At 38.7% G+C, this 72,089-nt stretch overlaps 1 protein-coding gene across 1 annotated transcript; it reads left to right on the forward strand.

Moving 5' to 3' along the window:
- The first annotated feature begins 22,490 nt into the window (after positions 1–22,490).
- On the forward strand, positions 22,491–51,239 carry AKAP17A (A-kinase anchoring protein 17A). The gene is made up of 5 exons (XM_036747189.1): positions 22,491–22,692; positions 24,505–25,281; positions 26,228–26,376; positions 46,599–46,839; positions 49,305–51,239. The coding sequence occupies exons 2-5, from the start codon at positions 24,520–24,522 to the stop codon at positions 50,217–50,219; spliced, it is 2,067 nt and encodes a 688-aa protein (XP_036603084.1). The 5' UTR covers positions 22,491–22,692; positions 24,505–24,519; the 3' UTR covers positions 50,220–51,239.
- Positions 51,240–72,089: the final 20,850 nt, after the last annotated feature.

The raw sequence follows: 72,089 nt of genomic DNA on the forward strand, positions 1-72,089 counted from the left end.
GTTTTTGATTACCTCTACCCCCATCTGCCCTCCCTTCTATCATCCCCCCCTTTTTTTTATCTTCTTCCCTCTTCTTTCCTGTGTGGTAAGATGCCCAATTGAGTATGTATGGTATTCCCTCCTCAGGCCAAATTTGACGAGAGCAAGATTCACTCATTCCCCCCTCACCTGCCCTCACCCCTCCTCCCACAGAACTGCTTCCTCTTGCCACCTTTATTCGAGATAATCCACTCCATTCTATCTCTCCCTATCTCCCTCTCTCAATATATTCCTCTCTCATCCCTTAATTTGATTTTATTTCTTTTAGATATCTTCCCTTCATCTTCAACTCACTCTGTGCCCTCTCTCTCTCTCTCTCTCTCTCTCTCTCTCTCTCTATATATATATATATATATATACACACACATACATATATACATACATACACACTCACATATACATATATATACATAAACATATGTATATATATATATATATATATGCATATTCTCTTCATCTACCCTAATACTGAGGTCTCATGAATCATACACATCATCTTTCCATGTAGGAATGTAAACAAAACAGTTCACCTTTAGTAAGTCCCTTGCAATTTCTTTTTTCTTGTTCTTTTTCTTGATTACCTTTTCATGCTTCTCTTGATTCTTGTGTTTGAAAGTCAAATTTTCTATTCAGTTCTGGTCTTTTCACTGAGAAAGCTTGAAAGTCCTCTATTTTATTGAAAATCCATAGTTTGCCTTGGAGCATGATACTCAGTTTTGCTGGGTAGGCGATTCTAGGTTTTAATCCTAGCTCCATTGACCTCCGGAATATCGTATTCCAAGCCCTTTGATCTCTTAATGTAGAAGCTGTAGAAGTCTATGGACTTCTTCTCAAAATAATGTTTTTTTAAATAATTGAAGGAAAGGCTAAATTTCAGTGAGAGGTTAGTGAAAATAAAGATGTCCTTTTTTTCCTGACATCTATCCACAGACACTTCAGGAGTTCATGGACCCCCAGAAAATGGGGATTATTAGAGGAGCGTAGAGATTATGTTCCATTGTGGGAGCTCCAGTCAGGTCGTAGGCCTTGTGGGGTTTGTGGAGGAACTTCCTGTCTCTATTCCACTCCTACTCCCCTCAACTTACTTGTTATCGTTGATTTTTTTTCCAAGGGGAAGGCGGGGCAATTGGGGCAAGCTGACTTGCCCAAGGTCACACAGCTAGTATGTGTGTCAAGTGTCTGAGGCTGCATTTGAACTCAGGTCCTGCTGACTCCAGGGCCGGTGCTCTACTCACTGCGCCACCTAGCTTCCCCTGTTGTTGATGATTCTTGAGGAGGGCCAGTGACATCATGAGGGTGACCTCCTCAGCTTACTGGTTTATCAACAGTCGCATTGCTCTAAGCATTTTAATTTGTAACATAGGAGTTTTTACAAAGGAGTATTTACTTCAAAAAGTACACCAGCAAATACACAAACCTCTAACAGGTTGGAGGCATAATTCCCCCTCCTCCCAACCCACCTCTGTCTCTGGGAGGGGAAGAGAATTAGGTTAATAGTCTAGCTCAGTTCCCAGAGAAGACAATCTTAGTTCCAACCCCCAACCCACACCCCTGCCTCCAGCTCAGGTCCCAGGTTTTCTAGCTTCTCTAAGTTTCTATATCCGTGTAACTGGCTGTACCATCCTACCTGAAATCCTGGCTCCAAGGTTGCCACTTTTGGCTCCCATGGGGATCACTTCCAGGCCCTCAAACTGGGGACAAACAACACAGAATAGAAACGAACACCAGCAGATCCATTTCTTGGAGCTGGGGTAAAAGAGAGGAAAGCGGGGGACGGCAAGTCCTTCCCTTCTCACTGGAGTTCATGCTGGATCCTGAGAAAGAGTACAGCTGAAAGAAGGCAGAAAAGGAGGCATGGATGAAAAACACAAACAGGCTGGGACTTGGCAGTTTTGAAGATTTAAAGATACAGGCAGCCAATCAAAAGAGGTTATCTTAATTCATGTGTTAGGGGAGGCACCTGGGTTCTATGTTAAGCAAACTGGACATGCTCTAACAGCCCCTCAGAGGCCTTTTCCTGGGCTTGCCCATAGAGCCTAGATTATATATTTATACCGATATTTTTGTTCCCTGACCTTGTGATTGGGTCAATATCTACCAGAGTCTCTACTTCCCCCTATAACATGCTTGGGAAAAGGTGACAAAGGCAGTATTTGATTGCCCTGGAGGTGGGTCAAAGTTCAAATTGTGCTCCCTGGACATAGCTTCTTGATGGTTTTTGGCTGTGCTAAAGTCACCTATGGGCATTAAAAGGTCCCACTCTTGGAACCCCTTGGAAACCCTTTAACTTGGTGAATATCTGAAGACCACAAGAGTTGCCACACTCTGACTTGCTGAATAGAAGTATTTATGTGTGGAGACAAGGGGGCTATACATCTATAGAAGCTAAGTTACATATTCTTGTTGTGTTGGAGGGGGCCACCGCCAGTTGTCTTGACCTGTGTCTTGCCACTGGACTCTAATGACTCTGGAGGAGAGAGTGAGGCTGATGACTCTGCACAGCCCTGCCTCACTTAAATCCAATTCACTTGTAAGTCAAGACATCACCATCCTGATGTCATTGATCCTCTTGGAGAATGAAGGTTGAACAACCACAACATTTTACTTTTACTAACCTTCTTTCAATGTCCTGTAAGTGCCTGATTTTGTCTCAACACTGAACCTGAACTGACAGGGTGCTGCTGTCAGGTTCACTCCTAACATGCCTTATAAAAGTTGGTCAGTCAAGATGAGCATTTGCATATATGCCTCTAACTCTGGTCAAGAGTGCAGGCAGGGGAGGGCCATGTTAGTATATTTTCAACTGGGAAACTCAAAAGGAGAAGTAGATGAAAGTTCCCACTTCTGGCCTGAAAAGCTCTATGACCTCCTGGGCTTATTGAACTATAGTTTGGTTTTATGAATGATTCTATAACTCTCCCAACAAGCAGAGCCTTAAACCTAAAAGCAGGCATTTATTTTGATTATCCCTAAAAGAATGAGATTGCCGTAACCAAGAGTATGTCTGAGGGCTAGAACACATTTCTGAAGCCACAGCTAAGCCTTCCCTCCATCCCAGACCAAATACATGGTAGGGGAGGAGGGAAAAATGAAGGAAAGGGTAAGATTAGAGAAAGATTCCTACCTTGAAGCTGTTTCTGCAGCTGCTTATTGACTTAGAAAACTGCAAATAAATAATATCTATGTTGTATTTTATTTTCATTTATTTTGTTAAGCATTTCCTAATTATGCTTTAATCTGGTTCCAACCCCACTAAGGAGTTTTGTGGGCCAGTGGGACCACAGTTTGACATCTCTGTTCTAGGATACAGATCCCCAGGAAGAAGTGAACAAATCCTCCTACACTTGACAGAAGCCAAGTCTGCCATGCTATTACAGATAGCAAAACAAGTTCTCTCTGTGAAGAGATCGAGGATTAGCAAGGGGTAGGTAAGAGTAAGAGTACAATGCTGGCAGTGCTGCTAAAACCAGAATTTCATCTGCCATCCTTCCAGTGGAGACAATTAGCCTGGACTAAGGGTGGGGAACCTGCAGCCTGGAGGCCACATGTGGCCCTCTAGGTCCTCAGGTGTGGCCCTTTGACCGAATCCAAACTTCACAGAACAAATCCCCTTAATAAAAGGATTTGTCTATAAAACTTAGACTTAGTCAATGGGCTCCACTTGAGGACCTAGAGGGCCACATGTGGCCTCAAGGCTGCAGGTTTCCCACCCTTGGTCCCAGGACCAATATATACCAAAGTCAGGGATTCCACTATGATAGGCCTCTTTTTCTCACCCTTATTATTGGAGAGCAAAAACTCTGTGTGATACCACATCTGGAACACTTGTATACGACCTTGTAAACCTGAGAATTTCTCTCCTACAATGTCTGGGATCTCTCCAGGAACTGGTAGGTTACATGACTTTGTGCATCTCCCTCAGGGTCAGCTCATTTGGAATTGAAACAAGGGAGATACGAGAAATCCTTGTGTTCCTGAGAAATTAATGATCCTTGAATGGGACCCCAGTGGTCTGGATCTGCCTTGGAGTACAGGTAGAATAGAGGAGCTGGCCTGAGCTGATTATAGAAACAAGAGGTCACAGATTTTTAGACTTGAAAGGGACCCTAGAGATAATTTAGTCTAACATCTTCTTAATTATTAGAAGTGGAAAAATGAGTGCCAGAGGGCCAGAGAGATGAAGTGGCCTGCCTACAGTCATACAGCTAGTCAATGTGATTTGAAAAACATGATTTTGATCAAGAACAGATCTTTTAGGAGCAATAGCTCTAGACTAGGCTTTTGAAGCTCTATCTCAGGCTCTCTGTTTCTCACCATCTTCTCTCAGTGACCTCATCAGCTACCATCAGTTCAAGTGCCTCTATACAGATGACTTCCAGATTCACATTCCCAGTGGAACATAGACACTTAATAAATACTTAGTTTATTATTGTTATTATACTAGGAAGGAAAATTCAGGAATTTTAAGGAAATTTAGGAAAATTAAACTCTCAGGAAAATTAACTGAGCTAATATGATTTTCTTTTCTCAAAAAAAAATATACAACTGTAGAAAAGTCACTTTAAATGAACTGTTCTGTGCTAGCTGGAGCCTGGGTGGGGAAGGGGATGGAAATTTCAGTGTCTTTTTAGAGAAGGGACCAAGTATCAGCACCAGACAAGTGGGGAATGTTGGCTCTTTCACATTTCTTACTAGAAAGTAAACTATTAGAGAGAGTATACCAGCTTCATGCAATGCATAAAAACAAAATAAAACAAGAACCTGATATTCACTAAATTGTAGATTGAGCTTTAGCTACCAGCTAGTTTAATATGTGTAATCAAACAGATCATAAAGCCATAGATTTAAAGCTAGAAGGGATCTCAGAAATCATCAAATCCACCTGTATTTGACAAAAAGAAAACTGAAGTCCAGAAAATTTAAGAAGCTTGTCTTGGGTTACACAACTAGCAAGTGTTTGTGGCTGGATCTGAATTCGGGTCCAGGTCCTCTGGCTCGATTCAGTGCATTTTTCTACTGTACCACAAGATCAGAAAGAAATGCATCAGGAATCTCAGCCTATATAGCTGTACTTTGGCTGAAGGAGGGTTATGGCAAATATCCCATGATCCAAAAAATGCAACCTTATAAAATGCTAAATATTTAGCAAAGTATGACATCACTGTGACAAGCCCACTCTTGAACCCAGTTACCTCTGTTCCCTGATTCTGCTCTGTCTTTATAACAATTCTTCAAAATATATATATGTATATATACATATATATACATATATATATATTTGTTTTGTTTTTTGAAGTTAGCCCCCTACCTCTAACTTTGCTTTTCTGCTAAGCCCATGAATTTTTTTCCTTTTTTATTTATTTGCTAAGCCCCTTTTTGGATGTACTGACTTTGACCTTTCATTGCACTTGGTATTTGAACATGCTGATCTCTTGCCTCCTTCAGCTCTGGTCAGCTTTTGCATTTAGACTAGTTCCCTACATAATCCTATGGTCTTATTTACCTGCTGAGTGAATCCCCCAGCCCTGTTAACCTCTAGTTTACACCCAGCTTCCCAGCTTGCCACACAGTCTAGGTGACACAAATACTTAACACTTCCAAAAGCCAGAGCCAACAGGGATTTCTAAGAACAGGAGGAGGAAGTAATTGCCAGGTCGTGGAAGGAGGACCTGGAGCACAAAGGAATCTTGGGTTCTGATGGGCTAGGAAAATGCTTTATTCATTCATGGGGCAGGAGGCTAGAGCAGGACCTGTAAGGGCCGGCATGGCCATGGAGGAAACGTGCAGTAGAGCCAGAATCAAAGGAGGGGCTCCTGCCTTGAGAAAAGACAATAATCAGTGGTGGTTTGATGGAGTTTCTTTCTTTCTTATGCATGTTGAAAGATCATCATAATGATAATTGCAGCTTGTGTTCCAGCTTCTGTTGAGCTTAAGGGGAGTAAAGAGATGCTGTGACAAATAGGATAAGACTCTCCAGATAAGTCAACGTATTTTCATGCTTGGTGACTTCAAGACAAAGGCAGGCATGGAGGCTGAAATTTTTAAAACAGCTATATAAGAAAAACTGGCTCACGATCAAGAAAATAGAAGCTAAAGACCTGAGCACAATACAGAAGCCTCACTCCCATGTGTAATGAACGCTTTCTTGAGAAAAGAATTGGCAGGCTTGGTGAGGACTACATAATCTCCCCCAAATTGAAACTGTCTCTATCTTACTGGGAAGGAAGCAATATGGGTGTCATTTTCAAATTAGTCAGATCATCACCTTGCTAGCAAAGATCAGAATCAGCACCAAATTAGAAGACAAAATTAAAATGATAAGACATGTTATGCAATGAAAACAGCTGACACACATTTTAGAAAGATAATTTGGAGAGCCATGTGGAGAATGGATTGGGAAGAGACTGGAAGCCAGGAATCTAATTAGAAGGTTGTTGCAATATTTTAGGTGAGAGATGATGAGGGCCTGAGCTAGGTTAGTGGCTCTACAATATTAGACTTGACATCTTAAAGCACTGTGTACATTTCTGTTTCTCAGCTGCAGGGGATGAATTTATGGACAACTCTGTCTGAGAGCTAACGCTTATCTTAGAGCTAATGTCTTCAACAGATCTGGCTATAGCTTTGCCAGTTGCAACAGATGCTTGGGAGGAGCCTACAGTGCTTTTTCTGATAGTTGCCATTTAGAGTAGATCAAGGAAGAATTTACCAACTCAAGACATCCCAAAGCAATATAATTTTTATTTATAACATGATATGCACCTAGACTAGAGAAGCTAAATTCTTCAAGTCCTTGGGTAATGCAGAAAAAACTGCATTATCAAATGAATTTTAAAAACAATATTCATAATCATTTTCGGTGAGATTTCAACTGAATCAAAGGAAAAGGGTGACAGACTCAATAGCTTGCAAAGTCCCTTTAAATTTTGTGATCTTAGAGGCAAGAAACTTGCATTCAAATGCTCCCTCTGACACTATCTGGGTGACCCTCACCTCTTTTTTGCACCATTTTCCTCATTCATAAAAGAGGAATACTGGTAAACCCTCCCTTCCTTGTAAAGTTATTATAGAGATTCCAGTCAGCTACAATGTGTAAAGTGCATTGCAGATTTTAAAGTGCTAAATAAATTTCAGTCATTATTATCTTTTCTTTTCCAAAGGAGACTGTTCTTTAGATAGGAACAGATAATAATATTAACAATAATAATAATGATAATTAGCATTCATGTAACTTTCAGGTTTATAAAGTGATTTAAGAATATTATTTCATTTTTATCCTCAAAATAACCCTAGGAGGTAGGTGCTATTATGATCCCCATTTTACAGATGGAGACACTGAGATTATGTGATTTACCCAGTGAATAAGCTTCTCTGGCCAGATTCAAATTCAGGATTGTCCAGTTTCAGGTTCAGTGCTCTAGTTGCTATGGTTGCCTATATATATGTATATGTGTATATATATATATATATATATATATACACACACATATATTTAGGAGAAAAATCACTTTCACTGGAGTCAGAAGACCTGAGTATAGAACTTGCCTCTGAAACTAGGAGGAATGTACTGGAAAATGTTTAACAACCAGCTCTCTGGGGAAGAACATGTAGACACAACACGTTTTTAAGTTTAATTTACATTGCTACCATTTTCTTAGGTCTAGATAAATAACAAAACTATAAATCAATCTCTAATATTTAGTATTTGATGATTTCCAGAGGGTAAATGCTGAACATTTAACAATTGGTCCTTGGGAGGTGGTTTGAACCGCCTCCAGAAACATACTTTTCATACTACCCATGTGGGTGTGAGAGCTTGCCAGGCTAGTCATAGCTTGGTCCAATCCCTGATTTCACCCCATTAATCAAAGGTGCATAAGATCATAGTATCATAGATTTAGATCTAGAAGGTATTTGAAGCACATTAAGTCTAACTCCCTTATTTTCATATAAGGAAACTAAGGCAAAAAGTAATGAAGTGACTTGTAAAGATCTCCTACAGCTAGTAAATATTTAAGGTAGAATTTGAACTCAGGTCTTCCTGACTCCAGTCCAACACCTTATCTATTACACTACCTTGGAAGTTAGACCTCTTCCTTTCTTGTTCCAACAAAGAATTCTAATTCCCAAAGATTCTGGTTTAAGACATCTATTTAGAAGCAGAGGCAAGAGATTACAGTGTCTCCTCAATTAAAATGGCTAAAAGACCAAAGCAAAGACCAAGAATTGAGGGATATAAGAAAACACTCTCAAAGCGGGGTCTCTTAAAAGGTGCAAAAGTTGGGCGATTAGAACACGCCTCTCTAGGGAAAATAGAGATTAAACCGTAGTGGGGCAAGGGGTTTCCCTCTAAGACAAGAACGGCAGCTGTGGGTGTGCAGCTCTCCTGAATCCCTGAGTAAAAGTAGAATTAAGGGGCGGGGGGGGGGGGGGGGGGAGAGAGAGAGAGAGAGGAGGAGAGAGAGAGAGAGAGAGAGAGAGACTCTGTGTGTGTGTGTGTGTGTGTGTGTGTGTGTGTGTGTGTGTGCAGTGCGTGCTTTGTTTCCATACTGAAGGGATCAAAGCATTTTCCACTGAGGTATAGACTTCAGAGGTGGAGGCAAACAACCAATTATCTCATTCACTTTGCCAAACACAAAGCACTCTGACTGTTTACTACAATGCTATAATCTCTGGCCAATCCAGTGCAGGAGTTGAGGCTATTTTTTTTCCTCCTTGTTATGGAGATCTAGACACAAGCAGCAGTTTGATATCCTCATGGGATTCCCTGGGTTGCTGCCAAACAAACCAAATTCTGATGTTCCCAGAGGAAATCCCAGGTGCAGGCACCGACCATAGAGATTAACTTAGTGAGAATCATTCAAGATTAAACCTGTTCCGTGTTATTCTACACCTGTGGTTCTGGGCCACAGGTTCAATAAAAGTCAGAATACAGTACAATTACAAAATAAACCCAAGCTTCTTGATTTCCCCTTTTGTTGGGCCTAGACTGTGCTGATATAATTAGGTATGGCAAAAGCCAGGGCACATTGACATGAGGAGCCTGTGCATTCTTGCTCTTCTTCTGGCAGGAGCATTAGCTCTCTCTATTCCTAAAATATACATGGTGACCCTTATTTTCCCAAAGGGCACCTGGCCAAAAATACAGAGAAGAAAACTGAGGAATTTCTCACATCTTCAGCCCGTTTGATGCACATTTTACTTATGTAACACAGAATGGGACAACCTACCTCTAACAAACGCTTAGGGAGATTTCCCCAAATGTAGCATTTTAGCAGAGGGTGAGGCCCCCATGTGTAAGGTTTAATAGGGTCACCACATATAGTGCAGAACTGGGTAGATAGGTGCCCCTCATGTAGCATCAGTAGTATAGAAACCCCCTTTCTCAAGCTTGTCTCAATTTACATTATTAATGCCTCTCCACTTATAGAATCCTATTTATGGGAACGTGTGCTTTCTCAGGAGCACTATTTCAATGTGTTTCTACTGCGTCTGCAACTTCCAAATGGAGTCACTGTTTGCTTCTCCTCCCCTCTGTTGCAATTCAGTTGAGCTGAAGTGGGAATGTTTCTTCCTTTACAGAAATCAAAACCTTCTCCCAAATCTCTACATGCACTAAATTTCACATTAATTATACAAGCATGGATTAGTAAGCCACTAGATTTTCTTTTATATAAAGGAGGGGAGAGAAGGGAGTAAACAGTAACAATGAGACAATAGAAAGCAAGGAGGGGAACAGTTTGATAAGGAAGGGCCAGCAATTTGTGCTACTGGTTGCTGAATCAGAATTGATTTCTTCTTTTAATTTTTTTCTTCTGGAGGGAGGAAAAGAGAAAGAACCCTGGAGGACCTGGACAGTTAAGGGAGCTGTTTCATTCCCCCGATGGAGGCTGGGGGAAGGGAGATGTCACAGAGAGGTGCTTTCCTTATCTCACCAACCGTTGCTCTCTTTTCTCAGCAGTTGCTTTGACACTTCATCAGCCCAATCCTTCTATCCAGCAATACTACTTGGCAGCAGCAACAGTCTATCAAAGTTCTGGAAGGAAAGAATGGGGCAACAGGCACCCAGAGACAAGGAATGTGTTCAGCCTTGACCACCTGTATTATTACAAGATGGGGAATGATTTCCCTTATTTTGGTTCCTTTCTCCTATAACTCTCCAAAAGTACAGTTATAGAAATTCCAGTTCAAAACACGTCACATCAACTAGTAATATCTGAGAGACCATTTAAACCTCATCTCTATAACAATGCTAGCTACACATTCCTCCTAGGAGCCAGAAATTTTGCATTCCCTTGCAAAAGAAAAAAAATTGCCAGGATATATTTGAAATCATATAGCATGAGCATCAAAATGAACATTAGAAGGGTGATTATCCTGGCCTCTCAGGTAACCATCCTATGATACTGATGAAAACAAATGCACATCAAGAATACACTCGGTAGACATAGCACTATAAAAAAAAATCAGTTGACAGGGTGCTTTAGTGACTAAATTTCATACAGGGCATAGCACATACTTGTCCTAAAAGCACAATAGTATATAAGCAAATTATCATAAACAGCAAAAAAAAAACCCACCACAAAAAACCCAAAGCAAGCTAGCAAGTTATAATACTATCAACTGGCCTATAGAGAACAAATCTGGGTATAATCAATAGAGAATAAAGGAATAAAAAAGTGAGCCAAATGGTGCACAACAAAGAGACAGATGTTTCTACCAAGCCAGCATACCAAAAGTATGTATGTAAATAAACATAAAATATTATAACTCATCATAATGTGTCATTCAAACATGTAGCAACATGTACATCAATCACATGCAATTACATATAATGAACACTTTATATGGGTAAAATCTAGTATTGTCACCTGGCTATATCCACAACTATTTCTTCCAGCTCATCTGTAACATCATAAAATTAGACATCATAGCTTGAAAATGTCTAGCTCTTTTGTAACCTGTTGACTTCTTTGCCCCTATACATATATATATGTATACACACACAAACACACACATGTGTATATATATGTATATATATGTGTGTATATACATATATATATATCAACATAGGTTGATCATCATCTTCACCATAGCTATAGGCCCATTTGCCTAAATCTGAATTTGTAGAAGGGCCATGCTGGTTGTGTTTTCAGGCTCTGTAGGTTGTCTCTATACTCTAGGAATCTTTACTGCTGAAGTTCCAAGCAAGGAAGGAGTTGGCTTTGGGTTCAGTCCTCTTGCCTCATCTGAACTGGGTTTACCTTTTGTTTGAAGCAAGGTTGTCAGGTAAAAATTAATATGCCGTGTCTCCATTGGAAACTTCACTTTCTGAGCCAGCATCTGCTTCAAACAGTATTTGTAAATAGTGGGAGGTTTCTAAATGGTGGGAGAGTTCACTGAGGTAAGTGGACATCACTTTTCTCCCCCTATTCATTAGAATCCAACTAACTCTCTTTTGGGTAAGAAGTAGTTGCAGTGAAAAAATCCTGATAGTCATCTTACTGAGAAGTTGCCCAGTCTCCCAACAACTTTGTATGGGTTAACTTTCTATCAGGTTGCTAACTTGTTTTAACACCAAGATACCTTGCCAAATTGCAGTCTTTTTGTTGAATATCTTAACAATGCATTTGGACATCTTCCCAACATTTGCTTCTGTCACAGGTATCTGAGCCAGTCATGACTAATTTGTAGGCTTATTTTAGGCTTTCTTTCTCAGTTAAGACAGACTGTGATTATTAGCATCACCTCCATCCTCTGCAATCCCAAAGCACACGTCAATAGGTAGGCATTACTCTCACCCAAACACAAGCAAGTATGTTATGAAACATATAGCATCATTCCTGGTGTGATTGTACATTTGCATTTGAAATGTGGCATGTTGGCTCCAGAGATTTTTGTTTTAATTTCTAAATTTCTAACATGTCCACTGTGGTGCAGTTGAAATGTTTAGGATGTGGGTACCCCTATGGATGGTAAGATATGCTTCTAGACTTCTTGACAAATATTTCCTTGAGTAACCTGCTCTTAAAGACCCTGCCTCCGTCAGAATGGATCCTGGCAGAGAATCCATACACTGAGGAATACCTCTCAAACAATACTTCAGCAACTATGGAGGCTTTCTGGTTCCTCACTGGGTATGTTATATATACCTGGTGAAATGATCAGTCACTACTAAGAGGGACATGTTTTTACTATTTCATTCCAGAGATAAAAAGTTGGTGTAGTCAAGTTCCAAAGGTTTTCTGGTACTTATATTTTCCAAATATGCAGCAAGAGTTGGCAGTGTTTTTCTTTTTTTCCCTCCTTTTTTTTGAGGGGGGAAGGCAGGGTAATTGGGGTTAAGTGACTTGCCCAAGGTCACACAACTAGTAAATGTGTCAAATGTCTGAGGCTGGATTTGAACTCAGATTCTCCTGACTCCAGGGCTCTATCCACTGTGCCATCTAGCTGCCCCCACAGTGCTTTTCTTTGCATACTTTTGTGTGGTAGGAGACTACAGTCATTTACATCATCTCTATAACTGAAGTTAGGAAGGAATGGCTGTAGCCTCCTACCACCAGGTATGGAGATGATATAAACGACAGACCCAACGGAGTTATAAAATAACTGGTTTACTTAGCTTATAAGGATACAGTTGGCAAACCCAGGGTAAGGGTATGTAATATAAATCAGACCCAATAAGTATACTCAGCAGTTTGACTCTCTGTCAAACTCTTTTCCCAGGTCCTGATCACAGCAGCCAGTGTGAATTGAGGGTCTTTTGGAAGAGCAACAACCCCTTTTCCTGCAATTGCTTTTCCCCAAATGCTGGATGTTCTATCAGCCTGGGGGTTGTTTGGGCAATTGTTCAAACAAGGTCTATTTTACAACCTTGTTTTTTCCTGACTCTTTCTCCCCCTCCTCTATTTTACAACTGTTTACCTGTTCCTACCTAGTTAAATCCTTACTATACTCACTGACCTTAGGGTACTTATCTATGTATAGAAATCAGGTCTTGGTGGAGGGTGCAGCAGGGGCCAACCAAAAGCCCACCACAATATGACACAAGTTTCACACTTGGGCTGATGTGACATCTGCTGCCATTTTGGGCCAGTAAAACCTGCTTCTTGAACAAAGCCATCCTACACTGCTTTCATGGCCGTAGGTATGCTCTAGGCAGCCCTGACTGCTTCTTGGCACCATAAGCAGCATCAGACCCAGTCCAGTCCAGCACAACATTGCACAGCTCTGACTTCTGCCATTGTCTGGAGAACAAGACTCCCTCAAGTGACTGGAACTTGAGTCCTTTAGCATCACTTCCTTGCTTATTGGCTTGTATTATTTCCTCCAGTCCTTCATCAACCATCTATTCTCACTGTCAGTCCCCTATAAACAACTGAGGCAAAAGAGGTTGGTTCAATGAAATGAAGCTCATGCAGTGCTGGCAAGTTCTTTGATGGAAGTCCCAACTTCTCAGTTATACTTCCTCTTGATGATAGCCCAGCTCTCTGGAGATCATATATAGGTTTCCTGCCTCCTTTTAGTATCTATCACTATAGCTTCACTGTCATGTGACCTTTGGGGACAACACATCCATATCCACATTCATTTTCCATGGCCTACAGTATATGTTGAATGCATGGCCAGCTAATGTTGCTACCAATCTTTGACACGTGGAACCCAGACTGGCACTTTTAATCCATATTTGGAATTTTACCGTACATACAATAAGTTTGACCTTTTCAACGATATCCCACTTTAAGCCAAGATCTCCATTTTTCAAGTTGGAGATCTCCTCGTACTGAGTTTCACTATCAGTGAAACCTCTGTTGGAGTGTGCATTCTAGTCTCTGTTGACCATCGCTTTCTTGGTAGAGGATAGATTCCAAGCCCTCTAAGCTGGCAACTGCCTTCATGACGAAAAGGCTTGCTTGTAGCTATATGGGCCAACCTTGGTACATGTATAAGGCAATTGATCGAGTCTTTGAAATCTTGTTGACGCTGACTTATCCTTTAATCTTTTAATGGCTTTGAGATTTTTAGACAATTTTTCATTTTCCTGTCTTTCTGTTCCTGGGTTTCTTCAATCATACGTGAGTGAGTGAGGTCATTCAGTGGTTTACACAAATCATAACATAATTCTTAACATATTTTCAATACTAAAATTCTAGAAAAGTCCTTAAACATCAAAGTTTCTATGGATATGACAAATTCAGAAGAATTGCTTTCTTTTCTGGGTACCTATTCACACCTTGTTGAGACACTAAGTGACCCATGTATTTGATATAGTTTCTGAAAAACTGGCACTTGATTAATGTCTAGGCTTTCATTCTCCTCTAGCTTAGCTGATACTTTCACCAGTCTCTTACGATCTAGCTAACCTTTTCACCAGTCTCTAGTGTCTTTACAAAGGCAATGATTTCCTCTAGGTACAGCAACACTTCCCAGTATTTCTTAATTCCAACCACATTATAAGTCATTTGAATGTGGCAGGAACCTTAAAAATGTCTTGGAGCATATTCTTAAACTGTTGGGACACATGAAAACAGTCTTCTCTTTGTCTTCCTCAGAAACAGGTGTTTGATAGTATCTACTAGTAAATCTAAGACTGAGAACCACAAGCTACCTAGCAGACAGTGTAAGGGATCTTGAAACTTTGGCATAATGTGTGGGATCACTTTTGCTCTATTGTAAAAAAAAGATGGATCTGTCTTTCTGCCTATATCTGGATGGAGGTGCTTTTGTATCCGGCTTTTGTGTCTTCCATTCCCCTAGTTCATTGCCTTTCCATAGAGAATAGGTTTGTCTACTGCTTCAGCTCTCACTTAATCCTCTGCCTGCATCTGTCTTCCAATTTGTATTTGCATTGTGACTTACTTGTTTGCTTTCATGGCCCATTAATATGGACCATGTTCCCGGTCTAGTCAAGGTTGAGTGATTGTTTGGAGAGGTGCTGTGGTTCTCCATCTCTGTAAGTATTTGTCTCACCTTGGCTAAAGGTGGCAGATATACCTGGGCCTACAGACAAGCAATGGGCAGATACAGTTCAGGGTTGTGTTACAGAACTCTCTGTGTTTGTTGTAGTCTGATCTTATCTACTTATTCAGGTATTGCTGCCTTTCTTTGAACTGGTCTGTGTAACTGAGTACTGTATCCACTCTGGCTCCAAAATCAGAAGATTTTTCTCCTCTATGCTGAGTAGAATTACCATTGTCATGTTGCAGGTCTAGATTTTGCATACTTATTTGTCATGTGATTCCTGGCTGTGTGGCCTTTAGGCTCTGCACTAAGCCAAAAGGCCATTTGTTTAAGACTATCCTCTTTTGTTTCAGACTATTCTTTTCTGACATTGGTGCTTGCTAATTACCGTAGTGTATCTGACCCCTGATGAAGCAAAGACTCTCAGTGTTGTTCTCCAGAGGGTGGTGGACCAGATGGTTACTGTCTTGAGAAAACCTCTACTTGGATCTATAATATCTTTCAGACATTAGAGGTCTGGCCTATAGGGAAAGTATCTATTCAAAGTTAAGCATGGCTCTCAATTTCTTTGAGAGTAAGCCTTTTTTTTCTGGGAGCTTTTGCATTTTTAAGTGGCTCCACTTTCTCTTCAGAGGGTGGCTTGTATCTTAATTTCCAGGTACCATCTATCTTTAAATGTCAGTACATCAGGAATCTTTGAATGTTCCAACGGGTCCACTCAGGTTCGTAGACCACACCCGAGTGATCTCTGCAGGCTTGAATTCACTAAATTTCACTTGGGAATTTTCCTTTTCCTCTACACTTCTTTTCAATGCTTTTATAATAGCAGCAGATTTTTAATTGGCATCTGTTCCTAATGTCTGGCAATCTCTATGCATTTTGACATTAATCATACTCTGATACTTTTTAACTCATTTTTTTAAGAGACTACTTCATGTTAAATGAGACATTCAACAAAACCAGTAATATTAACTTAAGCAGTAAACTCATGAAGTGGAACCGCAATAAACAAGGCTATATGCTATGGATACTGGGTGAAAAAACAGTAAACAAATATGCAATTGATACCAACATAATAGAAATAAATTCAAGGTCATGAGGAACAGAATTAACATTGTTTTAGCAAAATATAACGGCATGGAATGAGTCAAAACACTTGGATAGTTAAACCTGATGTCTCATCAATATCAATTAATAGAGTTAATAAAATACTTTGTGTAACAGTATTTTTATATCAGTGGCAGATAGATTATGTTACAAAGGCTTTTGTATGAGGCTTGGAGACAACATTCAACCAAAGTGGAAAATAAATTTGACTATAAAACAGGATTTTCCTGTAATGAACAGCTATAAAAATTACAGTAGAAAACTAAAAGTACAATGAAATCTGTGTATCCAGTAACTGAAAACAAAAGAAACTGGAAAATGCATTCAAATAGAACTGGAGTAATACCGCTTCATAGTTGAGAAAAGTCAAAATAGAACAAAATTTCCAATGTGGTGAAGTAGAAATCCCACTGGAGGCAAAACAAACCAAAAAACAAAACCAGAGTTTAAAAGTCACATTGAGAAAAAAAATCAATAAATTAGATACAAAATTGTTTAACATTAACTGACCAAGATATAAAAACACAAGAAAAGTGAATGAGACAGATTTTCTTCCAGTCAGTATCAAGACATGAGCCGCAGACTAATTCAAACTCAAAACTACCACAAGCAAAACAAGAGGATTAAAATGATCTTTGTTGGGGGTGGGAGGGAGGACAAAAACATAAGTTTCCAGTAACAGGAGAAAAAAAAAGATAAAATTTCATGATATAAAGAATTTACAAGAAACAAGGAAATCCAACAAATGCAGAGTTTTCTAAGAAAAGAGGCTCCCATGTGTAAAGTTTAATTGGGTTATCTTACGTAGCAGCATTACGTGGTTGAATGGAGCTATCGTCCACGTGTAGAATTTAGTGGTTGACTCCCACAGCTATTGCAGATAACTCTTTCCTAGGCCAGGCTTCCTTTTGCCTCAAGGGTTTATCATCATTAAATATACAGATCAATTCAAGTTCAAAATAATTCACCAACTGGTGAACTCTGGAATAGCACACTGTACTTCAAATGTTTCTGGTACTTCCTCCTCTCCCGGACCCTCGGAAGTCACTAAAGACTTCCTTTGTTTCTCATTCACTGAATGTTTTCCAAGTATGTGACAAAGGGGATAATGGGTTATACTTCACTGGAGGTGTTCAAGGAAAGCCTAGATGACCACTGGTCAGATGTGTGGTACAGGGGATTTTCGTTCAGGTACGCATGTTGGATTAGACAGCTATCTGAGTAAGGTGCATCCTAACTGAGATTCAATGAGTCTATGCACTCATTCCTCAGTGAAGCTGGTTTCTGGCAAGCTATGAAGTTGGCAAATATCATCTTTTCCCTTCTGCGTCTTGGCTCCTCAAACATTATTCTAGAGTCTCTTCCAATAATTGCCTAGGTAGTGCCTCATGCTGTCGTCATCTGTTCAGGAGTCAAGCAGTTTTTGCTGCTCTGCATTTTTCTGTACTTCCTCTCCTTATCAAAAGTTACTAGGCCTGAGTCCTAAGCCTTCATTCTTGCTTTCTTAATAGTAATTTTGATCAGGCAAACGAATCTACATTCCTAGTTTAGCCAGCTAAAATGTTTACTCTTCTGTATTTTATATTTTAATAGTCAAAAATATTCAGCAGGATCATAATGAATCGCTGGGAATCTTCAAGAGCTATGACATAACAACAAGGGGAGATAACAACGGGAGATTACCTTTGGGAGAAAGAGGGTCTTTTGGCACTCCTCAGCCCTTTGGCACAGGCTTAACTTATCCATACAAACCTCTCTCCCTACTATTTTATAGAATAATAGAATTTAAAGTTGGAAGAGATCTTAGAAATCATTTTGTCTAGTCTGTATTACATAACACTGAGAAGTTCTTCTAAAGAATCCCTGATGGGGTTCTAGTCTGCTTTACCATGTCCAGTCATGGAGAGCTCATGACTTGCCAATGGAATCTGTTCCACTCCTCAGAGAATGTTTTATATTTTCTATTTCTCTAATATTTTTCCCTTTATGTAAAGTAGTATCTTATCAGGAACATTAAATCCATCCACTGAGTAGCAGGGGAAAGTCAAGGAATAAGAACATTAGACTGGAATATAAATTGCTACCTTAGTGTATTTTATGTCAAGTTTTCCAGAGCTGAGATTTTATATCCTATAATTGGGACAGGTCTGAGAAAATTAGGGGAAATGATATTTAGAAATTGGCATTGGTTTTAGAACCTAGATAATTAGAGGGTTTAAATTCATTGGAAATAAATTAATCCAGAACAGTGAACAACAACTCTGCATTTGCATGGATCACCTTCAATATTTGGGTTATAATCTCATTTTTAAACTTGTGCCTGTATCTTAGGGGTTAATTTGGAACATCAGATTTGGCTAGTGTCTGGGTCTCTACAAGAAGAGAAAAGGGCCCTAATTTTCCTAGGCAAGTATTCAAGCTGACAAAAAAAAACTTGAATATAGGAGACTTTGTTTAACCAACCTGGAATAAATGTGGGATGAATGTGGGTATAGTCTGTGAGGCATAGCAGCCTTCCCAGGCCCTTACTTTCACCCAAGTCTTGGAACATGTCTATAAGGTGAAGGAAGCTTTTATGTTTCTGGACCAGGCTGAGTTTGAGGCAATTTCCCTTCCCATGTAATCTCTGTTCTAGAGGTTCTATACTTCTTCCCCACCCCCCATTTCTTCCTCTCCCTCCCTACAACAAAAAGGAGGATTTCTGATCTATTAGAAATCCAAAGCAAATTCCAGACATCAGCTGTTCCATTCCTGGGGTTTAGGACATTCTTGGAGTCAGACGGATTATGTGAAGATGTTGCCACTACTTAAGGCCAATTAGAGATGACTAAGTTCTATTTCCATCTGTCCTTCAATAAAACCTAGGAGAGCAAACTGGCTGTGACTATGCTCCTGCTGTAGGCTGAGCCTGATTCAGGGCAGTCTGGTATTTCAGGTTTGGAAATGGAATGAAATGAGACATTTGGAGATTCAATTGATCCTAACTTCCTGGTTTACCTGCTGCTCTATTGGCCATGCTGGAATTCACTAGACAAGCCTAAGGAAGATCAACCTCCTTTGCCTCCTTGTAGGCTGACTTTTCTACTTGGACTATCAAAATGCTATGAAAAGCCCAATATCTGGAGCCAATTTTAATATCTTTTAAGGAAAAACTAACCTAGCCTACAAAGCAGATAGTGCTTCTACCGTATCTCCATTTGTCAGGCCACAGTTACCCTTTGAATTTATCAGCTGAGACCAAGATTTACACAAAAGTGACCTATTTCTATCTCTCTATATACTTCTTTAGGCTTATAGTACCAACCTTAATTTCCTACAAGGGGAAAGCTTTCAGGTTCACTCTTTTTTGCCCCTTTTCTCTCCAGACCTCCATGTAACTGACATTGTCTTCCACACCATGTACATATGCTGCTCCAGGAATTCCTCAGGTTCTCCAGTAACTGTTACATTGTGTTCCCATACCCCTGACTAGGCCTAGAAACTCTTCACCGCTGCCTCTGATGCCCTGCAATTCCTCGGACAGGCCTACAGGTAGATCTCCAGGTTTGCTCTCTAGATAACAGCGTGTATATACAGTGTGTTCTGTAACTCTCCTCCCGGAATTTCTCAATCTCTTTATCAATCTGTACTTTCCATTTTAATGGGCAAATCTGAGAGTCTAAGGACTGGTTGTGAAGCAATCGATCATCCTTAATGACCTAAGGAAACAAAGGAAGTACCTACGACCAGGGAATTCATCTTATCTTATCAACCTTTTTAAAGAAGCTAACCTTGTCAAACTATTCTTGGCTCATAAAGTCTTACTAGGCTTCTGTAGGAAATACTTTACAAACACACACTGGGGGGAAACTGTTGTTGTTTGTCCTTCATTGTCTAAGACATCATGGAGGTGATGCCATGACATGAAAGTGAACTGGATTTAAGAGAGGGAGGGATGTGCAAAATCACCAGCCTCACTTTCTCCTCTGGAGCCATCTGGGTCCAGTGGCACGATAGAGATCAAGATGACTGGAGATGGCCCTGGATGCAGTGGGAGACCTTGGCCTTTTTAAGCTAAGGTCTTTAACAGAGGCAATGCCCATTTAGTGTTTAAGGCTAGGTAAGAAAAGAGGCAGAGAATGACTTCTTTAACTAGTCAAAAAAAGAAAAAAAATCATTCGGAGAAGGAAAGACCCTTCGGGTTTCTTGGGGTGAAGCACCCATTCAAATTCATCTTTCGATTGGGAACAAGCTAATATATGCACAAGATTATTTAACCTTTTTTGGGGGTGGGGTGGAGTGTACTTGGATAGGGTAGTAGAAGAGAATTTATTTGCAGATCCCCGTAGGGAACAGTTAACAGTATAATTATTTTTGTATTATTCCTTCCATAGCAACACACAAATGAATGGCTAATGATTGTTTTTTAATGATGATGATAAAATCTCTACATAGTAGATGGTACTAAAGATGAAACTGTTGTTTGTTGTTTTGTGTGGGTAATACTAAAGTGACCAAGGGGGTCTTTTGTTTAGGTCTAAAGAGAACAGAGGACAAGAGATTAGGGACAAATAGAAAATTGAGGGTTTTTGGTTTTTCTCCCATTGTCAAGGTGCTCCAGGGGAAGGACATTTTGGCCAAAAGTTTTAAAACAGAATTCAAACGTTTTCCTAATCATAATTATTGCTTGGGCTATTTTCTAGCCTGATTTTTGCGAATATGAAAGGAGTAATTTCCCCCCCTTCTTTATTTTATCTTGCAAACAGTCTAGAGGAAAAAATAGGAAAATATTATACTCAACTCTTGAATCTCCCAAAAGAAAAGAAAATATCAACGTGCAAAGCAAACACCTAATAATACTTTTCAAAGGGAATTCGACACCTTTCTGGATCAGAAAAGAACAGGTTTCAAAAACCAAAGATTTTCACACCTCCACATCTTTTGAGCTGTTTGTTCTGCTGCTTTCGCTGCAGTGGTTGGACTTTGGCAAAATGCAGTGTCATGGAGAACAGTACCATGGTAGTCTGACTTTATTTAGGTAGAGATTGGGAGAAGCAATAATTGTACAAAAGAATTTGGAACTGGAAGGGGCTTTAAGGGACCAACTACTCTAACCCTTTTATCTTACAGGGGCCTGGGGGGTAAGTGATGTGCCCAAGGTCACAGGGCTTATAAGTAGCAGAACCCTGACTCAAAGCAGGGATTCTAATGTCCACATTTAGAACTTTTTCCTCTATTTCTCATGAACTTCATCAGGATGGGAGTTATTTTGGGGGGTGGAGGAAAGGAACTGGAGACAAGAGTTTTACATAATGCCATACTGTATAAAATGGACAAGGGAATTCAATATGCCTTTCTTGAGTACCTACTGTGTCCAAGGCACGGTGCTCCAGCTCTAAGAATACAAAGACTAAAATAGAATGAAGGAAAGAGGGAGAAATGAAGAAAGCAAAGAAGAAAAGAAAGGAAGAATGGGAAGAAAAAAGAAAGAAAAAGAAAAGGAAGAAAAACTAGGAAGGGAGAAAAGAAAAAAGGGAGGAAGAAAAAAAGAAAGGAAGAGAATGGTCAGAAGGAAGAAATCAATTAGAAAGCAAGGAAGGATGGGAGGAAAGAAAAAAGGAGAGGAGGAAGAAAGAAAAAGGAAGGAAGAAAGAAAAGGAGGGAGAAAAGAAAGGAACGTAGGAGGAAGAAGAGAAGAAAGGAAGAGGAAGGAAGAAAGGCTGGGAAGAAGGAAGAAAAGAAGTCAAGAAAGAAAGGAAGGGAGGAAGGAAAGATGAAAGGGAAGGAGAAAGGAAGCAAGGAAGGAGAGGAAAAAAACAACAAACCAGTCCCGTGCTTGCTTGATAAAACTATCGACAGTCAGTATTAACCTAAGGAGACCAAGACTAAGGCGATTTAACTGATAAAGAAACCGATGCCCAGAGAGGTTTAGAGACTTTCCTAGGGTCACACAGCCCGTATAGGATGGAGGTGGATTTGGGGCGCAGGGTCAGCGGGAGCCCAGAACGCAGCCTCCTCCTCCTCCTCCCGCACCCCGGTCAATGGCCATTGTTACTGGGGGTGGTGGTTTGCTGAATTTCAAGCCCTCATCGATCTGGGCCTCGCTTATGGAGCGGGGCGGGGGGTAAATCAGAGCGGACGCTTCGGTCTCCTTCGTAGACCCCGGCCTGGACCCCACACTAGCCTCCAAGGTTTTTTTTTTTTCCTCGGGGCGGGCTGCAGGCACGCACGGCCCCTTTAAAGGCCTGGACCGAACCAAGGGGCCGGGGAGCTTGGGGGAGGGGCAAGGAGAGAGCCCGGGACCGCGGCAGGGGCGGGGAGGAGGGATCGAGACGCGCGAGGCAAGGAGCGAGGCGGCGCGACGGATTCTGAGGAAGCGGAAGTGCGTCACAGGGGAAGGCGCTGGTTGTGTCGAAAGGGTCATGTGACCAGGGAGCCACCGAAGAACTGTGGCTAAAGGAAGGGGAAAGGGAAGTGTTGTTGGGGGGCGGGGGGTGGGGCCGCTCCTGGTTTCTGGGGGAGGGTTGGGGGGGCAGGGGGAGGGTTGGATGCAGGGGAGCAAACCTCCTGCTGCTGAAGAGCTAGAGCCGGAGACTCCTAGAGCAGGTGACTATCTGCTTTCCTTAGGTCGCCCTCCCACTCCTCCCCATCCCCCCGGTCTGTTCGTTCTCTCCTCCCCCTCCCCCCGCGCTCCTGGCAACTGCCTCCTCCCCCCGCCCTGAGCGCGCGGCCCCGCGGGAGTCCGGGATCGCCCGAGGCTCGCGCCCCCTCCCCAACCCCGCGGGAGCGCGCGGGGAGCCTGGAGAAGCTGGAGGGCTGGGAGGCTCGGAGGAGCCGGCGGCCGAGCGAGTGGGTGGGGTTGTTGGGGGGTATTTTTGTGGGGGGGGGGGCGGGGTGGATGGAAAGCGAACTGCATCTGTATGGTAGCGTTCTTTGGAGTTGGTCCCTTGGTTCACTTCGGGATGTGCATGGGCTTTATCCTACTTTATTAAAAAAAAAAAACAAACCAAAAAGTGGGGGGACGTTCTGGAGGCGTCCAGTGTTCTGGGACCCTATTTCTCCCTCCCCCCTCATCCCCAGGCACTGCTTCCTCGCCTTTCCCAGATCCGCCTCATTGGTTTATTCTGCTGTCATCATCCTTACCTCTGTGCACATGGACTCAAAACTTCAGTCTTGGAAAGAGCACGGAATCTGGAATCAGGACCTCTGTTAGAATCCTAGCTCACGGTGACCTTGAGTAAATCATACCTACCTATTCCTGGGCCTCAGTTTCCTTTTTTTTTTTTTTTTGTACAATGTGGGGTGGATAGGGTGGGTGAGGGGGCTCTAACGCCCCTTCCAGCTCTAAATCCTATGTTGGGAACATAACTTTTCTTCCACATCTTTACTGATCCTGAGAGGTTGTCAAACGCCTCTGCTTGTCTGGCAGGAATGGAGCAGGGTGTTTGGACCTCATTAATCACCCCTACTGCGGCCCCTCCTCCTTCCCCCCCTTCCCGGGCTTCTGCTTTCTTGGAACCCTTCTGGGAAGAGTTCATTTCTTGCAAAGTTCAGCTGCCTTTTGGTTGAGAATGTCGAGCTCTGGGATTGTAGCTCATTCTCTTTAGATGTGGTTATATCTTTTCTTTAATCACCTGTATTGTTTTGTTCTCCTCCGTGCGAAACTTAGAAAACAAGTATTGATTTGATTTATATAGGATGTAGCTTGGAGGATTTTAATGAGCTTGTCAGAATGGTTCAGGAATCTTTTGTGAATAGAGGGTGTGTTAGAGGAGGTGGTAAGTAAAAGGTGTAAGATAGATGGTCCGATCCCTTTTTAGCGAATTTGATTCCTCTTAAATCAGTCGAACCCTCTCCCCACTTCTTCCCCCCCCCCCCCCCCCGCCCCCAGCCCCCGTGCTCTAGCTCTATTGTTAGTCAAGAAGTAGAGGCTTTTTTTAAAAATCAAAGAAGCTTCCAGATGTAGTGGGGAAAACCCCATATAGGGAGTCAGTCACCTGGCTTTCCAGTTGGAGCTCTCTTTGTGAACTTGAGGCAAATCGAAGAAAACTCTTAAGCCTCAGTTATCTGTGAAATGACTGTAGATTGCTTTATCTGATCTTGGAAGCCTCTTCCTACTCTGAATCCTATGATTCTTATGATTTTTTATTGTCTTGTTAGTAACTTGGAGATAATGTTAATTTTGAGATTCGTCATAACCCATTCTTAGGTCATTACAATTTATTGTTGATTTTTAATATGGCTAATTTCTGATCCTGTTTGTAGATTAATCGTAAAATCGGGTGTTCAGTAATTCTCTGTTGATACGAATTAAGAAAAAACAAAACACTCGTAACATTTATTCTGTTGCTGAAGTTTGGAATGCCTGTCAGTGTTGTAACTTTTTTTTCCGTCTGCTATCTTGACGATTTTTTTTAGGTCTAGCTTTTGGCTATGGCGGCTGCTACGATAGTTCATGATACATCTGAAGCAGTTGAGCTTTGTAGTTTATATGGATTATACCTCAAGCCAATTACGAAAATGACAATTAGTGTGGCACTTCCACAATTGAAGCAACCCGGAAAATCCATTTCTAATTGGGAAGTGATGGAAAGATTGAAAGGAATGGTTCAGAGTCATCAATTTTCCACTCTTCGAATTTCTAAAAGCACTATGGATTTCATTCGTTTTGAAGGAGAAGTTGAAAATAAAAGTTTGGTGAAGTCTTTTCTTGCATGTCTTGATGGCAAAACAATAAAGCTTAGTGGTTTCTCAGATATTTTAAAAGTTCGGGCTGCCGAGTTTAAAATAGATTTCCCAACTCGGCATGACTGGGACTCCTTTTTCCGTGATGCAAAAGATATGAATGAGACTCTGCCAGGAGAGAGACCAGACACAATTCATTTGGAAGGACTACCTTGTAAATGGTTTGCATTGAAAGAATCTGGTTCAGAAAAACCAAATGAAGAAGTTCTTATTAAGGTATTTGAGACATTTGGAGAAATACGCAATGTGGACATCCCAATGTTGGACCCCTATAGAGAAGAAATGACTGGCAGAAATTTTCATACTTTTAGTTTTGGTGGACACTTGAACTTTGAAGCTTATGTTCAGTATAAAGAGTATGTTGGCTTTATCAAAGCTATGAATGCCTTGCGTGGTATGAAACTAATGTATAAAGGTGAAGATGGCAAAGCAGTAGCCTGCAATATAAAGGTGAGAAATTGTAATATTTTGGCTTATAGTTTCCCATAATTTTTAATACTTAGAAAATATTTAAATACAAGTTAGCCAATCTATAGCCTTGATTTCAGACTTAGAAAAAAATTGTAAAGAAATTATAGAACAGGTAAACATCACCTAAAAATCAGAATGTTCCTATAATAGTATTTCCTTAGATTTTAAACAGTTATGAAAATTACATTTATTGGAGTGGATGAATAATGGCTTCAGGCTATTTTTTTTTCATAACCTATAGCAGCTTATTCTCAAGTAGGCTATCTAAACTAATAAAACAGAGTTTTAAAATAATTCACATTTTGACTGCCACTGAATGTTTCATGGTATTGCCTAGGGTCAGTGAAATCTACATTTGAACCCAGGTCCTGGGTCCAAAACTGGTGCAGTTTTTTACTGCACCATGGCAGCAAAAAGATCTTTTTAAATTATTTTATTGGAAACTGGGAAAACTAACTTAAGGCAAGTAAAATCCTTTGTTGGTGGTGGTGTATGACACTTCTTGACTCTGTTTTGGGGTTTTCTTGGCAAAGATGCTGGGGTGGTTTGCTATTTTCTTCTCTGGCTCATTTTACAGATGAGGAAACTGAGGCAAACAGGGTTGAATGACTTGTCCAGGGTCACACCGCTAGTAAGTGTCTGAGGCCAGATTTGACTTCCTGACTAAAGGCCTGGTGCTCTGTCCATTGTGTCACCTAGCTGTTCTAGTAAAATCCTGGAGAAGTCCAAATTCTCTGTTAGATTTTCATTCATTTAGTTGACTGTTTGAAATAAATGGACCTTCAGTCATTTATAGTTCTATTATTTCATGCTATAGATATGCTACTGAATTGTATATAAGCACAATTATGTTTTAAAGAATGGGTTTTGATAATTAATAATTAGGCACTTAGCTACTTTCATTTTTTTCTGTTCTTTTGGAAAGGTTTCTTTTGACTCAACTAAACATCTTAGTGATGCCTCAATTAAAAAACGGCAACTTGAAAGGCAGAAGCTTCAAGAACTTGAACAACAAAGAGAAGAACAGAAACGTAAGGAAAAAGAAGCTGAAGAAAGGCAAAAAGAAGAGGAAAGGTAAATGTACATTTCCATCATATTTACTCCTTGTACTTTGAATTCACCATCAACTAGAATCTCACTTTGATTTCTGTGAATGGCCACAGCAGTTTCTTTTTTCAGTCTTTCAACTCCTTAGGATTTTCCTCCCCATATTCTTTTCCCTCTACTTCCCAGAACTAACACCCAATCCCAGCCCCACTGCCATTCCAACTTGCAAGCTTGGATCCCTGGTGTCTTATACCAGAAGGAGACTTAGTGGCCATATTGTTTCTGCATTGCTTACTAAGTGGTTTCCTTAAAAACAAAACCCAGTTAAATAGGGTGAGAGGAAGATATTTTTTTTCAAGTGTACCTAGTTGGAGCTAGGAATACCTTTCTTCCATAACAAAACACAGTGAAATTCACTTTGGTTATGGGTTAATTAGGCTTTTGTAGGCTGGCTTTGGAACTTAGCTGCCTATTTAGAACATTGTTTCTATGGGAAAATATTTTTTGAGATCTAAACATAACATTTGGTTTATAAGCCCACCAAACCATGTGACTCTCATTTGAAATTACTTTGTATGTGTTTGTGTACTTGTATCCTTTCCCGTAGAATTGCTCCTTGATTGCAGGGATTGTAGGTTTTCATTGGATGCCTATTGTTTTATATAAAGGAGACATTCTTCATAATATTTGTTGAAATGAATTAAACCTGTTTTCAAGTTAGAAATTGACTGCTTATACCTCTTAATACTTCTTCCTCCTAGGAATTTGAAACAGCTCAGAAAACAGATGCAAATGTGATCTTTTCCCACTGGATTCAGATTAGATAGCTAATACTAAATTTTGAACCTTTGAAATTTTTGTAGGATTGTTATCTTTTTATCATATATTTGTGTAGTGAAAAAAAATGTGATATCCTGGCCATTTTATACTTTCATTTTTAGGTTGATTTTTCATCCACAGATTTCAATGGAGAATTGAAACAGTTATGGAAATGAAGCAAAATTGAAGACTGACAAAAACAAAACACTTTAATCTTTTAAAGTCACATTTTATTTTTTTCAATTAACAAATATTTTCTTTCTTCGACTTACCCTGCTCCCTTTGGTGGAAGAGAACTAACTTGTAACAGTTACACATAGTGAAATGAAACAAACTCTGACATTGGCCACATCCAAAAAAAAGGTCTCAAAAAGCACTGTGAGTCCATCACTTGTCAATTTTGTTTATTTCTCTTTTTTTTGGTATTGATTAGAAAATCTTTCAGAGTTGTTTGTCTTTACAATGATGATGTTGAATAAATTATTCTCCTGTTCTGCTCACTTCTTTTTGTATCAGTTCATACAAGTTTTCCCAGGTTTCTTTGAAACTGTCCCCTTCATCATTTCTTATGTAACACACTAGTATTCCATTACATTTATATACCATAATTTGCTTAACATAATGGGCACCCCATTAGTTTCTAGTTCTTTGCCACTACAAAAAGAGTTGTTATAAACACTTGTACATATGGATCCTTTTTTCTTTTCTTTACTCTCTTTACAGTATAGTCCCAGTAGAGGTTTGCTCAATCAAAGTAACTATGCACAGTTTAGTTACTTATTCTGGTTATGATTCCAGATTGCTTTGCAGAATGTCTGGATCAGTTCACAATTCCTCACCCTGTCTTTTCAGCCTCATTGTATAGTAGTCCTTGTCCCTTGCTCTGTGATCCAGCCAAACTGATTTTCTCTACACATAGCACAGCATTCCATGTCCTTTCTCTTGCCTTTGCATTGGCCATCTTCCATGCCTCAGATGTATTCCCTGCTTACCTCTATCTCATAGATCTCTCTGTTTCTTAAGGGTGTAGATCATATCACCTTCTATATAAAACTTATCCTGATTTTCCCTAATCAACTGCTGCTGGGGCCCTCCATGCCAAAGTACCTTATATTTTAACTACTTCACATTTATTCTCTTCATATTTATTTTGTATGCGCTTTTAAATGTATACTTGGATCCCCTGTCAGGATGTAAGTTTCTTGACAGTAGATTGTTTTATTCTTTGTGTATTTATCCTAACATAGTACCTGGCACATAATAGGTGCTTCGTGAATGCTAATTGCTTGATTGTAAATGGTTTACTATGATTAGGTGAAAGACTTTTTCTTTACTTTATGAATCTGCCCTCCATTTAGCTGACAAAATGATTTTATGAAAGTGTAGGTGACCATGTTCCACTATTTAATAAACTCAAGTGATTTTCTATTTTCTCTAGAATCAGTAATTATACTGATTTATAGCTCTTCATACTTGGCTGTTCCTATCTTTCTAGGCTTCTTATACTTTACTCCCTTCATTTACTCCATAGTTTACCTACAGTGGCCTACTTGCTATTCCTTGTACATGACACCAATCTCTCAAATCTTTGTCCTTTCACTAGCTATCCCTCAAGCCTGGAATGCTGTCTTTTCACTTCTACCTCTTAGCTTCCCTGGCTTCCTTCAAGACAAAACTCAAGTCTTAACCTTCTGCAGGAGGCCTTTTCTGGTCTTTGATGTCTGAAGTAACTGGATACTAACAGGCTTCTCTATATTATACATATTCCATCTTGTGCCAAAATTAGTTTTCTAACTTGTTATTTAATGTAAATAAGGGTTTTGCATTTCATATTACACAGTTACCTTACCTCATTGCTAAGTCTATATTAGCAATTATATTGACTTGATTATTGCCATCTTAGCTTAAAAAGACAAACTTCTTGGAGATGTCAGTGGAAATGAGTTAAGTCTTTTGCATTTGAAAAAGGTTAGCTAATGATTATAAAATTATAGTTTTGAAGGTAATTTAGAACTTCTTTAAACAAATTTCTCACATTATGTGGTAGAGCCCCCTTCTGTAGTATTTCTGGTAGTCATCTAGCCTTCACTTAAATTCTTCTAGTGATACTGGCCTCTTGTGGCAGCTCAGTACATTTTTGGAGACTTCTATTAATTGCCAATTACAAAGTATTTTCTTTTGTTAAGTCAAAATAAAATGCTTTTCACTGAGCTTCCTTTTGGGTTCTGGAATAACACGATCATGTTTTACTTTGATATCAGTGAGCTCATCAATATGGACATTCTCTCCAAGCACAGCTAAACAATCTATCCATACTTTCTCATCCTATATATAGCTTGTCCATGGCATCTCACAGATTTTTCACAGGGGGTCCACCCAACGTATAGTGGGTTTTCCTTCATATTTCTTTAAATTTCACAGATAACAGTGAAGCACAAAGACTATGTCAGTTATCTTTCACTTTTGCTCTATAGCTGTCTCTCCTCCTTTTCCAGTCATTCATCTCTCTGAAGATGTCCTTTCTGTGGCTTCCATTAAATAATTATTTATAACATTGTAGAGTATTCAGTCCTACCACATAGTTCCCTATTTCTGTTTAGGTTTTTTCCCGATTTTAATTCTAATTCTTTGGACATTGCTATATTCTATGCTTTGTAGCCATATAACGTCACAAAAAGAAAGTTGCTGTAAAAAACAACAAGATTTTGCTTCATTGAAGAATTTGTGGTTATAAAAATACTAAATTTTCTGAGAGGCAATCCAACCAGTTTTTCTTCTCTTATTCCACTCTTGGACAAGTTCATTGTGTACATGTATCTGTGATAAATGTACTTTTGGATCATTTCTATGGCTTGTCCATCTAATTGCATATCCTAGTCAGGATGATAGGCATTCTTAATCCGCTTGGCTTTTACTGTATGACTAGGCCAAACTTATTTTTTTGGGAGTTCTTATTATCTTATTCAGGAGGCCTTTCAAAGTTCTGGGGCTTGATACAACCAATACAATGTCATTCACACAGAAGGACCTCACTGTATATGTAGGGAATACCTCTTCTATTTGTACTCTCATGTCTTATAACAACAGAGGTGTCAGACACACAGCCACATTGAGGCTGGACACTCAAATAGAATTAGATTAAAATATATCTGGGAAATATTTAACAAAAAAGATAACAATACAATAAAACATAGATATGTTAATATGTGGTTTTCTGTTGGGATCTTTATGTACAGTTTAGTGGCCCCTGTTTCTATTTAACACCAACACTGAAGCTCATATCTCTTTTTTGGTCTCACTTGATGTTTATAATCAGAGGGTTTACATTCTTTAATTATATTGGTATGATTTTTGACATATGCTTGGGATACACCTTGTCTGCACCTTCCTGAGCATTGTGGGGTCTTGTATTCTCTGCACTTTTCAGTCTTGTGTGACTATCAAAGATGTGATCTGCTTGTGAATATGAAAATCTTCCTGTTCTCTTCTTGTAACTTCATCACAGATACCCTTTGATATGTGTGGAGATTATTTTTATAAAAACTTTGTAGAAACACAGGACAAGTAAGCATACAGGTAGGTAGGTAGTTGCTGATATTTTTTCTGTTGTCTTTTTGTAATAACAAGGTCCATATTTTTCTCCTACCCCAACAAGAGATTATCATCTTCCTCTATTTCAGATGTTGTGAGAATTGATTCCTTGCCACCACCAAAATTAATTTGGTTTCAGCATGAATGTCCTCAGTATATAATTGGTTTAGTTTAGTGTCTATTCTCATCTTTATTTTGTCTAGTAGTTTCTACTTCCTTGTACTGCGTATTGAGGATTGTTATGTTAAAGTCCAGCAATGTTGCCTATCTGAACATGATAGAAAAGCAAACTTTGAAAGCAAAATTAAGCTTAATTGACCAGTATCATAAATATCTAGGCATTTTCAAGGGCTTCAGAATTTTTACAAGAGTTTCCACCTGCCACCTCATCTTCCTGTAACTTAATCTTTTTTGTCCAAAGGAATAACATTTATGATAATAATTTTCTCAGTTTTATTATTTAATGTGGGTTGGTAGTTGTTGATGTTTTTTTTTTTTACAATATTATTAGAGATTTTTTCCACACTCTTCATTATTTTTAGATACCAGGAGAATTTCTTAGTATCCTGATTTTGTGTGTGTGTGTGTGTGTGTGTGTGTATGTGTATATGTGTGTGTGTGTATACACGTGTACATACACATACATACTTGACCTAGTCCAACTACTTTTCTCATTTTTTTTCCTTCAGTTCCCTTTCTACTTCCTCTATGAGCACATCTGAGACTGTGATATTAAAAGTGATGGTGTTGCCCTTACTCTTCATAGTGAAAAGTTTGCTATAATTTTTTTTTAGATTTTCTTGTTCTTCTTCAACTTTCATCATTAAATACCCTTAGGTGATATTGCTTAGTTATATCTCTTGCCAAGCTTTCTTTTTCTTTCTGGTTTTTTCTTCCACTGATTCTTCCTGCTTTGTTCAGAGATTATTTTCATAAACTTCCACCATCTTTTTCTCTTAAGATTTTACAAATGAGTTTATTTTCTAAATTAGTATTGCCTGTGGCTTCCATTTGCTCTTTTTTGGCCAATAGGCTAGTATTTACCCAGTAAGCTGATTTTTAGTCTTCTCACTGTTGATCGTAGATTTAGAATTCAAGATCTTAGGGGTCATTTAGTGCAACTCCTTCATTTTACAGATGAGGAAAGAGAACCAGAGAGGTTAAGTGACTTGCTTGATATCAAACAGCTAGTAAATGGTAGATCCAAAGTTGGAACCATTGTTCTCTGACCCTAGAATAAAAATTTCCCCCCTCCATTGTGTCATGCTTGATTTACATCATTTGAACTTCTGTATGAAAGTATTATAAGTGGCATCGATGCCAAGTCAATTGATTTTCCATTTTTGAGTTTCAGTAAAGCATTAAAATAGGTCAGGTTAGAATTTTAAAATTTTAGTCCATATCTTTTTCTCATTTTTATTTTTCTAGTTTTGACCTTTGTTTAAAAAAATCTGACTGACTGTACATAAGTTAGTTGTTTAAAATGTTATCAGTTTCATTTTCTTGTTATGTTATTCCTTGCCAGTCCCTTCTGATTCTTTTCTTGAAGATAACATTTATGGTGTGTAGTATGACAAAGAGGTATAAGACCTGTTTAATCTACAGGTCTTTGGCCCCTCTCATCCCTTATTCCTGAGCCTCATTTTTTACCTTTTTTCCCTTTCATTGACTTCTCTAACCTTTGCTTGTCCTGGAGTAACCATATATCAAAGTATATGTTGATTTAATTTGGAACATCTGAGATTACTTTTTTATCTACTTTATGCACGTATATTGATGCATAAGTTGCAATTTTTTCTTAGTTGTCTTTTTGCAAGTACTTATCATGAGTATGACAACATGAGATAACCAAGCATCCCATAAAATGATGCTTCTTGTTGCCTTTAGAGGTATGATAAAACCAACTCTGCCAAATATTTCATTGATTTTCCAAGGAGAATCTGTGAGTTATCCTTCCATTTAACTGATTTTTTTTGCCCTCAGGTTTTATATATAGTTATAATATCAAGATTAATATAATTCAGTTCCTCCAGTCTACTCCTTGGTCATTTGACAAGGCTTACACATTTATAATACCAACAGTGTAGTTAATGGTTTAAAAACTGTGTAATTCTTTAGCATTCTTGTCCCTTTTTTCCACTTTTCTGCCACCATCATTGCAGAGGAGGAAAGGAACTTCACAGAAGACCATTTTCTGTTTTTTTTTGTTTATCTGCTGCTGTCACCAAAGTGTAGTCATCATCAAGTGGCCAGTTTGCTGGTGATAAAGCTCTTTGTACTTAGATAGGATGGTTCTTGGAAAGGGGACATAGTCAACTGTTGGGACCATACAACTTTCCCACCTGTGCACAGTGCTCATGAGAATAATTGCACATGCTTCAGGGGTATTCTTTTTGAGAGTATTAGAAGGAAATAGGTTGATAGACTACCTTTTTACCATTGCACGGTTGCCTAAAAGATAAATACAAGTATCTGTTGTAAGTTCTAGTTTGGCGACTATAATTTTTTTTTTAATTTGGTAGGAAAAAAAGGGGTTTTCTCCAAAAAGGTTTCTCCTAAATATGCCCAAACTATAGGAAATTTCTTAAAAGGTATGACAGCAATAACTTTTTTCAGTAATCTTTTAACTGTTAATATCAAGCAAAGAATAAAACGGAGATTTTATTTGTTAAAGGTTTTAGTCACTCTAATGTAGGTGATGCAGTGCAGAGTCCAAGTGGAAGAAGGATTTCTTATAAATGGTACCCTTCCAGCTGTATGACAGTTGTGCTGACTGCATCAATCAAGCCTTGAAACATTGTAAAAGCCCTTAAATGAGAGCCATAATTATTTAAAAATATGCCTATCTGCATAGGAAAATCTACATGGATGATTAATGTCTGCTTTTCAGAATATATTCTATGCAGTTGAATGGACGACTTATATAATTTGCCCATCAGTATACATATCTTGTACAGATACTACATATAGACAATGAGCTGGGCACGGAATTGAAGAGGAGAGGAGAGCAGACTTGATTGCTTTGGGAAAGTACAACATTCTTTTAATGACTTGATATTTTTTTTCTGGAAACAAAAGCACATTATTTTAAAACCCAGCATTCTTCTTCTATGTCATGAGATACTGTAGTCTCCAAAGATTTCAAGTTGGAGATCACTCAGAGGGTAATGGAAAGGCACGTAGTTGCCAGAAACATGTTATATAGAGTATTGCAAGCAGGTAATTATAAAGTAGAAGTGGAATAAAAGATGTTACTAAAGAACTATATGAATGAAAAAAGAATAGAAACTGATTACATGTTAAGAGACAGATAATGGAACAGTCCTGTTTGCTCACAGATGGGTTGTAATCTGCATTGTTAGAATATATTCACATGAATGACAAAATAAGAAATATTTGAGAATATTTTGAGTTTTGTATATTAACTACTAACAGAAAAACATTTTCTATTATTTTTTCATTACAAATGTACAATATTTCATTTTATTATGAGTTAAGTAGATTTTTGTGAACTGATCTAACACTCTAATGCTCTTTTATGAATCCATTCTTTCTATTAGTAGAAAATGGGTCCTGAATTCCAAATCATTTGACTTATTAACATTAAGTGGTGTTGGCCAAAGCTTGCAAGTTGAGGGCATCTGATATTTCATTTTCTCACCATGCTAATAGAGAGTTTACTGTGAAGTGTCAAAACAAAATAAAAAGACTAAACTTAATTGGTTTCTGAAGTACAAAATAGTCAATGTTAAATATTGATAAAAGGGAACAGTGACATGGAAATCTTGAAAATAAATTATTTTGGACTGAGGGAGGTGTTTTCCTAAGAATACATTTTTAAGTTAATATTTTACTTTTTATCCAATTACATATAAGAACAATTTTTATCATTTTTTTAAATTTTGTTTTCCCAGTTCTTTCCCTTCTTCTCTCTCCCTCATTGAGAAGGCAAGCAATTTGACATAGATTATATACATGTGCAGTCATGCAGAACATATTTCCGTGTAAGTCATGCTGTGAAAGAAAATGCAGAGAAAAAAAAGCAAGAATAATAAAGTGAAGAAAAAATATGCTTTGATCTGCATTCAGACTCCATCACTTCTTTCTCTGAAGATGGATAGCATTTTTCGTCATAAGTCCTTCAGAATTGTCTTGGATCATTGTATTGCTGAGAATAGCGAAGTCATTCACAATTGTTCATCATACAATATTGCTGTTACTGTATAAAATGTTATCTTGGTTCTGTTCATTTCACTTTGCATTAGTTCATGCAAGTTTTTCTGAGAGCATCTTGTTCATCATTTCTTACAGTACAGTAGTATTCCATCACAATCATATACAACAACTTGTTCAGCCATTCCCCAGTTGATATAGATATCCTTTCAGTTTCCAGTTCTTTGCCACTACTAAAAGAGCCGCTATAAATATTTTTGTATACATAGCTCCTTTTCCTTTTTTGTTTTTTATGTCTTTGGTATACAGACCTTGTAGTGGTATTGTTTGGTCAAAGAGTATGCATGGTTTTATAGCCCTGTTTTAAATTGGGCATAGCTCCAAATTGCTCTACAGAATGGTTGAAATTAGTATTCAGCTTCACCAACAGTTGCATTAGTGTCTTAATTTTCCCAGATCCCCTCCAACATTTGTCATTTTCCTTTTCTGTCATATTAGACAATCTGATAGGTGTAGCTCAGAGTAATTTTAATTTACATTTAGCATTTTTTCATATGACTATAAGTAGCCTTAATTACTTTGTCTTAAAATTGCCTGTTCATATCCTTTGACCATTTATCAGTTGGGGAGTGATTCGTATCATTATAAATTTGACTTAGTTCTTTATATATTTGAGAATTGAGGTCTTTATCAGAGAACTTGCAGTAAAAAAATTTTTTCACAGTAATGTTACTATGTATTTCCTTCCATCCCATTTTCCCCATTTATCCTACTCTTTCTTTCTCCTTCTACCCTGTACATTTTCAAGAGTGTTTTGCTTCTGACTTTATTTTCCCCAATCTGCCCTCCCTTCTATCAGCCCAACCCCCACCCCTTCTTATCCCTTCCCCTCCTACTTTGGTATGGTAAGATAGATTTCTATGCCCAAGTGAGTATGTATATTATTCCCTCTTTGAGCCAATTCTTTTGAGAGTAAATTTCATGTGCTCTTCGCCTCCCCATCTTTCCCTCTGCCTTAAAATCTTTTTCTTGCCTCTTTTATGTCAAATAGTTTATCCCTTTTTACCTCTCTTTCCTCTTCTCCCAGTACATTCTTCTTTATTACCCCTTAATTTGATTTTTTTAGATAATCATTCCATCATTCAACTCACACCTGTGCCCACTGTCTATATATACTGCTAACTGCTTTAATAATGAGAAAGTTTTTAGAAGTTACAGGTATCATTTTTCCATGTAGGAATGTAAACAGTTTAACCTTATTGAATCCCTTATGGTTTCTCTTTCATGTTTACCTTTTTTGCTTCTCTCAAGTCTTACATTTCAGAGTCCGATATTCTTTTTAGCTCTGGGTCTTTTTATCATGAATGCTTGAAAGTCCTCTTTTTCATTGAATGTCTATTTTTTCCCCTGAAGAATTTATATTGCTTTGCCGCGTAGGTGATTCTTAGTTGTAATCCTAGCTCTTTTGCACTCCACAATATGATATTCCAAGTCCTTTGATCCTTTAATGTAGAAGCTGCTAAGTCTTTTGTTATTCTGACTGTGGCTCCACAATGTTTTAATTGTTTCTTTTTGGCTGCTTATAATATTTCCTTGAGCTTGGAGCTCTGGAATTTGTCTCTAATATTCCTGGGAGTTTTCATTTTGGGATCTTTCAGGAAGTGGATTAGTAGATCCTTTCAATTTCTATTTTTGCCCTCTGGTTCTAGACTATCAGAGTAGTTTTCCTTGATAATTTCTTGATAGATGATGTCTAGACTCTTTTTTTGATTAAGGCTTTCAGGTAGTCCAGTATTTTTAAATTATCTCTCCTGTATCTGTTTCCCAGGTCAGTTGTTTTTCCAGTGAGATGTTTCACATTTTCTTCTATTTTTTTCTTTCTGTTGATTTTGTTGTATTGTTTCTTAATGTCTCATAGAGTCATTAACTTCCACTTGCTGAATTCTAATTTTTAAGGAATTATTTTCTTTAGTTAGCTTTTTGTATCTCCTTTTCCGTTTGACCAATTCAACTTTTTAAGGAGTTCTTTTCTTCATTGAATTTTTGTACCTCTTTCCATTTGGTCAGTTCTGCTTTTTTTGGTTGCTGTTGTTAATGTTCTTTATTTTTTAAAATATATTTTTTTCCTCAAATTACATGTTAAAACAATTTTCAAGCATTTTTTTAATGTTTTGAGTTCCAAATTCTATCCTTCCCTCCTTTCTCTCCCCTATCGCCAAGATGGAAAGAAATCAGGTATAGGTTATACATGTACCAGTTGTGTAAAAAACACTTCCATATTAGTCATTTTTTATAAGACTCCAATTTAAAAAAAAAAAGGAATGGAAGGAAGAGTGAAAAATAGCATGCTTCAGTCTGTATTCAGACAATATCACTTCTTTCTGTAGTATGCTTTATCTTTAGTCCTTTAGGATTGTGTTTGATCATTGTATTGCTGAGAAGAAGTAAGTCACTCACAGTTCTTCATTGTGCAGTATTGTTACTGTGTACAATGTCCTCCTGCTTTGGATCACTTCACCTTGCATCAATTCACATAAGTCTTTACAGGTTTTTCTGAAATCATCCTGCTTGTCATTTCTTGTAGCACAGTAATATTCCATCACAATCATAGACCACAGTTTTTTTTAGCCATTTCCCAATTGGTGAGCATCCTTCGATTTCAGACTTTTAGCCACCATACAAAGAGCTGCTATAAATATTTTTATATAAATAAGTCCTTTTCCCTTTTTAAAAAAAAATGTATTGATGGATCAAAGGGTATGCACAGTTTTATAGTCCTTTAGGCATAGTTCCAAATTGCTCTCCAGAATAGGTAAATCAGCTCACGGCTCCACCAACAATGAATTAGTGTCCTGGTTTTCCCACATCGTCCCCAACATACCTCATTTTCCCTTTTTGTCCTATTAGCCAATCTGATAGGTATGAGGTGGTAGCTCAGAGCTGTTTTAATTAGCATTTCTCTGATTAAAAAAAAAGTTTTCTCACTAACAAAACCAATGCAGTTCTGTCTTTTAAGGTATTTTTCTTATGGTGAATTTTTGTGAATTTTTTTCCATTTGGTCAATTCTGCTTTTCAAAGCATTCTTCTGTTCATTGGATATTTGTGCCTCTTTTACCATTTGGCCTATTCTGTTTTTTTTTAAGGTATTGTTTTCTTCAGTATTATTTTTTTGTCTCCTTTATCAAGCTGTTGACTCTTTTTTCATAGTTTTCTTGCATCACTCTTATTTCCCTTCCCAATTTTTTCTCTGTCTCTCTAACTTGATTTTTAAAATCCTTTTTGAGCTTTTCTGTGGCTTGATCCCAATTGATGTTTTTCTTTTGAGGCTTTGGGTGTAGGAGTTTTGACTTTGTTGTCTTCCTATGACTTTGTGTTTTGATCTTCTCTGTCACCATAGTAATTTTCTATAGTCAGGATCTTTTTCTGCTCTTTGCTCATTGTCCCAGCCTGTTTCTCACCTTTTTTTTCCCTATTTATTATTTTTTTATTGAATTTATTTAATGTATTTAGTTTTCAGCATTGATTTTCACAAGAGTTTGAATTATGAGTTTTCTCCCCATTTCTACCCTCCCGCCCCCTCCAAGATGGCATATATTTTGATTGTCCCATTCCTCAGTCAGCCCTCCCTTCTGTCACCCCACTCTACTCCCATCCCCTTTTCCCTTCTTTTCTTGTAGGGCAAGATAAATTTCTACGCCCCATTGCCTGTGTATCTTATTTCCTAGTTGCATGCAAAAACTTTTTTTTTTTTTGTTTTTGAATATCTGTTTTTAAAACTTTGAGTTCCAAATTCTCTCCTCTCTTCCCTTCCCACCCACCCTCCCTAAGAAGTCAAGCAATTCAACATAGGCCACATGCGTATCATTATGTAAAACCCTTCCACAATAGTCATGTTGTGAAAGACTAACTATATTTTGCTCCTTCCTAACCTATCCCCCTTTATTGAATTTTCTCCCTTGACCCTGTCCCTTTTTGAAAGTGTTTGTTTTTGATTACCTCCTCCTCCATCTGCCCTCCCTTCTATCATCCCCCCTTTTTTATCTTCTTCCTCCTTCTTTCCTGTGGGGTAAGATACCCAATTGAGTGTGTATGGTATTCCCTCCTCAGGTCAGATCCAGTGAGAGCAAGATTCACTCATTCCCCCTCACCTGCCTCCTCTTCTCTTCCTACAGAACTGTTTTTTCTTGCCACTTTTATGTGAGATAATTTACCCCATTCTTTCTCTCCCTTTCTCCCTCTCTCAATATATTCCTCTCTCATCCCTTAATTTGATTTTATTTCTTTTAGATATCATCCCTTCATCTTCAACTCACCCTGTGCCCCCCCCCCTCTCTCTCTCTCTCTCTCTCTATATATATATATATATACATATATATATACATGTATATATATACATACACACACACACATACAGACACACATACACCCACATATATACATACACATACAGATATATATGCATATCCCTTCAGCTACCCTAATACTGAGGTCTCATGAATCATACACATCATCTTTCCAAGTAGGAATGTAAACAAAACAGTTCAACTTTAGTAAGTCCCTTGTGATTTCTTCTTCTTGTTTACCTTTTCATGCTTCTCTTGATTCTTGTGTTTGAAAGTCAGATTTTCTATTCAGCTCTGGTCTTTTCACTGAGAAAGCTTGAAAGTCCTCCATTTTATTGAAAGTCCATATTTTGCCTTGGAGCATGATACTCAATTTTGCTGGGTAGGTGATTCTTGGTTTTAATCCTAGCTCCATTGACCTCCGGAATATCATATTCCAAGCCCTTCAATCTCTTAATGTAGAAGCTGCCAGATCTTGGGTTATTCTGATTGTGTTTCCACAGTACTCAAATTGTTTCTTTCTGGCTACTTGCAGTATTTTCTCCTTGATCTGGGAGCTCTGGAATTTGGCGACAATATTCCTAGGAGTTTTCTTTTTGGCATTTTGAGGAGGCGATCAGTGGATTCTTTCAATTTCTATTTTGCCCTGTGGCTCTAGAATATCAGGGCAGTGCTCCTTGATAATTTCTTGAAAGATGATATCTAGGCTCTTTTTTTGATCATGGCTTTCAGATAGTCTAATAATTTTTAAATTCTCTCTCCTGGATCTATTTTCCAGGTCAGTGGTTTTTCCCATGAGATATTTCACATTGTCTTCCACTTTTTTATTCCTTTGGTTCTGTTTTATAATATCTTGATTCCTCATCAAGTCACTAGCTTCCACTTGCTGCAGTCTAATTTTTAAGGTAGTGTTTTCTTCAGTGGTCTTTTGGACCTCCTTTTCCATTTGGCTAATTCTGCCTTTCAAGGCATTCTTCTCCTCATTGGCTTTTTGGAGCTCTTTTGCCATTTGAGTTAGTCTATTTTTTAAGGTGTTATTTTCTTTGGTATTTTTTTCTGTATGTTTTTGGGTCTCCTTTAGCAAGTCATTGACTTGTTTTTCCTGGTTTTCTCATATCCTTCTCATTTCTCTTCCCAATTTTTCCTCTACTTCTCTAACTTGCTTTTCCAAATCCTTTTTGAGCTCTTCCATGGCCTGAGACCAGTTCATGTTTTTCTTGGTGGCGTTTGATGTAGGCTCTTTGACTTTGTTGACTTCTTCTTGCTGTATGTTTTGGTCTTCTTTGTCACCAAAGAAAGATTTCAAAGTCTGAGACTGAATCTGAGTCTGTTTTTGTTGCCTGGCCATGTTCCCAGCCAACTTACTTGACCCTTGAGTTTTTTGTGGGGGTATGACTGCTTGTAGAGTAGAGAGTACTTTGTTCCAAGCTTGAGGGGTTGCGCTGTTGTTTTCAGAGCTGTTTCTATGCAGGCAGCTCTGCCACAGCAGCAATCCTTCTTCCCCAAGAACCGCCAACTGGGACCTGATGCAAATCTTAAGCAGGCTCTGCACTCCTGCTCTGATCCGCCACTTAATTCCTCCCACCAGGTGGGCCTCCGGCTGGAAGTAACTGCAGCTGTAGTTCTGTAGCTGAACCATCCCCACTGCCCCTGGGGCGTTGGCCAAACCACAAACTCTGTCCCCCGCAGTTTTTCCCACTGACCTTCTCTGTTGTCTTTGGTGTTTGTGGGTTGAGAAGTCTGGTAACTGCCACAGCTCGCTGATTCAGGGTGCTAGGGCCTGTTCTCCCCAGCTACCGATCTGGTTGGTCCTGCTGCCGCCCGTGCTGGGCTCCGCTCCCCTCCTCTCCCAGCTTCGTGCACGATAGACCTCACTCAGCGACCATCCAGGCTGTCTGGGGCTGGAGTCCTGTTTCCCTCTGCTATTCTGTGGGTTCTGCAGTTCTAGAGTTTGTTCAGAGCCATTTTTTATAGGTTTTTGGAGGGACTTGGTGGGGTGCTCATGCAAGTCCCTGCTTTCCAGCCTCCATCTTGGCTCTGTCCACTGTTTCTTGCCTTTTATCTCTGCTAAAGTAGGGCTCTACTTCCAGAGTGGAGGGGACACTGTCCCAAGCTTCAGGTTTTTTGTGCAGCTGTTTTCAGAGGTAATTGTGGGACCTGTAAGTTTTTGGTTCTTCCAAAGTGGTATGATCTAGGGAGACATGTATTTACTATCCTCCTTTACTGTGCAGTGGTAGTTGCTGAAGGTTGGAATGGGTGTGGCAATTTCTTAAAATGAAACCACCATGATGTTTGCCGCATTGATTGATTCTTCCTTTCATGAAGGATTTCACAAGTGCTCTTTTCAACACTGGAACTGTGACCAGGGTCCTAGCTCCACTGAGGCTGTAAGCTCTTGGTGTGCTAGTTCTGTTCCTTGCCTGTGACTGAGACCCAGGACTGCAACCCAGGATTCAGCTATAGGTGATGCAGCAGAGGCCTGCCCCTGGTGCCAGCAAAGAGACCCCGTAATCTCCTTCTGACCTGTTGTTTGACCTACTTACCGTTTGTGGTCTAAGAGGTCTAGAAACTGCCATTGATGTCACTGATTTAGTCACCTCTAAGGCCTTCAGCTGGTTTGCTGGGGCTTGGTCTGTGTTGGACTGCACTCCATTCTCACCTTGGTGCAACACACCTTTCCTGCTGACCTTCTAAGTTGTCTTCGGCTGGAAAATTATTTCACTTGTCCTTTCGTGGGTACTGCTGCTCTAGAACTTTTGAGGCATTATTTAAAGTTGTTTGGAGGGATTTTGGGAGAAACTTAGGTGAGTTCCTGCCTTTTCCCTGCTATCTTGACTTCGTCTCTCTCTAAGTACATTTACATGGTGTATATTTCATATTCCAAAATGAAACTGTACTATGACGGTGTGGTTATCCACCCTCTTTATTTCCACTGCTCAGCTCTTTTCTTGTTCCTCACTCACTGCTAGATAGGAGCCTCATGTCAGATAGAAAAGAATCAGTGTAAAGTAGAGCTGAGTTTTAAAAGGAGAGTCCTTTTAAGCCAAAACAAATTATTAGCTATGTAGGGTATGGGATAGTATCAGTGATATTTCCCCTAAATACTGATCTCTATAGAGTCAGTTAACCAGTATTTTCAACCAGTCCGTGAACTGATTTAGTTCATCTTAACATTTGTTAAGTGCATCGTAAGCAGAATCTTGTGTTGGGGAAGAGAGAAAAGATGAGGCCCAACCCCACTGTCATGATGGTAAGTGCATATGTGTACAGGCATACTTTGGAGATATTGTGGCTTCAGTTCCAGGCTACCACAATAAAATGACTATCACGATGACTCAAATCACGTGACTTTAGGAGCATATAAAAGTTATGTTCACACACTATACTGTAGTCTATTGAGTGTGAAACAGTATTGTATCTAAAAAAAAAAGGCAACGTACATACCTTAATTAATAATACTTTATCGTTAAAATATGCTAACCATCACCTGAGCCTTGAGCGAGTTGTAATCTTTTTGCTGGTGGAGGGTCCTGCCTTCTTGTTGATGGCTGCTGACTGATCCGTGGTGGTTGCTGAAGCTTGGGGTGGCTGTGGAAGTTTCTTAAAATGAGACAGCAATGAAGTTTGCTGCATGAATTGACTCTCCCTTTTGTGAAAGATTTCTCTGTAGCATGTGATGCTATTTGAAAGCATTTTCCCCACAGTAGAACTTTTTTTCAAATTTGAGTCAATCCTCTCAAACCCCACCACTGCTTTCTCCACTGAGTTTATGTAATATTCCTCAATATTGTTGTGTCTTAGGGAGGCCAAGGAGAGGGATAAAGATGGGGGAACAGTTGGTCAGTGAAGCAGTTAGAACACATACAACATTTATTTTTTGCTGTCTTTTATGGGTGCAATTCATGGGGCCCCCAAAACAATTAGATTAGTAACAGATCATAAGAGATAAAATAACAATATAAAAGTTAGAGATGTTAGAATTACCAAAAGATGACACAGAGACACGATGTGAGCACATGTTGGAAAAATGGCCCTGATAGATTTGGTTGTGAAAGGCTTGCCACAAACCTTCAGTTTGTTTAAAAGAAAAAAAGCAGTATGTGCAAAGCACAGTTAAGTGAAGTGCAATAAAAGGAGGTATCCTGTATCAAGTATCCTTCAAAGTTTGAGATACATTACTATTATATTTGTAGAAGTCTGACTTCTCCATTTCTACAAGATAAGGACATTTGAGAATGAAACTGCTAATAATAAAAGCAACAGCTTTTCTAAAAAGGAGAAGGGAATAAGCAATTTCTAAAGCTCTAGATATGTGCCAAGGACTGTGCTAATATTTTACAAATATCTCATTTGATCCTCACAACCCTGCAAATGCTTATCATTTTACAGTTGAGGAGACTGAGGCAGGCAGACTTGTTCAAGGTCACACAGTAATAAGGGTCTGGGTCCACATTTGAACTCAGGACTTTGGGTTCCCTGCAGAGTGCTCTGTCCACTATGCCACCAGATGCCTCATTATTTTAGTATATTACTTTAGGCTATAATATCTACAGTACATTGTTTGAAATTTTAGTTGTTCCCAGGATAAGAATTTGTACTATGTCAGGACCAGGAATTCTGTAAACCAATACTGAATGCCATGTCTATTCTTGAATTATAGGGAAAATCTGTATCACTAATTCAAAGCATATATTTCCTTTATTTAAAATTTATTAATCTGAAAACTATTATACATAAACATCATAGTAAAAAGAGAATCGTTACTATTGTAATTAAACATAAAACATCTTAACAGTTTAGTGTGGTGGTGTGACTAAGGAAACGACATCAGAGAGGTTAATTATTTTAAGTTGCTTCTCGTTCCTCTGCCTTTTTTTTGTCATAAGAAGCTGACTGGTGACATGATTAGAGGAAAAAGCATTTGGAGGAAAGAAGAACAAAATAAGTAGGCCTAGATAAATTCACACCTGAATAATGCAAGTTGTTAGTTTTATGAATTGGATTTTATAAAAAAAAGTTTTTCCAAATATGAATGAATTCACTGTAGTCTTACTATTTGTTGTTGTTTAGTTGTTTGTTCAGTCATGTTTAACTTTTCATGACCCCATTTGGGGTTTTCTTGACAATGGGTTTACTATTTTCTCGTCCAGCTCATTTTACAGATGAGTAAACTGAGGCAAACAGGGTCACATAGCTAGTAAGTGACTGAGGCCAGATTAGAATTCAGGAGGATGAGTCTTTCTGACTTTAGGCCTGGCACTTTATTCACTGTGCCACCTACCTGCCCACTTTTTTTAATATAAAGGTTTTATACTTGGTTGATATGGGTCTTAAACACCATTTGTTTTATTTATTTATTTTTCCTACCAAAACACAGTGTAAGTCTCTTGTAAGTTTTACTTTATGGTAAATCCTGTCTTCGTCAGCTCTTGCTTTGTTTTGACAAGCTTTGTTAATTCTAGACTAGAGTTTTGGAAATGCTGACAATTAACAGTTAGGTAGTTAATGCTTAATAAGAATATGGAACAGGGAGAATGATGGCTGATATCAGGCTGGTTTTTCTGAGATCTCATTTGTAAAATGCTTAGGGGTACAAAGGCTTCAGGATGGTATTTTGTATTTGCTTTCATCTACATAGCTAAATTTTCCTTATTCTTAGCCCTAATTTTCCTAAGCTTTTGGCCAAACTGGATATGCTCGCTTTCTTGGAACCCACGTAGTACTTTCTTATGACATTTATCATATTTTGTATTATAAGTAATTATTTGCAGACATGTTATTCAATATCCTGAAATGGAAAAAAGCATCAGACTTTGTGGTCAAAAGACCTAGCTTTGAATCCTTTCTTTTCCCTTTATGTATGTGCACTTGGATGAGGATTTCATCTCATTTTGTTACTTTTTTTCTCAGATGGGGATAATTTATGCTTTTACCTAGCTCACAGGGGTATGAAGAATAAAATGAGATATAGTACTTAGGGAAGTGTTTTGTAAGTTTTATGTTTTAAAAAGTGCTATTGAAAGGTTTTTTGAGATCAGGGTATGTTTTACTCATCTCCTGTGGTGTCTAGCATTGTGCTTTAAGTCATTGAAGGTGCTTGATAAATATTTGTTGAATGTAATTAGGGTTACCAAGTAACATTTAAGTGTTTTGGGAGACTTTAAGTGAACAAATAATCTCTATAATGAAACCTCAGGATTTAAAAAATGTCATCTTATAGAAATATTTCAAATAATTCTCCTTGGTACCAGAGTAATTGTTATTTTTAGATATTTATATTCCAGAACTACTCCTTTTTAGTGATTTAATGGAATAATACATATGTAGTCATGATTCTCTGATATTTATTCAGAGAGACTAATTTTTTTTTGGACAATCAGTAGCTCCAGTCAAAAGTTTTCATGTTTACTTCCTTATCGACAAATTGTATGAGTAAGCACATCTGTGAACACTTCAGGAATCATACTTAAGCTCATTGGTTTGAAATTCAGTAGAAAAAGGAATAGTCTTAATCAGTTGTATCAAACTCAAATAGAAAATCCTTGTGTGCCCCATATTGACTTAGAAAAACACAAATTATCTACCATTTACTGTTTTTTAAAAATTTATTTTGTTAAAATATTTCCTAATTATATTTCAATCTAGTTTGAGACACTTGGGAATTTTGCATTTGACACTTCTGATCTTAATTGCTACGCTGAAAAGCTTGTACTATTGTTCTTGTCATTATTGGGGGTTTTTTTGGGGGGGGGATTACTTTAGTGCAGTGTGTTTAGTTGGGAACCAAACATAACCAGTTGAGACAGAAACTCAGTTGTCATTTTGCCTTTGGAGAATGGTGGGTAATGGAGTTTGGATTCATGCAAACTGATATTATTTTAACTGCCATATTTCACCACAGGCTCAGGACTTAGGCCTTGTGTGTAATGGCAAAGGATTTAAGACATCAGATAATAAAGATAAAAGTGCCATGGCTGGAATGGATGATGGCAATTAAAACAGTGTGCTGTACTTTGTCACACTTGTCAGTGTTCTCAATTTTTGAATGAGGGTATGTAATACAGCAGTTTTGTCCTTGAAAAAGAATAATAGAATTTCAGTCTTGATACTCCAAATGTACCTTATCTCTGGGTAATATTACTATTGCAGGGTGCATTTTGTGAACATATGGACAGTTTTCAGATACTGAAATCTCGTGATTGCTTAATATACCATGGTATATAATATAATAAGGGAAAATAGATTTGAAAGAAATACCAATCTGACATTGTAGGATACTTTTGATTTTTTTTTAAATGAAACATTTGATTTATTTTACTTAGAAAACAGAAAGAATTAGAGGAGTTGGAAAGAGAAAGAAAACGAGAAGAGAAACTACGTAAGAGAGAACAAAAACAAAAAGACCGTGAAGTCCGTCGAAATCAGAAAAAACTAGAGAAGATACAAGCAGAAGAGCAGAAAAAATTACAAGAGAAGATAAAATTAGAGGAGAGAAAATTGTTGTTGGCTCAAAGAAATCTTCAGTCAATAAGATTAATTGCAGAACTGCTAAGTAGAGCAAAGGTAATGTTACGTTGACCTTTCTGTGACAGCATTCAGTGCTACTCTCACCCACTGCCCTTTTGGTTTTTAATATTTTTTTCAGTTTGTCTGTAATGCAGAGATAAAGCTGGACAGCAGCATTTTCTTTTCTGTTTTCTTTCCTGCTACTTCAGCCATAATTTTAAGGAAATTAACAAATCTAATCAGCTGTGAATAAGAGGCCATTGGAATAGATTCATTCTCATTAGTAAAAAGGAAATGACAAAAAAAAATGAGCAAATCTGTTTCTGTGGATTTTAACACTCAGTATTCATCTAATTGATAATATATTTTGGCTGATAAAGCTTGCATTTTTTTTTAACACAGTAAAGTAGCACTGAGGGTAGGTTTTACAGATAAGGAATCGAAAGTCATGTACTCAATGATACATAGCAGCGGTGGAAGACCTGGCTAATAGAATTTAGCTCTGTTGCCAGATAAGTTTGGAGATGGGTGGTGGTACTCACAGTAGTGAGTGATTTTTCGATATTAGAAACTTTAGACTCTTGCAGCTGAAAGCAGCCTAAGAGAATAATTACAGTGAATAGAGCAGAGTCCAGAAGCTCTGGGTTTAAATCATGCTTCTGCCACTTAATAGCACACAGCTAGGTACACTGGGTAAGTTAACCTCTTTGAGTCAGTTGTCTTAATACGTAAAAGGAGGGTGATAGTATCTGCCTTAAGGTTATTGCTGTGATCACATACGATCATATATGTAAAATGCTTTACAGACATTTAAAGTGCTAAATAAATGTGAGTTGCCATTGTAATTTCTTCTGGCTTTTTACAGAAAGTATATTGGCTTATTTGTGGATTTGCAATCTCCTTCATTCTAGAGTACTACTACTATCTTAACATATATTTCTGTTTTGTTTTGTTACTGGGTTTTTCTTTTTTTTTGGCTGTTCTTCATTTCTCCCTCTTCACCTCCATCCTTCCCACCCCTCCCCCCAGCGGGTATGCATGTGCGAGTACACATACACATATGCACACTCACATGCACATGCACATGGAGTTTCTCCTTCCACCAGCCATTTAGTAGCATTAGGTATCGACTCTGCTTTATACACAAAAACCCTGAACAGTCTTATTGGAGCTGATTCGTGCAAAAGGCAATTCAAGCCAAATGTTTGAGCTTCTCTCGACAATATTTTACAGCTGAGATATAGTGTCAAAGACAGAAAATCGTGAATATTAAAACTACCTAGAATGTGTTTATTTGAACTTTTAAAGTTCCCATATACATCAAGCTAGTTAAATTCTTTAGGTGGGGAGGAGAATATCTGTTGTTGTTTTTCCCAGTGGTGCACTGCCTGGTTTTTTTGAGACCTAAGCAGCTTATGTTTGCCCTTTCCTTTCCCATCTAGGCTTTTCTGCTTCAAAATTCTTACAAGTAATAATGTTGATGAGGATGGAACAATAGCCAGAATTTTAGCCTACTATGTGCCAGGCACTGTGCTAAGTGCTTTCCAAATAGGACCTCACAACAACATGGGAAGGTAGAGGCTATCATTATTCCTGTTTGACAGATAAGGAAATAGATGCAAAAGAAGGCCAGTTAACTTGCCCAGGGTCACATACAGGCTGGTTTATGAACTCAGGTATTCCTGACTCTAAGCCCAGTGATCGGTCCACTGAGAGCTGCCTAGCTGGTCTTAGCCTTTGGTACTCAGTGTTACTGAGCATAGACTAGCTCTTTTTATATCTTTTAATCTGTATTATGCCTTGACTTTCCTGTTAGATTGCATCTTATGTCCCTGTATCCTTGTTAGCATGAAACACTAGGCTGAGTAAATTATAGAAATCTTCTTAAATATTTTTGTACATGAAGATGATTTACCCTCTCCTTGTCCTCCATTTCAACCTTTTCTAACATTTAGGAAATTTTCACTTCCTTTGTTTCAGTCCATTGTACATTTTGTAATGATATAAAAAATGCCTTTCAGGAAAAGAAAATTTATTTAAATTCAGGAAGCTGAGATAGTGAAGAAAGCTTTGTATTCCAGTGCCTTTATAATATTAGATTCCCACTTTTATAAACTTTTTTTTATCCTGGTGAATGTTTATTACATAACAACCTTGACCTACTATGGTGGTACGTAGTTTGGGAAGATTTAGATACAGAACTAATTACTTTTTTTAGACTACTAAAAGTAATTGTTAAATAGTATTCTCATAGTTTGAAAACACTAATACTTCAGGAGGGACAGAAGGAATCTTTTAGGTGTCAGTGTAGTGCTAATATTAACTCAGGAGAAGCCAGGTGATACATAATCATTTCTGTTTATGGCATTATGCTCTGGGCCAACATTTGTTAAAATCAGTTACAGGCCATTGAATACATTTTGTTCTTCAAAATACATCTCTACAGATATCTTCTGAACGCTAGGTTCTAGAATAGTTTTTGCCTTCTAGTTTAATTTCTTCCTTCCCTTTATCTTTTTCAGGCAGTAAAATTACTAGAGCATGAACAGAAAGAAGAAAAAATCCGCCTTCAACAACTGGAGGAGAGAAGAAGACTTCAGGAGGCTGAACTCAGACGGGTGGAGGAGGAAAAAGAGCGAGCTCTGGGACTCCAGAGGAAGGAGAAGGAACTAAGGGAGAGGCTGTTAAATATTTTATTGAGCAAGAAAATAGATGAGACACAGCAGAACAGGGAAGAAGCAGTGGCCTCTCATTCTGCCCTCTTACAACCTGTTATAGATATTATACAGTCAGTGTCTTCAAGCTGTGTTACTTCTACCTCCTTGCATTCCCTCATGGGTCAGCCAACTCAGATCTGTCAAAGAGAAATGCTGTCAAATCAGGATATTAATTTCAATTCCAAAAATGTGAATGGAGACTTAAGTGAAGAAGCTCAGTGCAAAGAAAGTAAGAAACTTAACTGTATTACAAGTGAAAGCTGTACAGAAAAAAAATGTTCAGGTGTGCTCTCTTGTATTCCTGCCAATAATCAACAACAAAAGGGTACATCTAATTGTGACCAGAACATGTCCAAAAAAGATTCGTCTTCTGAACAAGACAAATGTAATAGAGAGCCAAGTAAGGGAAAAAGTCGGTCCAGCAGAGACAGAAGTACTGAGGAGAGACATAAAAGGGATAGGAGCAAGCATAGAAGGGATGCGAGTAAAGAGGATGAAAGACAAAGAAAAGAAAGACGACTTCATAGAAGACACTCTTACAAAGATTATAGTCCTCACCGAAGAAGTGTAAGCCCTGATAGATCTCGGCGGAGGTCCTACAGCAGAGACAGATACAGTAGAAGGGATAGAAGCCGGGATAGAAGAAGTGTGGGTAGGAAGCGAAGTCGACGAGGGAGATCCCGGTCCCTGAGCAAACACAGAAGTACTTGGAGCAGGTAGTAAAGGACTCTGCCTTTTTAAGGCCCGCTTAGAGGATAGACCAGGACCAGCAAGAGGTTCTGAAGTTTTTGGCTTCTTGACCACCTTAAGAAAACTGAGTCTCTGCTTAGTGAATGTAAAGTGAACTCCTTTGTGAAAGGAAACGCAATTACATTGGAAATTTATTTTCTTTTTTTAAGATTGCATAATTATTTGTGCTTCAGTTTCAACTGTGTTGGCAATTTGTTTTTCATTAGCTCTCCTTTTTCCTTTTAAATATTTTGATCTGATAGCTTTAATGTCACCAGTCTTCTTTTAATCAGGAGAAATGTATAGACTGACAGTTTAAGAATTCCAGCCTACTACATAAATGTATGCAAAATTCTTGACTAAAAATTCTTTATGCGCTCAATGAAGTCAACATGTACTGCAGAAAAAGGGCAAATTTAATTGAACTTGAGATAAGCTGCCAAATGTTAGGAACGACCACAAAAACTTACAGGACATTTAAAAGAGAAAAAACTTGCTGGTTTGATTTCATTTTATATTTAACTGATTTAAAAACATGGAGATGGTGGTGGAAAGATGTGGGAACAAAATGATCATGGCATAGTAAGCCATATATGAAATGTAGGTAGAATTCCTTTAAAATTGAAAATGCAAGTGCACTATACTTTTTAAAGATTCCAGTAAGTGGGAGTATGAGACGAAGTGGTCTGGAGATGCTCCATTACTTCTGAAACATTGACTTTTTACAAATTAAAATAATTGAGAGTAAAAAGTTAGTTAAAAGCTTTTGTTTCTAGTACAAATTAGTGTGTGCGTGGTTTTTTTAAGAAGCTGTTTTGCTAAATTATTTTTACTTGCAATGTTTCAAAAAGATTCGAGGCTGCAAACTTGTTAAATTTTATAATAATCTGCTTCTCAAGATGAAGCTCAGGAATACTTTAAAGTAGTTGTAACCTTTGGGTTATAAAAGGTTGTGTTTATTCCGGTTTGCATTTTTATGGTGAAATAAAAGCCTTTTCCAGTGATCTGAAATTCCTGTGTTTATATCTTAAAAGATGATGAAAATGCATTTCTATTTATTCTTTGAGCAGGCCAAGTACATTTTTAAAAAATCTCATTTTCATATTAGTTGGAGTTTGTAGATTGTGTTGAAAGTATTTCAAATTATGAGTGATTATTAATATTCACTAATGCATCTGATGACATTACAGTTCATCATACTTAGTATTATAAAATAAATTTATGGATCCTCCTAGAATAATAACAGTGATAAGATCATATGTGGCACTTTACAAAGTGCTTTCTTCACAGTAATCCTATGATATTCAATTAATAGAATGTCAGTACAAAGCATTTATTAAACTTACTAACGGTTCTTATAGCCTTAAAATGTGTTGTAGAGTAATACAGGTTCCTTTATGAACTCTTGTAAACTAGAAGTAGGAATTGCTTCATTGGTCTGTATTTAATCAAATCATTCTATCCTTTCCATTGTGGGGCTTACGTGTCTGTTATGACCCAAATTCAGGCTGTTGAAAATCGACCAGACAAGAAGATTAGAGGTGACCTGCTTACTCCATAATGCAGATGGAATAGACCATTTTACCTTTACTTTATAATCTGTTCTATTTGTTCATAAGTATAATTCTAGGTAAGACTTGGATATGTAGTGTTGCTGTGTCAAATGGGGATCTGACTACTTTAGAAATTATAATTCTAAGGATTCCAGTGATGGGGCCTTCAATATGTCTCAGCTGTTAGTAGTTTTAAATAAGTTCCAACATGCTATACCAAATATATATTCCTTCTGGTAACATAAAAGAGGCACATACAAGTTACTATAGTAATAAATAACATTAAGAAACTCAAGGTGAAATTGAAGAAATGGGGTAAAGAAATGAGGGCATTGATACTATAATCTGGATCCTAGGTCATTCTTATTTACTTTTCCAGGCCTGAGATAGCCTATCACCTTGATTATGCAGAGAAAGATTATCTAGTTTCCTAGGATTTTGGGTTCTTTCTTTTGATACTTCATTATTGGTCATTCCACAATCATCAGCAATAAACGAGTATAAAAAGAGAAAAAGAAATTTTAGTTAACTTTGCTGCTGTTTACTAGATATTTGGTATAGTGGAGAGAACAGATAATTGGAAGATGGGAGATGTGATTTTTAATTCCGTCTCTGCCACTAACCAGCTGTGTGATCTTGGGCAGGTCATTCCATCTTTATTGGCTTTCTTTCCTTTTCAATAAAGTTTAGTTGAATTTTTTTAAGGTAGGTGATTTTTAATGTTCTCTTCAACTCTCAGATTATGTGTTATGATTGTTTAATAGAATAAGTCCCTCAATTCACTTTCTTACCTCCCTTATTCATCTAGCATTCTGTCACTTCATTATTAAAGTATTGCTACTTTTGAAATAAATTGGGATTTAAGTTAGTTCTGAGGTGATTTTTAATTCTATTGGGGGAAAATGGGAGTGAAGGAAGCAGTTGACAATCTCCAATCAGGAGCGGGGAACATGCAGCCTCAAGGCCACATGTGGCCCTCTAGGTCCTCAAGTGTGGCCCTTTGACTGAATCCAAACTTCACAGAACATTGTTCCCCACCCCTGTGACCTAGCTTGTGTTTTGGGGAGATATCAAAGGTTCATTTTTACTCTGAATCCTTCAGTAGCTTCCCTGCTATATCTGAAGAGTGGGAGGTTAGCTTAAATCTATCCTTTTTTCTCCGGCTCCTTATAATTTTGTCCTGGAAAAAGAATCATTTCCAAGATGATTGATATCATAGTTAAAGTACATCAGACCTACTCCATTCTGTTTTAATTTCTGGCTGAGCAGAAGATTGAATCATCAGTATTGGTAGCCAGTGCCCTCCTTTTGTAAAATTTCTCAACTTGGGTAAGAGGTGTAATAAAATATTTTTCTGGTGTCCTGGCTAACCATCATGTAATCACCTCATCTGCCTATTAGATTAGCATCTGAAGTCCCTACATACCAGCTATGACTGGAGGAGCTGTTAATTTGATTACTATGACTGCCCTGTTGGAAAAGTTTGGAACTGATTAACATATAACTCAAGTGTTTCTGGCACCTAAGCTCTGGATTTTTATTGGCACTCTTACTCAATTACCATGACTATAACATACCTTCAGAAAGGCTCTGCTGACCGAGGTAAGTTATGAGTTGGTTAATGAAAATGTGTGAAATCTATTTGCAGAAACAAACCCTGGAGGAAAAATATTGTGGAAATGCCATTAAGCTGCTAGTCCATTCTATATATATCTTTGGTCCAGGTATGGCAAAATTCATATGTCCTTAAGCTGCTGTTCCATCCCCTATATATCTTGGGACCTGACATGCTAAAATACATAGCGAGTCATGGAGAGGAGAGAAGGAAGGGCAGTAAGGTGCCAGAAGAAACAAGGCCTTGAACTGTGTTGTTTCAGTTGTGTGTGTGTGTGTTAATTTTTAATCTCTAAGTTCCAGATTACTCTTGCTGAACTGTCCTTCCCTTCAACTGAGACAAGATGGGGATTAAAAAAGGTTTACTAAGTAATTGATGGGAAAAAAAATGTAAGAACCATAAAGCCTTCTTATAAAGGCAAAAAGATTTCCAATTTATTCTTGTCCAAGAAATTCTATTCTGTTCCGATTCTATGTCTAATTTAACAATATTAAGTACCTACCACGGGTAGGGCACAATGTAGTGGTTAGAGAACTGACCTTGGAATCAAGGCGACCTGGATTCAGGTCCTACCTCTGACAAAATATTTTGGCTGTGGTCTTGGGCAAGTCACTGTACAACCTCTCTGTAAAAAGTCTCTTGATAAAGTTGGTGCTGAATCACATTCTAGAGGACGTTCCTTCATTGAGAATTCCCTGAAACAATGATAGCTCACATGGGAGTGTGGGGGAGGGTGCTGAGGCATTATACTAAGTGACAAAGTGCCCCTCTCCAAAGAGTTTATATTCTGTTGGGAATGTACATACGAATTATATAACAAGTTAGATGCAGAAAGCTTTCCATAATGGGATGGAAGTCTGAGATGAACCTTGAATGAATTCTAACAAGTGGAGGTGAGGAGGAAATGCATTCCTGGCTTGGGGAACAGATGGTATGCAAGGAATGGATGTCGTAGTCTGTAGAGTGCTGAGTGGGGAACAGCAAGTAGGGTATGCCATTTGGTGGGGATGTTGAGTTCATCCACCACCAACAAGCATTAAATGTTACTCTGAAGCAATGTGTTAGATTCTAGGGATGCAAATACAAAAAAGAAAAAAAGTAGTGGAACAATTCCTATTCTCAAGGAGCTTACATTCAAGGGTGACATAGGGTGTGTCTGCATGCTTACTTTCGGAATAGAGTACTAATAGAAGGTAGGGAGGAAAAGGGATAGCAATAGCTGGAATTAGGAAAGGTTTGGTGAAGGAGGCGGTGGTTGAATTAGATCTTTTTTCTTTTTAGATTGATTTATTTATTTTTAGTTTTCAACATTCATTTCCACAAGATTTTGAGTTACAAATTTTCTCCCCATCTCTCCCCTCCCCCTCACCTCAGTCTGCAGTCCCTTCTATCACCCCCCACCCCATCCCTTTCCCCCTTACTTTCTTGTAGGGCAAGATAGATTTCTATACTCCATTGCATGTATATCTTATTTCCCAGTTGCATGTAAAAACAATTTTTAGCAGTTGTTTTTAAAATTTAAAGTTCCAAATTCTCTCCCTCCTTCCCTCTCCAGCCACTCTCACGAAGAAGGCAAGCAATTCAATATAGGTTATACAGGTATCATTATGCAAAATACTTCCATAAGTCATGTTGTCAAAGACTATATTTCCCCCACCCTATCCCACCCCTATTTATTCTATTTTCTCCTTTGACCCTATCCCTTTTCAAAAGAGTTTGCTTCTGACTACTCCCCTGATCTGTCACCCCTTCTGTTCTCTCCCCACCCCCACCCCCGCCTGATCACCTTTTCCTCTACTTTCCTGTAGGGTAAGATACCCAAATGAGTGTGTCTGTTATTTCCTCCTTAGGCCAAATCTGATGAGAATAAGGTTCATTCATTCCCTTTCGCCTCCCCCACTTCCATTACAACAGCTTTTTCTTGCCTCTTTTATGTGAGATAATTTACCCCATTCAGTCTCTCCCTTTCTCCTCCCAATATATTCCTCTGTCACCCCTTAATTTGATTTTTTACATGTCATCCCTTCATATTCAACTCACCCTCTGCCCTCTGTCTACACACACACACACACATGTGTATATATGCATATATATGTGTGTATAAATATATATATACACACACATGTACCCTTCAACTACCCTAATACTGAGAAAGATCTCATGAGTTACAAATATCATCTTTCCATGTAGGAATGTAACAGTTCAATTTTAATAAGTCCCTTATGATTTCTCTTTCCTGTTTATCTTTTCATGCTTCTCTTGATTCTTGTATTTGAAAGTCAAATTTTCTATTCAGCTTTGGTCTTTTCATCAAGAATACTTTAAAGTCCTCTATTTCATTGAACGTTTATTTTTCCCCCTGAAGTATTATACTCACTTTTGCTGGGTAGGCAATTCTTGGTTTTAATCCTAGCTTTTTTGACCTCCAGAATATGATATTCCAAGTCCTTTGATCCATTAATGTAGAAGCTGCTAGATCTTGTGTTATCCTAATTGTGTTTCCACAGTACTCAAATTGTTTCTTTCTAGCTGCTTGCAACATTTTCTCTTTGACTTAGGAACTCTGGAATTTGCCTACAATATTCCAAGGCATTTTCCTTTTGGGATCTTTTTCAAGAGGCGATTGGTGGATTCTTTCAATTTCTATTTTATCCTTTGGTTCTAGAATATAAGGGCAGTTTTCCTTGATAATTTCTTGAAAGATGATGTCTAAGCTCTTTTTTTGATCTTGGCTTTCAAGTAGTTCAGTAATTTTTAAGTTCTCTCTCCTAGATCTGTTTTCCAGGTCAGTGGTTTTTCACATTGTCTTCTATTTTTTTCATTCTTTTGCTTCTGTTTTATAATTTCTTGATTTCTCATAAAGTCATTAGCTTCCATTTGTTCCATTTTAATTTTTAAAGAATTATTTTCTCCAGTGAGCTTTTGGACCTCCTTTTCCATTTGACTAATTCTGCTTTTCAAGGCATTCTTCTGCTCATTGGCTTTTTTGGATCTCTTTTGCCATTTGGTCTACTCTTATTTTTCAAGGTGTTATTTTCTTCAGTATTTTTTTTTGGGGGGGTCTCCTTTAGCAAGCTGTTGACTTGTTTTTCATGGTTTTCTTGCATCACTTTCATTTCTCTTCCCAATTTTTCCTCTACGTCTCTTACTTGATTTTTCAAAATCCTTTTTGAGCTCTTCCATGACCTATGACCAATTCATATTTTTCTTGGAGGCTTTTGATGTAGGATTTTTGACTGTTGTCTTCTTCTGATTGTATGTTTTGATCTTGTCACCAAAATAAGGTTCTATAGACTGAATTTTTTATGGTTTGCTCATTTTCCCAGCCACTTACTTCACTTTTGAACTCTTTGTCAAGGTATGACTGCTTCCAGAGTGGAGAGTACATTGTCCCAAGCTTCAGGGGTCTTGTGCAGCTATTTTCAAGCTACTTCTATGCACCTGTAAATTTTCAGTTCTTCAAAGGTGGTATGATTCAAGGAGGGGTGTTTACTCCTCTTCTGATCTGTGCTCTGGTCTGTGAGCAACCTCAAGTACTCTTTTCTGCCTTGGAACTATGAGGAGGACTCCCTCTCCACAGCCACCACAAACTCTTCCACTCCAGCACTCTTGCTGGCCCCAGGACTGTGACCCAGATCCAAGCAGGGCAAAGCAAGAAAATCCTGCCTCAGCACCAACAAAGAGATCCCCGTACTCCCTCTCTGATCAGCCACTTGATCCTCCCCCCCCCCACCATCTGTGGGCCTGGAGCTCTGGAACCATCCACTGCTGCTGCTGCTGCAGCCACCTCTGCCACCCCGTAGCTGGGGCCAGACTATGCTCTTCTCTCACCCAGGTCCAACAGAGTTTTCCCACTGACCGGCTAAGTTGTCTTTGGCGATTGTGGGTTGAGAAGTCTGGAAACTGCCACAGCTCAGTGATTCAGTGCCCTGCGGCCTGCTTTGCCTGGTCTGCTCAGGCCTAGTCTGTTCTCCACTCCCAGCACTATGCAATAGAAATTCCTATCAACCTTCCAGGCTGTCTTGGCCTGGAAACTTGTTTCACTCTGTCATTTTGTGGGTTCTGTAGCTCTTTGTTCTTATGATCTGTGTTTGATTGTGTAGAAGGCTTGAAAGGTGTGTTTCCAGGCAGACCACCTTGACTCTAGACTGAAACACAAATGATTCCTGCTGGCACTAAGTGTCCAGGGTCAAAATGGGGGCTGGTCAGGTAGGTGTTGTCAAATTTTGGTGGGACCTGCAATTTGTCAACCTGAATTTTAATGAAAACAGTCATTACAACAGAATGGAAGTCTTTAGTGGGGATAAGTGAATTGCAGCTCAGGGTTCCACACAGCAAGTGCTGGGGTATGCCTGAATTACATCTTAACGAAAAAGATTCTTTGAGGTGGAGGTAAGGAAGGAATGCATTTTAGGTATGAACATGATGGCCAGTGTAAAGCCCTGGAGATAGGGGATGAATTGCCATATGTGAGGAACAGAGACAGCCAATTTGGCTCCCAGAGTGAGGGAGGAAGAGTAGCATATAATGAGGCTGGAAAAATAGTTTGGGGCCAAGTTGGGAAGGGCTTCAAAAACTTAAGGAGATGATGTTTACGTTTTGTCCTACAGATAATAGGATTATGAATTTATTGAATAGGAAAATGTCATGGTCAGATCTATGCATAAAAAATTTACCTTAGCAGCTGTGTGAGAGATAGATTGGAGGAGGGAGACCTATTAGGAGGTTATTACAATAATGTATTTGAGAACTGATGAAGGCCTGAACTAAAGTGATGGCTATGTAAGTACAGAGAAGGGGTCAAATGTGTGATGCTGTGGAAACGGCAGGATTTGGCAACATTGGATATGTGGGGTAAAGGTGAGTAAAGATAATGCTCAAGTTGAAAACCTGGGATACAAAAAGAATGGTGGTACCTTTAACAGAAGTGGAGACATTAGGAAGGGAGTGGGTTTTGGGAAAGAGATGACATACTCTATTTTGGACATGCCTAGTTTGAAATATCTTTGGGACATCTAGTTAGAAATATGTAGTAGGCAATTTGTGATGTAGGACTGAGGCACAGAGGAGAGAGTAGAGCTGGATACATAGAGTCTGGGAGTCATCTGCATAGAGGTAATCGTTAAATCTGTGGGAGCTGATGAGGTTACCAAGAAGGGGAGTGTGTAGAAGGAAGAGGATCTAGGAAAGAGCTTTGGGAAATACTAAACATGGAATTTAGTTTGGATGATGTGTCTGCAAAGGAGACTGATGAGGAATGGTCAGAGGTAGAAACAGAACAAGGGAGAGGAGGTAAGGTTGGCCAACAGCACCAGATGTGGCAGATAGATTAAGAAGTATGACAAGTAAAAAATTGCCATATGATTTGAAATAGAGGTAGAGGCAGCAAGTATGCATACCTTTTTGTGGAGTATAATTGAGAAAGGGAGAGAAATAAGGTAGTTTAAGGCAGGGGTGGGGAACCTGTGGTCTCCAGGCCACATGTGGCCCTCTAGGTCCTCAGGTGCAGCCCTTAGAATCCAAACTTCATAGAACAAATGCCCTTAATAAAAGGATTTGTCCTATAAAACTTGCACTCAGTCTAAAGGCTGCACCTGAGGACCTAGAGGGCCATATGTGGCCTTGAGGCCACAGATTCCCCACCCCTAGTTTAATGTGATGGTAGGGTCTAATGAAGGTTTGGGAGAGCCTAGCCAGTGCTAGACAAGATGATCAGAGGTGTAGTGTCATTTGCAGGAAGCCAGGTCTCAGGGAGGGGAAATAGATGGAGTGTGAGAGAAAGAGCTCCAGGATGAAGGAAAATTTGTTCACCATAGAATGAGAATGCTAGAAGGGGCAGGGGAAGAGTTGGATTGGGACATGGGTGGGATAAACAGCTAGATGATGACTGAATAATGAAGGAATAGGAGGAGAATCCGATAGAGAAAGTTTATTAGCCATAGGGATAATAGTGGATGGCAGATGAACAATGTCTACAATCTTAAAGGGGACTGATAAACATTAATCCTTGAAAGGTAGACAAACCAGTTTGTGTTGGATTTTAATAATGAATTTTAACTTACAGGAAATAGGGAGCCAATAATGTTTCTTGGGCAGGTAAGTGATATAGTCAGACTGAGGCTTTAGAAAGGTTATGATTTTGGCAGCTATGTGGAGAGTGGATTGGAAACGGGGGAGAATGGAAGCCATGGGTCCAACGAATTAAGAGACTGTCCAGAGGATAGGTGATGAGGGCCTGAGTTAGGGTGATGGTCATCACTGGAGAGAAGAGGATTGAAGGAAGAGATTTGGGTCCAACATTGACAATATATGGGAACTGATTGAATATGAGATAAAGCTCAGCTTTCTAACCTGCTATTCTGTAGCCCCTGCTTCCAATCTTGTGGCCCATTGTGACTATGTTACTTTAATTCCTAACGCCTTTTTCAAATTTTTGAACTCCTTTTAAATTTTAGGCTTCTGGTCTTGGATCACTTCTAATCCTCCATTCATTGACAGAGCTGGAGCGACAGCTAGAACCTGGAAGCACTGATCATTTATTTCACAAGTTGCCTAGCCTAGTTGCTGACTCCATGTACTTCCTTGTGTTCTCATGTTGATGACTCACAATTTCCAGGAAGTTGTACCCTTCTACCATCTGATCTTATAATTTTTAAGAGTTCCAGTACTTTAAACACACATGGTATTAACACACTCTTCACCCACAAAAAGAGCAGATTTTTTTTCCTCATACTGCTCACCTCCAAAGTATGTTTTCACTAAGGGAAAAAAAATGTCTTATATGATCTAACTGTTCTGGAAATTAATTTGGAATGATGCTAAAAAAAATGATTAAAATATTCATGCCCTTTGACTTAGTGATCACATTGCTAATTTAAAACTGAACCAATCAATTCTATCAAAAGTACTTATTAAGCACTTATATTCCAAGTATTGACCCAGGGTGGTTGCACTTTAGGTAGAGAAAAGGGGACCAAAGTAAGAGATACTGTGGTGCTAGAAAAAGTAAGAACCTGGTGACTTGGAAGGTGATGGTGATACCCTTGACAGAAACAGGGAAATTCGAGAGGGGAGGAGAGATAACAAATTCTCTTTTGGACAGACTGAGTTTGAGATTTCTATAGGACATCCACTGGAAATGTCCAGTAGGCAATTGGCAATTTAAACTTAAAGTTGGGTATCCAAATATGGGAGTCATCTTCATAGAGGTGATATTTAAACATACTGGAATTTATGAGTTCACCAAGAAGGAGTGAGAAGAGGCTAACAGAACAGATCTCAGAACATCATAGCTTTGGGGGTAAAATATGGATGATGATCCAGCAGAGAAAATTGAGAAGCCAGATAGGTAGGAAGAGAACCAAGAGAGAATGGTATTGTGAGAACCCAGAGAAGAGATAAAACCCAGGATGTCATATGCTACAGAGAGATCTAGAAGGATGAGAACTAAAAAAAAAAAAAGTTCAACAGATTTGGCAATCAAGAGATCCTTAGTAACTTTGGAAAGAGCCATTTCAGTTTTTCATAAGGCTAGAAGCTACATTGCAATGAAGGTTGAGAAGTGACTGAGAAGAGAGGAAGAGGTAACTCACCATCAATAGACCTTGTCTGATTCAAATCACAATACGTAGTTGCCAGAAAACCAATGAGTTTGGGTTAGCAAAGCTGGGAGGCAGTTACAATGGCTTGCCCAAAGTCTCAACACTCCTTCCATGAGTGAGCCCCAAAAGTCAAACACCAACCTCAGATCTTATATACCTGTCTCAGGGCCCCGGGGGCACTTGATTACCTCAGGGCTGAGAAGCACTCAAACAAAGAACAGTGAAAAGTCCCTTTTTGCTGGCCATTACATTTGAAAGGCAAGACTTGTCAAAGATACTTAATTACCTCAGCATTCCAAAGGAGAAGACAACAAAAAGTCCTGCCCTGATTACCAGTACATTGTCTTAGTGCGGAGAAACACTCCAAGACAAAAAGATCCCATTTTACCTGCCCCATTCAAACAAAGGCCAGAATCATTAAAGGCACTTAAGAGAAGAAGAGCAAAAAGACAGTTACCTGCCCTAGCTAGCTTCTATCTCCTATGCTTTTCTTTTTAATGTCAAAGTTGGTTGATCAATTTGCTCTGTATTCCCATTGGTTTCTTCAGAGTAATCTTACTTTTTCTCCTCTTTGAAATGGTTCCTTTTCGTGTTTTCAGAATTTCATTTTTGAGCATCTCTTATTTCTTCTGGGCCTTCTCAAGCTGTAGTCAAAGGTCATAGGATCTTTCTTATCCTTCTTATCCTTTGCAACTTGCTTTTTCAAAATCTAGAGTACATGTCAGACTATGCCCAAATTTCCCCTCCTTTGTCACAGATCCAGGAAGGAGTAGTCACTTCTCCCTAGAGTGCCTATAATTTCTACCTCAGAATATAGTTTCTCTGTGTTAGTGAGAATTAAATCCAGAGTAGAATTTTCTACCCTTTTTAACATTATTTTTTTCATTAACAAGCATTTATTTTCTCTCTATCCCTCTTTCCTCATTAAGAAAAGAAAAAAGAAAAACAAAAGCCATGTAAGAAATATGCACAGTTAAGGAAAATAAATTCCCATAACTGTCTATGTCCTAACGTCTATGTCTCATTTTGCATCTAGGGTCCATCACTAATGAGTGGGGAGCATTCCCAAACATAGGTCCTCTGGAACCAATGGTTGATTATTGTATTGACCAGAGTTATTAAATCTTTCAAAGTTATTTGTCTTTACAGTGTTATTGTTATATATAAATTATTACTGAAGTTCTGCTTACTTCTCTCTACATTAATTCACACTTCCCAGGTTTTTCTGACATGGTTTTCTTTTTTTGTAATGGCACAATACTATTCCACTACATTCATACCACATACATACTTTTTCAGCTGTTCCCCCATTGATGGGCACCCCTTTAGTTTCTAGTTCTTTGCTACCACAAAAAGAGCTGCTATAAATGGGTCATTTCCCTCTTTCTTTGATCTCTTTTTATCTATTATTGCTTTTCTTTCCACTTATGTTGCCGTGCAATTGTATATGGAGCAGCTAAATGACACAGTGGATAAAGTGCTAGGCTGGGAATCAGGAAGACCTGAGTTCAAATCCAGCCTCAGACACTTACTAGCTCTGTGACCCTGGGCAAGTCGTTTAAGGTGTTCGCCTTAATTCACTAGAGAAGGAAATGACAAACCACTGCAGCGTCTTTGCACGGAAAACCCCATGGACATTATGGTCCATGGGGTCACGAAGAGTTGGACATGAGTCAACAACAATTAGGTACATTGTTTCTTTGTTCTGCTTCATTTTTTAATCAGTTTATAAAAGTCTTCCCATACTTCTCTGATTCAGCTGTCCTAATTATAGTTCACATTTCTAATTTATATAACAACTTACTGTGTCCCTCTGAAAAATTCTGTGAAGCAAATAATGCAGTTATTATTTCCATTTCACCCATGGGGAAAGTAAGGCACAGAGAGGTCAAATTGATCAAGGCTATACTGCTGGTGAGTTGAGGAGTTGGGACTCAGATTCCACCTTCAATGCTCTTTCTACTCCAGCCTTGCCTTTCAGAGTCAGAGGTGGCAGGATTAGGAGACTTAATACCAGCCTGAGCTAATGGTTCTGAAGGGCTCATCAGTCACAGCCAAAATCTTATTTCTGTCTGTCTGGTTCTGTGGAACCAAAGTGGAAGGCAGGTGACAAAGATGTGAACTTCTCTGGAATAATGAAGTGAGGGAAGCAGGTAGCACTAAGTTTTTTTTTTTCAATTTAATTTATTTAATATATTTAGTTTTCAGCATTGATTTTCACAAGAGTTTGAATTACAAATTTTCTCCCCATTTCTACCCTCCCCACCACTCCAAGATGGCGTATATTCTGGTTGCCCTGCTGTCACCCCACTCCCCTCCCATCCCCTTTTCCCTTCCCTTCTTGTAGGGCAAGATAAATTTCTACGCCCCATTGCCTGTGTATCTTATTTTCTAGTTGCATGCAAAAACTTATTTGTTTGTTTTTGAACATCTGTTTTTAAAACTTTGAGTTCCAAATTCTCTCCCCTCTTCCCTTCCCACCCACCCTCCCTAAGAAGTCAAGCAATTCAACATAGGCCACATGTGTATCATTATGTATAACCCTTCCACAATAGTCATGTTGTGAAAGACTAACTATATTTCCCTCCTGTCCCCCTTTATTTGATTTTCTCCCTTGACCCTGTCCCTTTTCAAAAGTGTTTGCTTTTGATTACCTCCTCCCCCATCTGCCCTCCCTTCTATCATCCCCCCTTTTTTTATCTTCTTCCTCCTTCTTTCCTGTGGGGTAAGATACCCAATTGAGTGTGTATGGTATTCTCTCCTCAGGTCAAATCTAATGAGAGCAAGATTCACTCATTCCCCCTCACCTGCCTTCTCTTCTCTTCCTGCAGAACTGCTTTTTCTTGCCACTTTTATGTGAGATAATTTACCCCATTCTATCTCTCCCTTTCTCCCTCTCTCAATATATTCCTCTCTCATTCCTTAATTTGATTTTATCTCTTTTAGATATCATCCCTTCATTCCTTCATCTTCATAGCACTAAGTTTTAAAGGGTCTGTGGCCCCTGCAGCCCATTTATTGGTGTGCTACCCCCCTGTGGTTTGTGAACATAGCACAGGAGTGAGGGGAGATGCTATCGCTCTACAGGAGCACCATTCTCTTCAGTTTACGTGACCGCTTCTCTCCCTTATCCATCAATCCTTTCTATGGGTATGAATTTGAGTGGACAAAGTAGGTGATAGGTCAGCTCAGTGATGCAGTGGATGGACTGCTGGACCTGGACGCAGGACGATCATTTTTGTGAGTTCAAATCTGGCCTCAGACATATACTAGCTGTGTGATCCTGGGCCAGTCACACAGTCCTGTTTTCCTCAGTTTCCTCATCTGTAAAATGAGCTGGAAAAGGAAATGACAGACCACTCTAATATCTTTGCCAAGAAAACCTCAATCAGGGTTATGAAGAGTCAGACATGACTGAACAACATTGACAAGAAAGTAGGTGATGTCCAAGTTTTTAAACAAACTAGTGATCCTTCTCTTAACCATCCATTCCATTCCAGTGGTGAGATTTCCTTCACATAACTCTCAAGTTAATCTTTCTTATGTATAGATCTATTTATGTCCAGTCCCTGGGCTGCCAGGTGAGAAGAACAACATGGATGTGTACACAACTTGGATAAACTGGCAGTCACAATGATAATCCTTCCAATGAGCTGGAGAACCACCAGTATTTACCACCTCTTCTATCACTACGTCCTAAGGGTCTCCAGGCCTTAGCATCTACTCCACCACTACTCCCTCCAGATCCCCAGGCATGTCCATCTAAACTGCTCATGAGCCTTGCCACCTAGCCCATCAAGCCCTACTTGGACCTTTCAATCTGTCCTGCAACCATATTCTCTGATATGTGTTACTTCATCTAATTAAAGTATTAGATCCTTCAGAGCAGGGACTCTCACTTTTTTCTATTTGTATCCTCAGAGTTCAGCATAGTGCTTAATATATCAAGCACTCAAATACTTTTTAATTTGTTCATTTGCTTATTTACCCATATGTTCATTTACTCATTCATTCATTCATGTCACTTCTGTTCAAAATCTAGCAGTGACTTCCTGTTGCCTGCTGCATAAAATTCACTAGCATTTTAAAGCTCTCCACAATCTCCCACCACTCTTCCTTTCCAGCTTTATTGTATGTCATTCCCTTTCTCATACTCTACACTTCAGCCTAGCTTGGATTACTTGCCACTCTTTGTGCCCATTCCATATTTTCCTGCTTGGCACCTAGTAGTCACTTAATAAATGTTTGTTGACTGACACTGTGTTCCATGCATGGAATGCATCCCCACACTCTCTTCACAGTCACCTTCTGTATTTGATACTTCAAAGATCAGTGGTTTCATTGATGTGGATATTTCCTCCTGTGAGCAATACAAATAACAACTTCTTTAAATGTTAAAAGGTCTTTGAAAGTTGTTGTAAATGAAAAATAAATCATCCTGTGGTCAGACCAGTGATTATACTCTCTGAAATAGGCTAATTCTCAGTCAATATGGTCTCTTACTGGACCTAAACTCTAAATCTTTTCAGCTTGGTAGAACCTTATAGAGCTTGCTCTTTGCTGGTATAGTGTTTGAGAGCCCTCGTCATTTTTATGCCATAATAAATCCTTGGATTAAGACTTTAGTGATGGTAGAAATTTGTACCCATTCTGAGTTTTAAACACAATACAGCTAAAGGGACTGAAGTTGTATAGTCCTTAAAAGAGGCCTGCAATTCTGATATTTACCTAACTGATCTTCCTTTCCTTCACTTGTCCTAAACCTATTCTTTTTTTTCTTTTAAAATTTTTATTGATATAATTTGTTACATTGACTAATTTCTTCCAGTACCCCTCTCCTTTCACAGGAGTCACTCCATATAAAAAAGGCTATTTTTTAAAAGAAAAAAAAAAAGAATGAAGAGGGAAAATGACTCTTAACAAAACCAATAAGCAACAGATTTTGTGGTTTTATTTTATCAGATTATTTAATCCATTCATATGTAAAGTTATGAGTTAGGTTTCTATTTTTATCCTTGTCTCTAATATCACTTTCTTTTTCTGAATTGGGATTTTTAAACAATGCATCCTCTTTAAAGATATTATTGTTTCTTAAGTTATTTTTGCTTATTTTAAGGAAACCCTATTTCTGTAGGTTCTCCTCTCTTCACCCTTAAATTCCTCCCTCAATTCCCAATTGATAAATGATCAAAGGATATAAACAGACAATTTTCAGAAGAAATCAAAGCTATCAACAATCAGATGAAAACATGCTCTAAATCACTACTGATTAGAGAAATGCAAATCAAGACAATTCTGAGGTACCACCTCACTTATCAGATTGGCTAATGTGACAGAAAAGGAAAATTACAAATTCTGGACAGGATGTGGAAATATAGGGGCACTAAGGTATTACTGGTGTAGTTTTGAACTGGTCTAGCCATTCTGGAGAACAATTTAGAACTATGCCCAAAGGGCATACTCTTTGTGCATACTCTTTGACCCAGCAATATCACTAACCCCAAAGAGATCAAAGAGGAAGGAAAAGGACTGATATGTACAAAAACATCCATAGCAGCTCTTTTTGTGGTGGCAAAGAATTGGAAATTCAGAGGATGCCCATCAACTGTGGAATGGCTGATCAAGTTGTGGTATATGATTTTGATGGAATACCATCATGCTATAAGAAATGATGAGCAGGACGGTTTCAGAAAAACCTGGGAAGACATAGGCAAACTGATAAAAAGTGAAGTGAGCAGAACCAGAACATTATACACAGAAACAGCAATACTGTAATGATGGTCAACTATGAAAGACTTAATTACTCTGATAACACAATAATGATCTAAGGTAATTGCAAGAGACTCATGATGATGTGTGGGATGGATTTTACGAATCCAAAAATTAACGACAGAGGCATCTCAAGGTGAAAGTAGAAAGGAAAATTTATTACGATCCTGCAGGAAAGGGCAACCCGGACATCGAGAGGACTGGGGGTCCTCTCAGTGTCAGAGCGCACTGGACACAGAAAATTAGGGTGTTTATATAGGTCCCTAACCGCAATTCCCCCTCCCAACCTCCTTCCTCTCAGCTTGCAGACGTAAGCTTTGAGGGTACAATCTAGACGCGATAAATCTACCCAGGGACAATGGCAAGGAACAAACAGTATGGTTATTTTTACAAGCAGGAGACAGTCATAAACTTCCCACCATCCTTGTTTCATTCTACTATCAATCTCAAGGTAGTAAATCTGTCTTAAATGACAATGACGATTAAACAAACAGTTCGGTTATCGGTGACAGGCAGGAATTAGTTGTTAGTTACCTAATCTTGCACATCTATATTGCATCTGGCTTTTCGGCTTTCCATCCATTCTTCCCCAAACAGAGGTTCTCTTATCTTGGGGTCAATGTACAGGGGGTGAGTATCCTGTGTCTTATCCTTATCCTCAGAGAATTTTATGGTTGCTGACTTATTCACCTCAACCCTTCTTTCTTTCAGGCCTCTCGCCATTAGGTAAATACACAGGACCTGTTCTTAACCTCGGGGGCCTTATGGTCACTAGCTAGGCTTGTGGAGGGGAAAACATCTGAGTAGAGATAATGGCTTTACAGAAAGGAAAATATCTAAGTAGAGAAATGGGACTCACTATCCTACTTATTTCTATTTATCTAATTTGTTCCCTTTTATGAGAGGTCTTCACTCGTCCCACACAATGAAAAGTGCTTTTTACCTTCAGAGATAGATGATGAACTGACTGCAGATGGAAGAATATGGTTTTTCATTTGCATTATTTTTTATTCTCTCCCTCCCACCCCTGCTGTGACTTCACAGGTATAATGGGTTATCACATCACTTACCCTCTCAATGGGTGGGGGAGGGAGAGAATCTGGAACTCAAAATATAAAAAAAGTAATGCTATAAATAAATAGATAAATAAATATTCTTCCATTCTCCCTACCCCCTGTTTGTCATCCTTTCCCCTAGTTTTTAGAGTTTATTCATTTCTTTTTCATTCTTCTTTTACATCATTTAATTCCTTTTTCTTTTTTCATTAGTTGATTAAAATCCTGTATTCCTCTTCTCTCCTTTAACTTATTTTGTTAGTTTTTAAATATTTTGTATCTTTTTCTAAAAAGGATTTCTTTACTTTGTTATCTTCATTTATTTTCTGTTCTAGATTTTTATTCTTTCATTCACGGTCTTTATACATCTTTATTTTTTCTTTATTCTGTGTTCCTCATATAATTAAAGCTTTTTCTCTTTTGCTTCTTTGGAGAGATTTGCTAGGGCAGATTCAAGTTTTTCAATTCTATCACTTATTTCTCCTGTATGGGCCATGCATTCTGCTTTGAAGATTCTTATTTCTCCCTTGTATCATTCAGAAACATCCTGCTGTGATCCCACACTCTCTTGGGAAGCCAAACTTTTTGCTTCCCCATCACTTGTTGCTTCATTTTTCTTTGTCTTGTTATATTTACTCAGAGATTTCTGGGTTTGTTTAGCTGTCATCTTCCCTTCTGTTATTAACAGCTAACCCGTTGATATTTCTATGCACACTCAACTTTTTAAACAGAATTTTCTTCTGGGACCTTTAGTAACGTCAGTCTTTTTTCTTTTATTCCCCTATCATTCAGTTTTTGATTCTTTTTCTTTTGATGGCAGATCCGCTGAAGGCTGGAACTCAAAGGTATCTCTGCCTCTTCGCCCACCAGACTGGGGAATTCACTTTTCACTAGCCTCAGTCCCTACACCAAGAGACTTCAGTGTGTACAGAACTGGTTCCAGCTAGACCCTAGCTTTCTTTCCTTCCTGCCTGGTGTAGCACTCCACCGCCGGCACCCTGCTCCATTTTTATCTGTTCTTTAGTCTAATGGCTGAGGTGTCCCAGGCTGAGCAAACTTCTGATTTCCTATAGCTCCACCTCCTCTGTGGCCATTAAACACCAGTCTCCCACAATACTATATTGCCACAGGATGTCTAATTTGGAAGCAAGTCTCAGTGCCACTTGGAGAAGGCCAATTTCACCCTTCCGGGGGGGCGACAGAAGCCGGACTTGGAGCTCCTCTCGGGGAGGATGAGACGCGGGTGAATCCCCTCCTCGGGCTCGGGGCACCGAAACTCTTAAGCTTAATTTTTATCCTCACAATGAACCATAGTCCTCCATCCCTCCTTGTTTTATAGATCATCACCCCTCTTCTGGTATCACTTTCCTTTCTTTACAATTATGGTTCTTTCATTTACCCTGTGGTTCTACTATGCACTGCCCCCAATTTTTGACTCCTTTGCTTGTACTGGCACCTTTCATAGATTACTGGTCTTCAACCCTTGGGTCATCCTCGCCATCTGCCTAATCTCCTATTCCCAAGTGTCCTATGCTGTTGAAAGAAGTTATACACCTGTGACCACTGGCTTCACTTTAAAAAAAAATCATGTCTCAGTGAGGTCCTTACTACTTTATGGCAATTTTTGCCAATTTTGCCAATTTTCTGATTTTCAATGGTTGGCATTCCAATCTCATTATAGCCGTGGTTGTTCCAAGCTTTCTCTCTCCTCAAGCCTCCAATGCCATTTCTGTCTACCTCTTTTTTGAAAAAAAAAAGTCTTATTGATATTTTACTTTATTGATCATTTGTTTTATTTTTATTTACATGTTCACCTCAGGAAAGATCTCTTGTAAGAAAGTAAAAGTTTAGTAAAACCAATAAGACAGTGATTTCATCTGAAAGTACACGTCACATTTCACATATGTAGCATCCCCTCAACTCTCTAGTAAAAAAAAACACAACAACAAGAAACAGAAATCTATTTTCTCTCTCTCCCACTCCAACCCCATTGGAAAAAAGGAAAACAAAAACAGGCTTCTTCTAACAAATATGCATAGGCAAGCAAAACAAATTCCTTCTATGCCTATGTACAACAATGTATGTTTTATTCTGTACCCTACATCCATCAAGTCTCTGTAATGGATTGCATATTTCATCATCAGTTCTCTGGAGTCATGTATGGTCATTGTAAGGATCATAGTTCTTACAGCTTTCAAAGTTGTCTGCTTTTGTAGTATTGTTGTTATTATATAAATTGTATTTCTGGTCCTGTTAATTTTATTGTTTTTAGCAATTTATATATTTTTCTTCTGATACTGCTTACTTCACTCTACAGCAATTCCCATAATTTTTTCTAAGTCTTTTTGAAATCATTGATTTCCTCATTTCTTATAGCACAATAGTTCTCCATCACATTCATATACCACAACTTTTCCAGCCATTCCTTAATTGTTGGACATCTTCTTAGTTTCCAATTTTTTCCCCCATAACCAAAAGAGCTGCACTAAATATTTTTGTATATATAAGACCTTTCCCTTTTTCTTTGCTCTCTTTTGGATGTAGACCTAGCAGTGGTATAGCTGGGTTAGTAACTTTTTGCATGTAATTCCAAAAGGCTTTCCAGAATGATCGTGTCCATTCCCAGGTCAACCAACAGTGCACCAAATATTCCTGTTTTTCCACAGTTCCTTGAATCTTTATAATTTTCCTTTCTTGTAATCTTGTCATCATGCTGCTCTGAAGGGTATGAGGTGGCATCTTAGAATTGTTTTAATTTGCATTTTCTCTGATTAGTATTGATTTGGTTATCACCTGGCTTTCTTTCCTTGAGAAATGTCTTTTCATATTCTTAGACCATATATTAGTTGGGAAATGGTTCTTTTTCTTATAAATTGGAATCAATTCTTTAAAATGAGAACTTTTATCCTACGAAGATAAACTCTGAATTGGTATGTGATCTAGATATAAGAGCTTATGTCATAAACAAATCAATAGAACATGTTACAAAAATTATCTATCACATCTGTCCATAGGAGAACAGTTCATGACTAAACAAGGAACAGAGAGAATCACAAAAGATAAAATGATAATTTTGATTATATAAAATTAAAAACTTTTAACAGACATAAATCTAATAAAGCTAAAATTGAAAGGGAAACAATTAACTGTCCATCTCTTAAAACAGTAGACTACCCTTATCGCCTATTTTACAAGGAAAAATAAAGCTGAGAGTCAAGATGGCAGAGTAAAAGCAGGGGCTTGCTTGAGTTCTTCCCCAAACTCCTCCAAATACCTGTAAAAATGACTCTAAACAAATTCTAGAGCACCAGAAGCCACAAAAAGGCAGAGTGAAACAAATTTCCAGCTCAAGACAACCTGTATGGTCGACAGGAAAGGTTTGTTGGGCTGGGCTGGGAGAGGGGTACAATCCAGCCTGGGTCAGACTGGGCCCCAGCAAACCCAGAGTAGGCCTCAGGGCACTGAATCACTGGCAGCTGTAGCAGTTTCCAGACTTCTCAACCCACAGACATCAAAAACAGCTTAGAAGGTCAGTGGGAAAGGTCTGTTGGACCTGGGTGAGAGGGGAGATCAGACCAGTACTGGCCCCAGGGCAGCCTTGGGGTGGTGGCTGCAGTAACAGTAGCAGCTGCTTCCAGAGCTCTCAGTCCACAGATGGTAAAGGTATCAAACAACTGATCAGAAGGAGATTATAGGGATCTCTTTGCTGGCACTGAGGCAGGATTCTGTAGCTTTGCCCATACTTGGATCTGGGTCACAGTCCTGGGAGGCAGTCCTGGAGCCAGGAAGAGCAATGGCATAACAGAGCTTGTGGCAGCAGTGGAGAGGGAACCCTCCTCACAGTTCCAGGGCAGAAAATAGTGCTTGTTGTCACTCACAGATCAGAGCACAGGCCAGGAGAGAAGTAAACATCATACTCTCTTTACATCATACCACCTTAGAAGAACTGAAAACTTACAGTCCCTACAAATATCTCTGAAAACAGCTGCACAAAACCCCTGAAGCTTGGGACAGAGCCCAACCTTAACAAAGAGTTAAAAAGTCAAGTAATTGGCTGGGAAAATGAGTAAACAGCAGAAAAAACCTCAGACTATACAATCTTACTTTGTTGACAAGGAAGATCAAAACACACTCAGAAGAAGACAACAAAGTCAAAGCTCCTACATCAAAAACCTCCAATAGTTTTGCCAGGGAAGAACTCAAAAAGGATTTTGAAAGTCAAGTAAGGGAAGTAGAGGAAAAATTGGGAAGAGAAATGAGAGTGATGC

The sequence above is a fragment of the Trichosurus vulpecula genome, chromosome 2, assembly GCF_011100635.1.
Source record: "Trichosurus vulpecula isolate mTriVul1 chromosome 2, mTriVul1.pri, whole genome shotgun sequence".
Lineage (NCBI taxonomy): Eukaryota > Metazoa > Chordata > Mammalia > Diprotodontia > Phalangeridae > Trichosurus > Trichosurus vulpecula.

Excerpts from the sequence above, each read along its gene's own strand:
- AKAP17A (XM_036747189.1), top strand. The coding sequence starts at position 24,520 with ATGGCGGCTGCTACGATAGTTCATGATACATCTGAAGCAGTTGAGCTT. Across the intron at positions 26,377-46,598 it reads AGGCAAAAAGAAGAGGAAAG|AAAACAGAAAGAATTAGAGG; the intron begins GTAAATGTACAT and ends TATTTTACTTAG. Across the intron at positions 46,840-49,304 it reads AACTGCTAAGTAGAGCAAAG|GCAGTAAAATTACTAGAGCA; the intron begins GTAATGTTACGT and ends TATCTTTTTCAG.